Below are 72,089 nucleotides of genomic sequence, written 5' to 3' on the forward strand. Positions count from 1 at the left end.
TAGTGAGGTCGTCAGTGATGGGGGCAAGGCAATGATCAAGGTGAAGGGTGGTTAGGATCGATGGAGATGCATGGCGTGAGGTTTGTTCGTTTGCTTGCTAGCTGGAGCCTCTATCTGGCTACCGTTGCCGAGCTGTGAGGCTGGGGATGGTGTCAGATTGGTCGATCTTGTGCAGACTGAAATCGTTGGGCATTTTGCTTTCAGGGAACTGAACATGCGTTTTCAGGGTAAACTGACACTGACTGTCGTTTATTGAAAATGATCAATATAATCAATACAGGGGATACCGTTTGCATCAATGGGGACGTAGCTCATATGGTAGAGCGCTCGCTTCGCATGCGAGAGGCACGGGGTTCGATTCCCCGCGTCTCCATTTTGTCATTCTTTTTGCTGTCCTAGAAATCTAGAATCTCTGGAGAATTTGTTGCTTGCAGTTGCAGTTCTTTCCTGCAGGAAATGCAACCGACGACCCAAAAGACAGCAGGTAAAACGCCTTCGATCCACCTCCTGTTGATACACAGGTCACCAGGTGAGTGCGAATTTGACTGCCATTGATATCAGATGATGTGTGTACATATTGACTATGTATCTGAACAGTATATGTTTTGTGGACTCACCAATGGTTGGTACTGTGCTTGTCGCATGCTCCTGCTCTCGTGACTTAGTCAGCCGCCAAGCCGCAGTGTTCACCAGCTGATCGCGCTCTAGCTCTACCCAGGAGGGGGCTAGGTCAATTGGCAATACGAAAGCAGGGGGACACCACAAGCACGAGTTTTCTCTTGGAACCATAGCGTGGTTGACGTGTTTGAATAGACACAAAATGTGTTCTTCCATTTATTTGGAGTTTGGGCAAATGGACAGGCCGCTGACGGTGGCGGCCCATCGAAACAAAGCCTTCCCAGTTAGTAGGAATAAGTTCACTTTGACTCCCTTAAAAGTGACCCGAATCTAATCCATGACCCTCAACTAAAACCAGTTCAATTTGACTCCCTCGGCAGTTTTGAAGAGCGGTTTCGCTGACATGGCGCCTACGTGGCAGTGCTGACCAGGTCTTCGTACTACTTGGCGTTAACATGACGCTTAAGTGGCATTAGAATTAAAAATATATATGCGGGGCCCATTGGTCATTCAAAAAAAAAGTTGTAGGCCCCACTGATATAATGATATGTGGGGCCAACATAAATCACTTCTTCCTCCTCCCTCTTTCCCTCCCTTTTCTCTCTCTTTCTCTCCCTTTCTCATCGGTTCTTCCTCTTCGGTTGGCGGCGGGCGGCCATGGTGTCTCTTCCCCTGCTGTCGGGCCCTCGCCGCTGGGGCGGAATGGGCCGAGAACCCCGTCCCCACTGTTGGATACTGACGCCGCCGCTCCCCGTTGTTGTGGCGATTTGCGTTGTTGTGGCGGGCTCCAGATCGCTAGAGAGCGAGGCCGTGGCCATGGCGGCCGCCGCGGCATCTTTGGCCATGGAGGAGGGAAGGGATGGATCGGATGAGGGTGCGGGGGCGGGTGCGGGTGGTGGCGAGCTCTAGGTCATCGGAGAGAGAGGCCGCAACCGCTGACCGCCGCTGCCAACGAAGAAAGAGGGAATATAGGAGGGGAGTCACATAGGCGCCACGTCAGCGAAATCATCAAGAGAGTTAAATTGAACCGGTTTTAAAAGTTTGGGGTAGAGATATTTGGTTTTATGGTTTAGGATAACGGATTAGATTTCGATTGATCACAAATTGAACTTATTCCCAGTTAGTACTGCGCCGATGCCGCGGGCGCCCACCGGCAAGATCGGCAGCCCGAGAATCCGTTCCAGGAAGTGACAGCTGACAGCTGACAAGCACCCCCCCGCGACGAGGCCCAACCCGCGCCCGGCGTGGCATCGACTCGATTGCCCCATGCCCAAGCAGGCTACGGCCCATCTGACGACGCATCGCGCGGCGGAACAGGCGACCCGCGAGCCTAACGACGAAATCCTCGGGAGCCGGGGAGCCCCGGACCGGGCAACACCGGCCTTTACTAGAGATTTGCCAGCTTTGCAGAGAACTGGTTTCTTCCCTTATTGGTCCAACTAGTGCACAATAATCACTTTTCCGATTAAAACAAGACTTCGCGCGTACCTTTCAAGCGTTACACTACACACACGAATACGAGTGTACCATTTAACACACGATTAAAAAGACGCGAATATTAGAGAATAATCTAGTATTAAATAATTAGAAAGAGTGAGGCTTCGAATTTAGGTCATCTAGCCCACCATCTTATGGAGTTAGCCGGAAGACCTCTGGACGTTTCTCATTTAACACACGATTAAAATGTGTAAAGCCAAAAGTAAAATCATGTGTTGATTAGTCCCGGTTATAAACAATTATCAAAGGTAATAAAAAAAGAAAAATGTATGAATTATCGTCCTGAAACGAATTACCCCCTAAGCTTGAATACCAAATATTACTCCCTCCGTCTCTAAATATTACTCCCTCCGTCCCTAGACATGTTCCACATCTAGATTCGTAGTAATAGGATACGTCACATTCAACTAAAATCCCTTATATTTAGAGACGAATGGAGTACCTGACAAGCGTGTAATAGTTGAGTTGTAAAATGTCAAGTATTCGAGTTTAAGGGTGTAATTCAATCGTCTGCTATAGTTTAGGGGGTAATTCATACTTTTTCCATAAAAAAAAGGTTGTGTTGGCGTGTTAATTTCATTGAATATGGTAGGAATAAAACACTATACAAATATCAGATTGTGACACACTGTGTTCATATTTATGAAGTGATGATAAATTAATTTGGGGAAGTGTCGGAGCCGCAAGATTGGACCAGCTAGGTAAAGCTAGTCAGACTGGCGGGTAACTATAGTATGACTGATAGTATGTGAACGGTCAGACCGGTAGACTCTATGTTGGAGTCAGTTTCGGGTTGATTTTTTGGAATATGTTGATTACTTCATATTCATGACTTCTAGATGGTTTCTATATGTAAGATATACTGTTGTGTGCTAATATAAATCAAGTTGGAAAAAAAACTTTTACTCGGATAATGTTTCTTTGGTTGTTTATGTGACGGTGTTGCTTGAAACCTCGAGAGTTTTTTTGGTGATAGATCGGAACTAGACTTGGGAGAAGTTGAAGTCCAGACAATCAAAGATATCATGCGGTATACTAAGTCTATAGAGAACAACACACGTGGATGTGAAGTTTTTATGTGGCATACAAAAGAAATTGTGTGCATATGTAAGGAGTGAAATTTGGATTAGAGCATAAGTTTGGAAAGATTGAAGTTCGAAGTTATAAGGGGATGTGTGTATCACTGGTTTGAAAGGTTTTCTATGTGATTATGATTTCTTATTCTGGTTGGATTCGTCGCTATAGGTAGTCATGTTTAAGGGTATAAATCACTTGTATGATTCTGGGGCAAAATCACTTTTGCGATGGTATTTTATGGAACTTACACTCGTTGATAGCATTTCTTGGATTTTGGTGTTTGTCAATTGCATTTTTTGGATTTTCAATATTCATGATAGCCCTTATTTTCCTCAGGATGTTACATCAGTTATATTAGTGATATCAGTGTATATATCAGTTTCCCACTGAATCCCTGAAAGTATCACAGGACCATTTGAGTGAGATACCTGAACGTACTAAAGCCGACCGACACAAACGCGCGCACATGCACAATTTCTAACAGCGAACTTGCTTTGATCCAAAGAAAAATCCTTTTCACGGGTATTAGCTAAACAAGTTCTTTCGTTAATACTGGCTGTGCCATCGTTGAGCCAAAAATCACATCTGGGTTAACAACTCTGATGTGCAAGTTTTCGTTTTCCAGGCAGCCGGGAGTCATGGTGGCCACGCATGGTGGTCTTGGGCACCATGGCGCCGGTCTCTGTCCCATTCCGTTCCATTGATTTTTTTTTTTAAAAAAACATTTGATCCGGTTGTCTCTTCCGTGCATACAGTTTGTGCTTTTTTCTTGGTGCTGATAGGCAAGTCCTCACCTACCAAGCTCGATCGATCAAAGTCTTTTCTAGCTTCCAGGTTGACAGCTTCTTGGTGTCACAATTTGCATGGCTTCTTCTTGCCATTGCAATTTCCCTGATTATATATCCTCCTTAGCTTTGATTTCTTTTTCTCTTGCAAGACCTCCTTGTCATGCATGTAAAGGTTCGTTTTTATCTGAGTTTTTTTGGGGTCTTAACATAGTGGTAGCAGGTGAGTTGCAGGGGGCATTAGTTAGTGCATTACTATTGCTGACAGCGTTCCACCGGTGTACTTACATGAGTTTGCCTATTTACATCAGTATAGATATAGAAGTAGAACGGCTCACCTTTCTCTTGTTAGATCATGACTCTTGATGACTGTTGACTTGACCCGTTGCTGTCGTTGCACTGTTTCCAGCTTCATCTAAAGCTCAGTTTTGCTGCAGGCTAGTTTTCTTGCTTGAAATCGAGAAATTTGGACTGATGTTGATCGTGGAGTGTGATCACAGGCGCTCCTTTCTTCGATGAATGTAACAAAAATCTGTAAAATTTCCATAATTACGTTGGTTTATAGTATGCTTGAGCTAGCTGAACTCAACTGGAAGTGCACTGGCCACAGTTCCAGAATCCAGCAGAAATTAGAGGGCCATTAATTTGTCACTCGTCAGGCAGAATCTTTGCAACTTGTTCTATCAAATATCCTGGAGAGTACAGTTCATGCTTACAGCCAAACAGACATCTGTTTAGGACAGTAGCGGCGGCAGCAATCACGGGCACGGCCCAAAATTGTACTACACCCGTTTGTTTCCCCTTGAGCCGATCGCATGTTTGTCCTTCTGTTTGGCATCTAAATTTTGGTCATTTAAACTCACCAGAGGTGACAATTTTTTGTGTAATCTGTTCATGTCAACGTTGTGGTCACGGCCTATACATGGAGTACCTAAGCTAGGCACAAACTTTTGCTGCAATTTTTTTTTATTTCTGTCCAATTGATCGTGAACTATCTTGTATCTTTCAGGTTGTATGTTTGTAAGACTATACTGCAGTAAAAAAAACCAATTCTTGCATTGACTGAATGGACTTCAAAGTTCAACCAAATTGGTCGTTTTCGAAGGACAGAGATTAACACGTCTTTCAGGATCAAGGTGGACTGCTTGTGCGAGCTAGATTAGAGCAAGTTGGGACGACTACTTGACTAGTATTCTAATCGAAATGCACCACTGTTTTGCACTGAGAGCTGGTTGGTAAATGTCCAATTCATCGTAGCATACTATCAGCCCAACATGGTGTTTGGTTGCTCTCTCTGATAGGTCCATTTTTACTTCTTTGAATTGCTGAATCTGACATTTTTCTCTATCAGTGGAGCTTTACTATGGCATCAGTTAACCTTTATTATATATAAGACAGTAGTTTTTACCATGAGTGTGATTTCATGTCATACTTTCCATCCAATTTCTTTCCAACTTTTTTGGTCTAGTCTGCTCCAAGCTAAGTAAAGCTACAAAATTCGCATCAAACGAGCACAAAATTAGATACAACAGTTGTGTGATTCTCGCAGACGGTATTGTTTATTCTCAACAAGAAAAGATGGATTTGTTTCGGTTTGGTGACAAAACGATGAAATGCCAAACAACAACTGCACTTGTCTATTTCACTCGGGGGTGGACTGATGACATGTTACAGCTGGTTGGTTCTGACTGGTGTCATCTCATCTTCTAGAGGCATAACAAGAACAAACTACCTAACAAGGCGTACAAAACAAGCTTTTATCTTTAGTTCCTTCTCTGAATCTACTGCTAACCACTCTTCTCATCACCAAGTCCCCGATAAAGTTTGGTTACCAGTAAGAAAGAAAAATATGAGATCCTCTCATGGAAAGTGAAATGCAGGAGCAAAAAAATGGAAGAAAAGATTGACTACTTTCACCTTTGAGAGCTGTGTGTGACTGTTCTTTTCCCCCAGATAATGGAAATGGTTCTCATGGCTGGTTGTAATGCATTTTTCATCAGTCATCAGCAATGGCAGTTCCCAGCTTTCTACAACCACCGCGATTTGACTTGATGATTCTGCAATGGATATGGATATCGGCTTGATTCAGTTTTAGGTGAGAATTAGATGCTAACAAGCAATTAGCAGGTGATCGAAATTCAGGTCTAGCTAGTGCTAGATACGTCCCCTCGATATGCTAGATTGTTATTCTCCCTGGTGCGCCGGAAGTCCTTGTTGTTTTCTGAAAATTTCAAGACATGTTTGACGTGCAGAGATGCATCATTGCATCCACGGACAGTCTTGGTCGAATCAATCACCGGCGAGATTAATGTCGTGCAAACTTGGATATGATATTGGTTTTGTCCTGATAGAATCATGGAATCTATATATATGTATCTGGTCATTCAAAAGTAGAAGCAAAATGCAGAAGCTGAAATCATGCGACATATATTGATATATACCTATAACATTGGTCATCACTCGTTGATCAAAAGTACATGACAGTAATATAATGCCACAGAGATAAGTGAATAAAATGAGAGGGAAAATAAAAACATATCACGACGATAAGGAGGAGTACTTTGCTCCTCTGCCGGCCGGCGAGACAAACGCTAAGGCACCTAAACGATAGGGAATATTTTGCAGTGGTCTGATCGATGCTATCAGTGATGTTGCCATTAACAAATCTGCACTAACAATGGTCTTCCGGATTGCTAGCTTAATGCTTAATCAAACGCAGGTCATGTGTGATAGCTAGTTTGACGTCTTCCCTGATCTAGCTCAAGGGAGTAGAGGCGGTTTGTCCGGTTATATGCTTTATTTTTTCTTGGGGTTTAGTTCCACGTCGCATGTTAATGATTTAGAGTGCGACGTAAAAGATGGATAAATTCTTACATACTATACTATTGTTTTTGGTGGTTGGTTTTTTTGGGTCCATGCTCAACGAGACATGATCTAAGATGCTATTCTAATTTCGTGCAGTAGAGGAGGCCACTCGTGGTTTAGCCAAGTTATAAATGCGAAGATTTACAAGTGGACGAACACTTGACCCAACAGGTAAACATGTCATATCTGGCTTTATACGTTCAAGTGTGAACCCAAGTCATCTTACAGAACTCCTTTCTCATTTCAATCCTAGCCTGCTTCCTATATAAGAGGAGGCCACTTCTTGTGTATTGAGTTGGACTCTTGAACTCAATTGCTACATGCATCCTTGATGCATGCAGAGATATACTCCAGCAATTTTGAGGGGCTTTAATTAAGTTCAATTGTTACTTTTCTAGACCGAACTCAATTATCACTGGCGAAAAGAAAGCAAAGAACCCTATATAGGGAGCTTACAAATAACGCTTGGATCTTTTCTTTCAAACAGATAGATATGGTGGAGGCCATCCATGAGCTCGTGCAGCTAGGAAACCTCATATCCACTACCCAACTCAACGCAAACACAAAAGATGATATAGTTTGGGTAGCACATCCCTCCGGACTATATTAGACAAAAAGTGTGTACCTCTTGCGATTCCAAGGAGCGATTCTAGAACCAAACTACAACTACAATTAGCTTTGGAAAGCACAGGCCGAACCGAAACATAGGTTCTTTGGATGGTTGATCATGCACCACAAAGCCCTAATTGCCAAAAACTCCTCGTCCGATATTGGATTTGTGATTGGATATGTTCTCTCTGTACATAAGCTTTTGAAGACACGGATCACGTATTCAGGGATTGTGCATACACAAGGAGAGTTTGGGAGATGGCATCTGTAAAAAAGGGCTTTGCATATGCCAAGATAGACGCCTCTATAAAGAGTTGGATATCAACAATAACATCATCGGGACGGCCACAAGAAGCAGGTCAAGCCTCGGTGCTTTCACTTCCTAGTGGAACATGTGGTTAGAAAGAAATAGAATGACTTTCCAAGAAAAACAATGTGTAAAATCAAAGGTGTTTTTGATTATTATTCTGTGATGAACAATTGGGCATTGGAGATTATTGGTTTTGTTATTTGGAATTTATTCACGAAGTGGTTTTGGAGATGATTGGAATTTACGGGTGAATTTACAGGATACTGTTGTTATTTCATGTGACCGGTCAAACCGGGTAGTGTGTGCCGGTCAGACCAGGGGTGATCGAGCGGTCGGACCGGCCAGCTCGCGGTCTGAACGGCCGATGCTATCTCGGTTTCTGTTTCGGGTTGGTTATTTGGATATCTGTGATTATTTCATGATTATGGCTTCTAGATGGATATTATATGTATGTAATACTGTTGTTTGCTACTAATGAGTCAAGTTGGAGATAGCTTGGTTTTAGAATATGGTTTCTTTGTTTATTTCATGTGTAGGTGACTTGATGCCTCGGGAGAGTATTTGCGGTGATGGACCAGGAGTTGGCTTGGGGATAAGACGACATCCGTAGTGGTCAGAGATCATGCGGGATACTTAGGTTAGAGTTAATGCACGTGGTTGATGGAGATTCCGTATGGCATACGATGGAGGTATTGTGTGCGTATGGGATGCGGAGTCGAATTTGGAAGGAGTCCAAATTTGGTACGATTGGTTATGTAAAGTTTCTTTCTTGTACTAGAGGATTCCTAAGGTGTTTAGGACTCAAGTATGAGTTTGGTTCGTGGCTTTAGGCTGCTTACCTCGGGTATAAATAGAGGGGGAGCGTGAGGCTTCCCGGTATCGCTTTTGAGAGCAATTGAGTTGAGCTTTGAGTTAGGGTTTCGAGTTTAGTCAAAATTTTTGTAAGGAGTGCTGTTGGTGCACTTTGTAAACACAGAGAGAATCAATAAAGTCGTCATCCACTTTAAGAGTTCTTCGATTTGTGTTTACCGGGTTTCGGCGGTCTAACCGGCGATCTACCGGCGGTCAGACCAGCGGCATCGCGGCGGTCTGACCGGCGGGCACACGGCGGTCAGACCGGCGGCGACAGGAGTCGGCGGCAGGCAATCTCGGTGGTTCGACTGATCGATCTACATCGGTCAGACCGACATTCATCAGGCGGTCCGACCGATGCAACTACTTCGGTCAGACCGCGATCCGTCGAATTCGAGGGTAACTTTTATTTCCGCTAAAATTTTTCGGTTTTTGGGTATACCAAACATTCACCCCCCCTCTGGTTGGCTTAGTTCTTGTGATTCGATCCTACACAATGTGATGAGATTGCGGTAGTGGGTCTCATCTTGGAAGACCTAGACCAACAAGCCCTAGCTTTTAAACTGCCCTAGAGGCGGGGCTTTCAATTTATTGTAACCTCGCCAGGTTGTAATCTCCTCTTAATCCCATCTCCCTCTGAAATTTATTTTGTATTCTTTGAATTTTATTTCTTCTCAATATATCCAGCAGAGCTCTTTGATATAGATACTAGTTACATGCATCCTTGATATATATGTACTCTGACAATCTTCCATGTCTCTCCACAACTATGTTTTAGGGTCAACTTCGATTGCTAGATGTACCATTGATGGAGAGAGCGAAGGTGTACTCACTCTTCTGTTATCTTAAAAAAAAAAAGAGAAGCAAACACTACTGTCATTTACAAACAACATAGATGAACACATTTGACAACAAAATGGATCATAGTACTTTTTTTTCCTAGAAAGAACACATATTCTATTTTCTTAATTTTGTCTATTAAGATAGATAAAAATAACCCTCCACATTTACTCTGGAGGCTGGAAATTTTCACATTACTCTGAGAAAAAGAAAAAAGAAGTTAGACCATTAGCTTGTTCTGTTGGCAGGGATAAAACCCAATCGAATTCAGATGGATAGTAATCATACCATATTCTAAAACATACTTTTAAAGTGGATTCGGAGCAGGTGCGTATAGTGTGCATATGTTATAAAGATAGATAAAAAAGAAGACACCACCTTTGTTCTAGAGGCTAGAAATTCTTATATTAATCAAAGAAAAGGAGAAAGATAAGAATCATTCAATTGTGAAGATCTAAATTATAATGGTATAGATCGGTTGATATAGTTTATAGAAAATATGATTTTATCTATGGAAAATGAAGTTAAGAGTTGTATATGAAATCCAATACGACTTTTAAAATCCATCGATATAAATCCTATATATCTATAAAGTTCATCCCCACTAAGTGTAGTTAATGCTAATTCTCATTTCTCTCGTGAAGCCACATCACCTCAATTGTTTTTAGCTTATGGATGATTCATCAAGGGTGTAAATTCCATCTCTTCTCCCCAAAAGGCACACTATACAACCCAATCATTTATAACCTATGGATAATTGATAAAGGTAAAAAAAAATATATAAACACATGAAAAAATTGTATAGTAGGTAAGAAAGAAAATTTTAGAACTCATACATACTATATTATTACACAATTCTCCCACAAAAATGCGCGGGGTACCCATCTAGTATACATTTACATCTATGTAATCAAAAGTTAAATGTTGTAGACTAAATCCAATTATTATTATGTACCTAGGCCCCTTGAATGTTACATAGGAAAATCAGCTAGTTTTACGGTCCTTAAAAAATAATTATTATTATGTACCCATCTAGTATACATTTACATCTATGTAATCAAAAGTTAAATGTTGTAGACTAAATCCAATTATTATTATGTACCTAGGCCCCTTGAATGTTACATAGGAAAATCAGCTAGTGGTTTACATTATATGACTAGAGAGTTTACGGTCCTTAAAAAATAATACTTATATAACTATAGATATCAAAATTTTTCACTAAAAATTTTGGTACCTAGTGGCTAGACATACCAATTTTTACATGAAAAAATATGGTAACTCCCGATATTATCTTAAGAATAATACATTTACCATTACATAGCCATTACAGATGGCTTATAAATTGGGATACCATTCAAGACCCCAAGCCTCCAACTACTCATTTGCTTGCAAGCTTAAACTTGGCAGTTGTTCAAAGCTTTGTCCATAGTTTAATCTGTCTATCCTTTAGGATATGCATGGTCACACCACATGCAGTGTTTCACATCAGTTACGTTGATCTTCTATTCAATTTTCTCTTACTCCATATAATATGATCATTCAGTCACCAGTTGGTATTCAGATTTTAAAATGTTTGTCGATTAAGACATGAATCATATTTCTCAACTTATACGTACGCAATGAATTGAACAATAAAACCCAATTAAGTTACTAATCTTTTAAAGACAAAATGACGGATATCTCTGCCATTTTTTAGAGACACAAATTAAGCTACTAATCCAATCTGTGCAATTAGCGCTGAAGAAACAGTAGTGAATCTTGGGCTGTGTCCAGGAGTGGCGCCTGACCTTTGGAGGTCCATATTACACGTCCCAATCCAAAGTTGTTAATGACGTCTTGCCTCTCTAGAGCCTCACCTTGTTGCATCCTGCACGCATTGTGCGTATCAAATTGGACATCTATAATCTCGGTGTTTGGTAGCCTATCCTGTACATGGGTTTGTACAATTGGATCGATTACCTCATACATAACCACTGCGTGTTGGGCTATCGGCACCGGCACACCGCCGTCCTACAGCTAGAGTATATATGATACTGACACATCACACAAGCAACCGCTCAATATTGCATCTAATTATAAACATTTTGTTAGAATGATGATAAAATAATTCTCTCTGAAAAGAGAGAAACACCTGTCAAAATTAGGGTGGAAAACAATCAGATAATTGTCATTGATTAATATTTGATAATAGTGTAGAAAGATGACTTTTTATATAGGATCAGAGCCTCCAAAATAATAACCTTATATCCTATTAGGATTGATATGTATGAATAGTATATGTATACAAGGATGTATAAAGATAAATCTAGTCGACTAGAAAAAAAAAAGAGGAAATTCTGATGACAGAGTTTGCTAGATGTAATCGGCGAATTGGTCTTCAAGTACCGATCTCCTTGATTGGATAATTCAGATATGGTTTTGGTGTCATTAGTTTGATTATGGGTTCGATTACTCGATGTCCTAACTCCCTCTTGGGTGGGGGCGGATTCAGAAATGATGGGGAGGAGGGATTCATCTTTTTCTTATGCTTTCGGCCCCCCTACTTTTCTTTCCCCTTCCTTCCCTCTCTCTCTCTATGAGGATCCAACGGGGTAGGGGGCTTGAGCCCCTGGTACTCACGTTGAATCTGCTCATGCATGGGCTATATATTTACACCTTTAGTCTCTTACTTCTCAGGGATTAATAAATACAATCTTGGTATTGTCCTGAACAGTCCTGCTCGAGTCCGGGGCAATTTTAATGAAGCTATTTTGTATTTTCTTATTTGCTCGGAGAGATATATCTGATTTGGGGAACCTTTCCCAACACATTGGTATATTTTAGCCTGATCTTAGGCCCTAATTCACTCTCCATGGACGAATCTTGTGGAGGAAATCTAAAGGGCTTTGGGTTCTCGCTTCTCTCTAAGGTGGAACATGGATCACTCCCCTACTGCATAGCTTTGGCAGATCGCTTAGCCCCATTCATTTTCAACGCACAAATAAAAGAAGGATGTATATATGAGATATTGTGGAACAGGATTTGATTCTGCAAGCGGTTCGGTACGAACGAAGAAATTTCGAACAAAAGGATCGGAACTCGCTGATAGGAAAAGGAGGATAAAAACAATGCTTCTCTTTTTCATTTCATGCCGGATGTAACAAAATATCATTAAGTTTTCCTCAAACCACAGGAGCACCTAGCGCCCAGAAGGGCAAAGCTTTTGGTTCGGTGTACTTGTCATTTTTTTAACCTCATATGTTCGGTGTACTTGTCATTTTTTAATCCCATATTTAGTACACCCTCTGTTTAAAAAGAATTATCTTCTGAAGATTTTCAGAAGTTAGTTTTCTTTGGTACGAAGAGAGTACACGGTAATAATCTCTAAAATATCACCGCGGCATAATCTCTAAAATATCACCGCGGCATAAGACTAAACAAAATAAACCACCAATAAATAAATTGTTAGAATTTATCGATCAAAGCTCTTATGGCTGAGTTTAGTTTTAAATTTTTTTTCTTCAAACTTTTAACTTTTCCATCACATCAAAACTGTTCTACACACATAAACTTTCAACTTTTCCGTCACATGGTTCTAATTTCAACCAAACTTTTAATTTTAGCGTGAACTAAACACACCCTATATCTAGGTAGGCAAGGGGAAGCACGTAACAATACGATTTACTTGCACTTTTGCTAAAAATAATATTACGCCGCTGGACACGTACTACTATATGATCAAGCCACGAGAGACAATATTCCATCCAAGTTTCATTTATGAGGATCTATGTCGCTACAAAACTCAACTTCTTGTCTTGTCCGAGGAAGCAAAACAGTTCATGAGCAGCAGGAATTTTTTTTTTTGATAGAGCATAACTTCGGATATGCACATGCATGGACATTGGATATACACGCACGAATTTCCAGGCCCTCGTCAGCTCACCGATAGGCCATCTCTTCAGCAACTGTGTGAACCTTTTTATGGGATTAGAGAATTTCGTTCAAATGTTTATATGAGTAAATTAATGGTCGTCTTAATTAATTTCTTTATATTCTAAACGTACAGAATATGTTCATATTAATTCCGTCTCAAAATTGCAACTCAAAAAATCAGAAGGGGTCTAAATTTTTTACCCCATATTTAAAAACCAAACTTTAAATTTAGAATGAATTTTAATTAAATTGATGAATTTTTAATGGGTGATTTAGGGTTTAGGGTGCTGATACCGCCTCATCGGAACCCATCGCAAGTCCTCTCACCTTCCCCCACCCTCTCCATACTCCTTCACTGACCACTCTAGTGGTCGCCAAAATTCACAGCGTAATTCACAAGAAGCCACCAAAAATAAAGCTAGAGGTTATTGGCACAATAATCGTGGAATAAATTGGAAGGTTAGAAATTCACATGGTTTTATTAATTCGTAAATTTCTATCGAATGTAATGTGAAGATGAAAATGAAATTGTCATTTGTTAAATCATGCACACATACTCTGCTTCCAGGAGGCTCATGCAGATACTCCTTCTAAGAAGTAGTACTGTCTGTACTGATGAGGATTTGTGTGACCCAACTAATCCATTGTTCATGTGGTTGGCAACAGGCCAGGTGCTACAAGTTCCACGAAAAAGACCAGCTTTAGGCACCACAGATCATCAAAATATGGTAAAAAAAAGAAAGGCATTTTCAAGAAAGAAATAGATGAAAATGAGAGGGACATAACCCCATGATAGCCGTGATTTGCACGGTGCCTATGGCACCTCGTTACTCAGTTAGCGTCAGTCCGTTAAACGGTGGTTTTCACAACAGAGACGTTAATCGTCGGCTCCAAAAGCGAAATCTTTGCTGGCTTTTAGGTAGAAAAACGAAGCCTCTGCAATAATCAGACTAATTAACGTCCCAATTGCATCTTTTTCTTTGATTGATTGTTGGCTACTTAACACACGTTGAAAACGGAACGTACGTGTATTAAAATCTCAACTCCTCCCTAAAAAAAAATAATCTATGTTTCACTTTTCAAATTCAAAGCTACGTATGACACTCAACCACTAAATTTATAATCATACATTATGAAAACTTACAAGCGTGTGATATTATGAAATTTTTTAGCCATGCCATATCTGAATATAGTTTGGCAGACTATATATATTTTTAATCAATACAACTTGACTACATGTAGTGGCAAGCTTAACCATCATGAGGAAAAAAGTTAGATACCACGAAGAAGCCAAATATCAATACTATTGAGAGAAATATGAACTTACTTACAAATTTAACGCAGATAGATAGGGGATTCGATGGCGGCCCTGACAACTGGGTTAGCCCAACTCTATAACTAAGTTAAGAATTGAGCTTTTAACTGGGTGTACTAAGTGGTTGGAGATGTATTTTTCATCTTTCATCATCCTTGAAGATAATCTTGAGCTGAACAACTATAAAGATAAAAAAAATGACTATTAACATTTAAAACAACAGATGTTACTTGCTAGGGTGATAAAAACTACTAACCTCTGAACTACTATATTTATAAATAAATTAATGGCAAGACAGAAGGAGCCGCCACTCATCTGTACTTATACCTACTTCAGAACGGCATTTTTCTTTTTGATTTTGCCGCCCCTTTACGGGAAGTAATACTATTGCAAATCCGACATACTATATAGAAGAGATTGATTGAGGTCAGGGATATAAGACATTTCTATCATCAAATATATATACAAGAGAGATTAACTACTCGTGTGCTTGTCCTTGGCCTGCTTTGGTAATGGTACATAATACATTCCTGTTCCAAATAGATAGGCACCATGTCAATGCCGTTCAGCTAGCTGCTTCTGCAGGCAAAGCCAAAGACACAAGATAGCCCTGTGTAGTTGGATACAGCCAACATGTTTCAGTGCGGATCAGCTGCAGAAGAAGTTGGATTTGGCCGGAGCCCTTGGAGCACCGATCTAGCTAACGAACGAACAACACCGGTTTGCTCACCTCCATAGCCGCTCGCAGACAAGCAAAGCATCCGCCCAATGTGTTCGTGTGATCCAACGTACTACGCCCCTGTCCCTCCTTTTCCTAGTACCACACACACGTTTTCAGGTTTCAGTACGAGCTAGCTAGCCAACACCCGTTTGCAGCAGTGGCGTTTTGCCAGAAACCAAAATGGAAGGTGATTTTGTTATTTGTGTAATAACGGTGGAGTTTAATTTCCTTAGATATATATTCAGAGACTGGCTAATGACTGGGTAATTATAACTGCAAAACACTTGGGCTGATTATTATCTCCCACTTGGCCCTAGTCGATTTCAGTGTTTGTTAGCTTGCAGGCTACCATGACTGAATGATTGATTATTCCGTAATCTGTAGCTAATCAGATCGGATACGCTAATACGGCGCAGTAGGTATAGGGAGGACAAAGTCCACAGGCCCAGTAGCACTCTTTCTGTCACTCACTCACTCACTCACTCACTCACTAGAGTTATAGAGCAGACGACTCTCTCACTGTCAGTCCTCATGAAACTGAAAGCTATGAAAATCCCATCAAAAGAACTTGACCGTGAAAAATACCCCAATTAAATTACATAACCATCTAATTTTATGATGATAGTTTGGTTCGTTAAAAACCTAAACCAATTAGGCCCCGTTCTTTCACGATTAAGATATAAGTAGATTTTAGCACGGTTTTTAAACTGTTGAACGATATGTTTTATCTGAAAACTTTCTATATTTATATATTTCCTTCGTTTCATACTATAAATTGTTTGATTTTTTTCCCAGTCAAACTCTATTAAATTTGACTAAGTTTTTTGCAACATATAAAATATTAAATTGGTTTTACTAAATCTAATATTGAATATAATTTGATAATATGTATGTTTTGTGTTGAAAATAATACTATATATTTTTTATATATTTGGTCAAACTTAAAAATATTTGATTGAAAAATAGGTAAACAATTTATAATATGAAACGGACGGAGCATCAGCATATTTTAAGTTTGCAATAATCAAGGCTCAATTATGCACTAATGTTTTTTTTCTTGTTTTGTGTAAGTAATCTGAGCCGTTCGATCACGCCTCTTCTCTCCCGGATCACACGACACCCACCGTTTGCCTACTTTTTATCTCCGTCCTCTTGGATTGGATGCGTCCGACACTCGAGCCACACCGAATCCCAACCACCATTGCCGCGCCGAGCTCTTCTTCTTCACCATCAGCGAAGCAGAGCAGAGCAGAAGCAGAGCGCGGAGATATGCTCGGAGGTCGACGGCGAGGTCAGCAGCAAGAAGCGAGGTAGCGGGCGGCGGCCGCAGAGAGACATGTGGACGCCGTCGCGGGGGTCGGCGAGCGGGCGGCGGGCGACGGGTCACCGCCGCATCGCGGACTACCTCGCCGACGACCGGACGGAGGCGTCGACGGAGAACGGGTCGTTCAACACGGCCTACAGCGACGAGCTGTTCGCGCCGACGTCGTCGTCCGCCGGCGGCGATGGCGTCGGTGGAATGCTGCCGGCGTTCCTCGCCGACCAGAGCGACCTCGTGGAGGTCATGCTGGAGCTCGACGAGGAGTCCATGGTGGTGCGGAGCGTGACGCCCACCACGGGCGCGCTGTACGGGCCCACGTCGTTGGCCGGGGGCGGCGCCGCGCACACGCCGCCGGGGAGCGGGCGGAGCCTGAGCCGGTGCTCGTCGACGTCGTCGCGGATACGCAAGAAGTTCGCGTGGCTACGGTCGCCGTCGCCCGCGCCGGCGCCTCGCGCCCCCACGCCGTCGGAGCCGCCGCCGCCGCGGGAGGCGGCGATGGCCGCACGCGAGCGGCGGCGCATCCAGGCGCGGCTGAACCGGTCCCGCTCCGGCGCCAGGCGCGCCCTCAAGGGCCTCCGCTTCATCAGCCGCACCACCGGCTCCGCCGAGGCCGCCGAGCTCTGGACCCGCGTCGAGCACCGCTTCAACGCCCTCTCCCGCGACGGCCTCCTCTCCCGCGACAACTTCGGCGACTGCATCGGTAAGCAAGCAAAGCCATCCTCCATGTCCATGGCGCGCCGCGCGCGGGCGCGATCACGCGATGACACGGCGTACGGCGCCGGCATTGGTGCAGGGATGGAGGACTCGAAGGAGTTCGCCGTGGGCATCTTCGACGCGCTGGCGCGGCGGCGGCGGCAGGAGCTCGAGCGGATCAGCAAGGAGGAGCTCTACGACTTCTGGGTCCAAATCTCCGACCAGAGCTTCGACGCGCGCCTCCAAATCTTCTTCGACATGTACCTAAGCCAGCCATAAATCCAACCAAATTTCCTTCGAATTTTGAGTTCGTGCGTGTTTCGATGAATTTGTAAAAAAATAAACGAGTTTCTTTCAGGGTGGATACCAACGTGGACGGGAGGATCACTAGGGAGGAAGTGCAGGAGGCAAGTAGACTTAATTACACTTACTTATTACTCCATGATTAACTTGTAAAATCACTGGACAGTAACATTTTAGAAGCTTCCGTTGTTGCATGGCTAACGACATTACTACTACCGTAACTGTCACTCTCACTCTCACAGCATTTCCAGTGTCAAACTAGGCTACACGAATGATTAACTTCACTGTTAGTTAAGGTAATTAAATAATTTTTACTGCATGTGGTTATTTTTTTTTTTACAGCTGATCGTGCTGAGCGCGTCGGCGAACAAGCTGTCGAAGCTGAAGGAGCAGGCGGAGGAGTACGCGTCGCTGATCATGGAGGAGCTCGACCCGGAGGACCTCGGCTACATCGAGGTGAGGATTTCGCTTTCGCCATTTCTGTGCTCTGTGTCCGTTGCTGCTTGAGCTTGACTCGTCTTCTCCGGCGACGGCGTGGTGCAGCTGTGGCAGCTGGAGGCGCTGCTGCTCCAGCGAGACGCGTACATGAACTACAGCCGGCCGCTCAGCAGCGGCAGCACGGCGCAGTGGAGCCAGAACCTCGGCGGCGGCGGCGGAGGGCAGCAAGGAGGGCAAGGGCAGGGGCAGGGGCAGTCGGAGGGGAGGAGGAACGACTGGAGGCGGCGGTGGAGCCCGCGGCGAGCGGCGGCGAGGGCGCAGGTGGCGGCGGAGGAGAACTGGCGGCGCGCGTGGGTGCTGGCGCTGTGGTTCGCCGCCATGGCGGGACTGTTCGCGTGGAAGTTCGTGCAGTACCGCCGCACGCCGGCGTTCCGGGTGATGGGGTACTGCCTCCCGACGGCGAAGGGCGCCGCCGAGACGCTCAAGCTCAACATGGCGCTCGTCCTCCTCCCCGTCTGCCGCAACACGCTGACGTGGCTCCGCTCCTCCTGGGCCCGCTTCTTCGTCCCCTTCGACGACAGCATCACCTTCCACAAGGTAGGTACTCCTCCTCCTCTCGAGCTCACCGCCGGTGGTTGGGAGGTCGCCGTCGCCGGAGTTCGGGGAGACGACTCGTCGCCCAATGATTGGCGGCCGGTGCGTCTCTGCCTTGTGGGCCCGGGTGGGCCGGCTCGGGATCTTCTGCGGCTCGGCCCATGTGGGGCGGTGCGACTTTTGGGCCGTGTAGGTGGAGAGTAGCTCGGGCTTTAAGTGGGCCCCACCGGGGCGGTCCAATCAGTGTAGCGTGGCCGGGGAACCCGCGGGTACAGAAGATCCCCGGCCCGGTCGGCTCAGGGTCAAAGCGCCGGTCATTCAAAAGTCTCCCCGACCGACAGGGCTCCCACTGTCATGTGGGGCCACTGTAAGCTACTCCAACCGGCAGGGCCACGTGTTCATTAAGCTAAGCTCCAGGCATAAAACGTTTGTAAATGTACTTATAGGATCAAGGTGGTCAAGATCGCAATAATCGTTTCTTCTGACATTAGCAATTATAAATTTACCACCCTCTTAACTCGTTATCATAAAACTAGAATATGAATAGTGTAAAGCATTTTATTGTAACATATAAAAACCATTGATAAATTTACAAATACCCCTGCTTATACCTATGTAGGATCAGTCGTCATACGTCAAATTTAAATTTTAAAAGTTAATTTTTATTTTTTTAATATTTTGTTTTTAACATTTTCTTTGGAATTTAAAACACGTATATAAAAATTTTACTTACGCTCCGTTCGTTTTTTCTCTTAAATGGCAAGAAAACCGGAGCAAAGAAATTAACAAATAATTAATTAATTATTACTCCATTACAAACTTAAAAAATAGATTCATTTGAATTTTTAAATAAAATTTTATATAAAAACATTTTATAAAAAATACACCGTTTAATAGTTTGGGAAACGTATAAAAAACAACAAAGTTGAAGTTTAGACTTTTTTTAGGTAACTTTTTTTTAGGGAACGAAGTTTAGAGTTGGAGTTTAGAACGGGCCTTTATAAATTAATTTTGATTGTTTCATCTACTTTTTCACAACTAATTAGTTGTAGAGCAAAGAGAGCGAGGCTAAAATTAGCACATTGTTGAGGTTGCTAGTAATTGCAAAAGCTAAAAAACTTTGGCTACACCTGCAGATCATCGCGACGGCAATCGCGCTGGGCATCTGCACGCACGCGGGGACGCACCTGGCGTGCGACTTCCCGCGGCTGATCGGGTCGAGCCGGGAGGAGTACGAGCTGCTGCTGTCCGGCTTCTTCGGCGCGTCGCGGCCGACGTACCGGGGCCTCCTCGCCGGCGTCGAGGGGGTCACCGGGATCGTCATGGTGGTGCTCATGGTGGTCTCCTTCACGCTGGCGACGCGGCCGCTGCGGAAGCGGGAGGCGCCGCGCCTCCCGTTCCCGCTCGGCCACCTCGCCGGCTTCAACGCCTTCTGGTACTCGCACCACCTCCTCATCGTCGTCTACCTCCTTCTGCTCGTTCATGGCTGGTTCATGTTCCTCGTCACCAAGTGGCACCAGAGGACGGTAAGTAAAGCTTATATTAGCTACCTTGTCACGTCATCTTTACCTTTCACTATCAGAGCTTAGTTCTTTTTAATATATTCATCAGATTATTGGAAGGAAATATTTTTTTCACGCTTAAAAATATATTTAAGCTATATGTTTATCTATTTATCAAAATATCTAATTTGTTCCTATAATGAAGTACTATATAATTCTTATCAACAATCTGTTTTAAACTGAGCCTCGGAGTACTTGATTATAATAAGATCCTATTAAACTCTCAAAATCTAGAATAATAGCTGTAAAAGTTAAGAACTATTATAATTTTATATACTTATTTCGATATCCTTAAAAAAACTTACTACTACATTGATATGAAATAATGGTAAAAAAAGTACTACATTTTCAATATTGTTTTTTTAAAAAAAGTCAAATGCTAATTACTCTGTACTTCTTACCGTACAATAGATTCTTTTTGCTAGGATGCTCATCACAGATGCCAGTAATTTGCCTCGTGGGGTAGCTTTCGTGAGGGCGACATTTTTCCGGTTAATTTTGATCCTTCCAAAAGGTTGCAATTGCACGTTTTTTTGGGTTCTAGCATCGATCGTTTTGGATGTGTGCTCTCGCTCGCTCTCGCCCTCTCTTTCTCCTTTGGTGGCTTTTGCTTTTGTTATCCATTTGTTAGGGTCATCCTCCTCCTCCTGGTCCTGCCTGTTACGGTGATGGGCACAGGGCACCATTGGAAAAAAAAAGGAGAGAAATTTTAGTTGCAAATTAAGGGACAATTGACCTCTTGGGGGGCCGGCCAAAATCATTGCAAAACAGAAAAAGGAAAAGATAATTAGGACATTACACCAGAAATTATTTAGTGAGTATCAAGAATTCAAAGTTAAATTTTAAGGTCATTAGTAGTACGTAGTTACACAGGCACATCAATTTATTTTTGGGTAGGTCCATGCTTTGGACATTGGACATGGAAGGAAGATATGTAGACCACCATTGCACTGCTTCAAATTGCTTTCCTTGGAGGAAAAATGACGTGTGCATAAATGTGAGTGGAGCCCACGTACATGTGGGGTCCAGGATGACTAGATGCATCTCTATCCGTGTCCAACACTCCAACCTGTTTTAGATAGTCTTGAAACCACTGTTCAATATCATCATGTTGTTTTCAAGTTATTCACTCGATTATGAAAATAGATTATTTGCTCCACGCTCTTCTTTTTAAGCTTATTCACTAAATTATTGAAACGGGTTATTTGTTTCACACCCAAAAAATACGTTTCTCTCTACGGCGCGTCGCTTCGACAACCTGATTTTTCTTTTTGTTAAGTCTATTTCTTAAAATATTTAATTTATTCATAAAATTAAATCGATGATCCATTGTAATAATCTGTTTAATGATGTATAAATCACATGGCTTCTATCCAGTTTCACCGCAAAGAGTTTAGATCCAATCATTCCATAAACATAGCAGTCTTGGATAAAATCTGTTGGGTTCTACGGACCGTACTGTTGCAAAGCTAGCTCTTGCACGGAACGTACAGTGATGGTAACGGGATGTTGACGCCGGCGCACGCACAATTTATTGTCCGGTTGGTGTCGCGTTCGAGTCAGACCGGAACTCGATCGACCGAAGCAAATATGAACCTGTCCAGTATTGAGGGGGTTTGATACGCCAATTTGTCATTTTCAGATGCCTACGCATCAATTGGGGAATGCGGGGTCCAACCGAATGCCAAGCCCAATCTGTTGTGAGTTGTGACCATGAAATAATAAAGTATCCTGCAAATCAGTCTGGGAGATGAAATCACTGTCACATATATATATGTAGTATATTTTTTGGATACACAGAGAGTTTTATAGGAGAAAAATACTAGCCAATTGGATATTTTTGGATCCACAGAGATTTTTATAGGGGGAAATGCTAGCCCATTGGATTACTCAATTAGGTTACAATTATAGTGACAGGGGATTTCGTTAATGGCATCCATTTGTAGATTATGATTGGGTGTGATCTGCTAGTGGTTTTCCTTTAAAGCATGTCTGGCATTGGTTGGTTTTAAGGCATACAAACTTCCAAAACTACAGAAAATTAATTTAATTATTTTTGCACCATTTCTAATTTGAGCACATGGAAAACACCTATAAGAAATTAGCTTTATCTTCCACAATTACAATGGTCAGTGCCATTCACAAATCTGCATTCATAGCCTTATGGGTAGCACTCTAATCCCTTTTTCCATTTGTTCTTCCTTTTGGAGTGCTACATTTGCCAAAGGCAGGGGTTTGTTTTTTTGTTTTTGTTTTGTCTTGCCAACAACCACATGGCTAAACAGCACATTTTGATTTGCGTCAGTCACAAATAGTATGATAAGTTAATGAGGTGTACTACAAGCTCATGATACTTACATAGCTGGAATAGGTTCATTCACATTTGCCATGGATTTTTTTTCCACCCTGGTTGACTTGTGCTACCCCTAAATTCCTCAACACTAATTAACTCGGATTGATGCTTCTGCGCCTATTCAATCTGCGATATGGTTCATATGAATCCTGTCCTTTGCCACATGCATCTTGGCTACATACCGTTCAATCATTGCTGGCAACACAGGGCGTTGGTTGTACAGGGTCACGGATTTGGCATCTACAAATCAGTCATTAAGAAAACATAATCAACTACTGAAATGCAGAAGAGTACATACTTTGCACTCAACATCTACGGTTGCCATTATTTAGGGCCAACGTTGAACAATCCAATTCCAACACAATCTGCCCTATCTCCTCGACGCTGAGGTGTCATATTCTGAACATAAAAAAAACCACAGATTTAGAGTTCATTATGTCTAGATTCTGCACTCTTACAACTTTGCAACCTCACATTTAGAGTTCATTGTGAAATTTAGACAACCTTCTCTTATCAAGTAATCTGAAGTTAACACAGTGATTTCTTTGGTGATATTCAGACATGGATGTACATTGCTGTGCCATTGATGCTTTATGTCGGCGAAAGGACGCTACGGGCCTTCAGATCCAAGGCTTATGCAGTAAAAATCCTGAAGGTAACTGAACATCTGAATGATCATACATTTTCTGAATTTCAAGCATTAATCATCACTCCTTGAACGATAAATTGTTCTTAAAATTATTAGTTGGTTGGATCCAAACCAAAAAAGGTTGTATAATTTGCATTGAGGAACATACACTGATTAAGTTTGGTGATCCATTTATATCATAAGAATCTTGAAGGCAACAATAATATAGTATAGGGAATGGAAAGATTCAGGATGCATGAAAGATAATGGCATGTGGACGGTCAGATAAGGTTCTGGGGTTAGGTCATATTGGCACTACGATATTGATGATATTATAGGCCTAACTAAGCTTCTATCTCCTTTTAGGAATTTTCCATCACATCCTATCCAATTCAAAAGTGACACCATCTAATGTTGAAACCAAATGAGACAAAAAGAAGGATATAGCGTATAAACTATATGAGTAGCATCTGTTATCATTTTCTTTACTACTACCTCCATTCGTCTCAGAATATAGCTACTTCTGGCTATACCATCCAAGTGCATAGTCAGGAGTAACTATATTTTGGGATGGTTGTAGTAGTAAAAATATGAAAATGAAAATAGGCTAAATTAGGTTCATGTTCTTAACTGAATTTGATCCACTCAGGTGTGTCTTCTACCGGGTAATGTGTTGACCATCACAATGTCAAAGCCTTATGGATTCAGATACAGGAGTGGGCAGTACATTTTCCTTCAGTGTCCAACGATCTCTCCATTTGAATGGTTCGTCTGCCCTTCAATCTACTGCTTCAGTCAGCCTTGCTCTGACTATCTACTACTACTACTTTCAGACACAAGTAACTGATGGTGTTCTTTCTTGCCCCATTGCTTCAGGCACCCTTTCTCCATCACTTCAGCACCTGGAGATGACTACATCAGTGTCCATATCCAGACCAGGGGGGACTGGACGCAGGAGCTCAAGCGCATTTTCGTCGAGAACTATTTCGTGCCAAGCGTTCCGAGAAGAGCTTCATTTGGAGCTCTAGGCATGGCAGAACAGAAGAGGTCAATGCACTCTCCCTGTCAATTGTCATTTCTGATCCTAAGAGTTAGCTATGGAACTGAGCACTCCCTCATCTCTTCTGCAGTCCACCAAGGTTGCTTGTAGATGGCCCTTATGGCGCGCCGGCGCAGGATTTCAGGAACTACGATGTTCTTCTCCTTGTCGGCCTCGGGATCGGTGCGACGCCTTTCATAAGCATTCTTAGAGATCTGCTGAACAACATCAAGCTGGCTGATGAGCTGATGGTAAGGTTTCTTTAACATCAGTAGGCTAGCTGGGTTCCCTTCTCAGCCTTCTGAAAGATGCATCATTGCATTGATGCCTCCTCCCTTGTCTGAATTCTTCAGGATCTGGCAATGGAGACTAGCAGGTCTGACGACAGCGCCAACAGCTTCAGTGTGTCGACGGCGAGCAGCAACAAGAGGAGAGCGTACAGGACGAGCAGGGCACACTTCTACTGGGTTACAAGAGAGCCAGGGTCATTCGAATGGTTCAAGGGGGTGATGAATGAAGTTGCTGAAATGGACAAGAAGGTGATGCCTTCTGCTCCCTGAACTAGTGCTGCTCTCCTTGCAATTTTTGTGTACTGATGAAGGTGATCATGCTTTTTGCTGTTGCAATCAGGGTGTCATAGAGCTGCACAACTATCTCACAAGTGTGTATGAAGAGCGTGATGCCAGGTCGACGCTGCTCTCAATGGTGCAGGCCCTGAACCATGCAAAGCATGGTGTAGATATTGTGTCAGGCACAAGGGTAAGGTTACTCTTTAAGTACGATGAATTTGCATTTGAAACAGAAATGGGTGTTCAGATGGATGAACAGACAAAACAACTTGAAGTAGATTACTGATATAAAATGTGTTATGTGCAATTGACAGGTCAGGACACATTTTGCAAGGCCTAACTGGAAGGAGGTCTTCACTAGAATTGCTTCCAAGCACCCCAATTCTACAGTAGGTAATATTCTGACCCAATTTGAAACCTCTCGATCTCCTAGTTGTTTTCAAGCACCCCAATTCTACCATTTGTATCAAATGCTAAGCATCATGAAAAAAAACAACTGACAATCAGTCAATCTTATATCATTCTGATCATAGTAAATTTTCTTTATACTTGCAGGGGTATTTTACTGTGGAAAGCCCACACTAGCCAAAGAATTGAAGAAACTATCACTTGACATGAGCCACAAAACGACAACTCGCTTCCATTTCCACAAGGAGTACTTCTGATGGAATACAGAACAGTCATGATTACAGTAGATATTGATAAAAAGAATCAAAATTTTTTGCATAGAAGCAAACTGACCCTCTTCACCATTTGTAAATGTACATAGTATAATGCAGAGGGATAGATAGAAACATTTTTATTAACAAAATTTGAGAGGGCAAAATCTTCAGTGCCCTCAGCCATCGTCTATCATAGATATACATGTATAGCCTATAGCTACTCATCAGATGCTAAGCTTACAAGACCCTGAGGTCACCAAAGTACACGTCTACCAGTCTAGTACTGGCAGTGGCATTGCGCAGTGATACTATATATGGATATTCAGTTGGGCCTTGGCATTAACACAGAAAAGCAGACTCATAAAATATGATCACGTGATCCTTACTGCAAGCATATTGCAGTACTCTATATTTGTTGAAACAAATAACATGCTGTATAATTAGAATACCAGTAAAGAGCTGCTTAGGCTTTATTTTGTACTTTGAAGGCACTTTGTATAGCCTTCACTTCAGTAAGTGCTGTTCTCCATACCACAATAGCACAAGAAGAATTGCTTACTATTAAAAAAACTAATGGAATGGATTGTCACAAGTAATAATGTACAACATATCCACATATCTATTGAAGCTATTAAAGACAAAAAAAAAACATTTTTACTACGCAGTAGCCCTATAGTTCCTAAACCAAGGTCAGAAGGAGAAACAACAGTCTTCAGATAGTACTTACACCTATTTAACGCCAAGGAACTTAATCCTTTGCAAAGAACAGTGAGTCTAGATTCTTTTCCACAGAAAGGACACTACATTTTAGTGATGAAGTATGCTGCGCAAAGAGCATCATGTGCGGAAATCCTCTGCAGAATAAATAAAAGCAGAAAGGTATTAGATTGTTTCCACGTTCAAGACCCACAGTAAAAAAACCTTAAGAATATTCTTCTATAGAGAGTACAATTGATTCTCTAAATCATAGTATAAAAAACTGATACAAAATTGATATTAGCTGGCTCCATTCATATTGAATTCCAGATATATCCGATTTCAGAAATTTAAATTTTATTTATACTAGAATGATGTGCACATGTATCCCAAAGGTGCACATTAATTATTGTCCAGTTCAAACAAATGCATATATGATTTACATCAGATCAACAAACAACCTCGACCTGCATAGGGTGTTTTACAAAGGTTTCCTACATTTAACACACATGTCTACACAAATCCACTCACAACTATCTTCTGAAGTGAAGAGGTGAAGTTGAGTGTGGAGTGCACAATCCCCGCTTACTCCTTTGAGCAGCATAGATATAGCATAGCAATTAAACATAGAACCTTCCCTGAATGTGTTTAAAATGTAACAACTATTTATGTTTACGATACCAATAGGGTTAAGTACGTTTTACCCCTCCTCAACTATCACAAAAGTTCGATTTACCCCCTCAACTATGAAACCAGACAACACGCACCCCTCAACTATTAAATCCAGACACTTAACCCCTTTGTGCTGGTAGTTTTGGCCAGGTTGTCTGAGGTGGCACCTCCACTTGGCGATGACATGGCAGCACATTAAAATATCCCATCTGTCCCTCTGCTTCTCCCCTTCTCTCCCCGTGAAAATTCCCTACTCAAATCAAATCCCTAACCGTAGGCTGTAGCTACTCAAATCAAATCCCTAACCACGAGCAGCCACCAGAAGGCCGCTCTGCCTTCTTCAACCGGGAAGATTGACAAAATTAAAGTGGTGGTCAGGGAAAGGTCAGAACATCACCTCACCATCAGGACCATAAGGGAAGACTTATGGTTATGGCTAATGTCAGACTTGTGGGATGATGATCTTTTGATTTTGCTTGTGGCTAATGTTAGACTTATGGCTAAGTGACTTATGCATGTAATGCAAGACACGGTATATTATGGTTATGTTAATGTCAGCCTTATTGTTATGTTAATGGCAACCTTGTCAAATTCAGTTCTGCAAATTACACCTTTATGTGCTTTTTTTCTTCAAACAATAGGACAGTCGCAAATTGATGGATTGTTCAGCCACATGGAGATGACATGTCGGACAGCATGGTCTAAACCATCTAAAATAGGGCGCAGGGGATTAAGTGTCCAGATTCAACAATTGAGGGGTGTATCTTGTCTGGCTTTGTAGTTAAGGGGGGCAACTCAAACTTTTGCAATGGTTGACCGGGGGGGGGGGGGGGGGGGGTAAGTTTAGAACTAATCGTTATCAATGGATATCTTGAGTTCTATAAATTAGTCCAAATCTTTACATAAACATATAGTAGTTTACATCTTAAATGGTATAAGTGGCCTAAATTGAGATGGCTCTCATGCCTCAACATCATATGAATTCTTGTACACTGAAACATAAGAAAGGGTAACATACCTCAGTAGGATTAAGAATCAACATGCGATCAATTAAATCCACTGCATGAGAGTCAAAGCTGTAGAAGAAAGTTTTTAGCCACATTACTCCATTATTCTTAATCTTAATAGAAAAACAGTAACTACTGTTGATAAACGGATGAGAAGTGATAGCAGGTGGACTACTTGTGAAAAATATCTCTCAGACGTCGTTTCGTTGGGGTTGTAGGACGAATAGTCTTGTACAATGGAAGTTTGGATACTCCTGGCCAGTTTTCCTCATTTGGAAATCCACAGAGTTCAAATATTTTTGATAGCTGCTCTTGCTAAAACAACATACGAGCTTCTGTCAGAGTTTTATATGGAAATAAAATACAAAATGAAGATTGTAAATATCATGCAGTAATATATCTGAATCCAAAAGAAAGACCATTGTGTTGACATGCTTAGTGCTTATGAGGGGGAGGGGTCGTTCTTGGAGCCAAGAAAAAAATGCAAAAAAGAAATTTGGCATAATGTCATTTCACTATGAGGAAACGTAACAAAAAGGGCAATCAGGATCAATAGTTGCTCAATTTCAAAATATAAAAGAATATAATGTGTGCACGTGATATATTTGTGGAATGGCATTTTTCCAAAGAAACATATCTATCCTTCATATATCTTTCTGATCATATGTTTCAAGTGTACTATATACCATAGATTACAACTTTTGAAATGGAGAAGAGGAGTAAAAGTAGAACTTAACTGAAAAAAATTTGGACAGATAAGAAACGTCACGGTGAAGGTAAAATCTAATCCCTGCGCGCGCGCGAATTAGTCTTACGGCGAGATGCCTGCTACAGCCGTCCAACGATGTGAGTCTCATGTAGTACATCTACTAATCTATTTAAATTTTTTGATGGCTTATATATTTCAAACCATGTATTATTTTTAAGATCTGTTTTAACCATTAAACTCCACTCAAAATATATGATAAAATGAGTACAATATTAAATATATTGAAATATTTAAAAGTAATTTAGTTAAACAGTAGAAGTAACTAAGCTCTGCAATGGAAGCAACTTTTTATAGAATGCATTAGAAGTAATTACATATATGTGTTAAAAGAAATATCTTCATAGTAAAGTGTGGATTCACAAGTAAATACATAACTTTTTTATTTGAGGTAAACCATATGTTTGTGTATATATCTATAGATTATTGTTTTCGATGAAAGCAATTTATTTTATATAGGAAGTAACTCTTCATATTATTAAAAGTTGCTACACTCATAGAGGAAAGTAACTGAAAAAATAGAACTAACCTTTTACGGTGTTAGAAATAACTGCACTGCTAGAGAGAAGCAACTCTTCATGGTATTTAAAGTAACTATATTGGTATAGGGAAGTAACTCTTCATAATATTTAAAGTAACAACACTGCTACAAAAGTAAATAATTTGAATATATTCAATATTGGACTCAGTTTTGTCATATATGTTCAGTAGATTACGATGGTTCAATTGGATCTTAAAAACAATATACGGTTTAAAAGATATAAGCCACCAAAGAATTTAAAAGTACTAGACTCTGTTAGCATGTGACTGCATAGTACTAAAAGTGAAAGTGCATTATGACATGTCTTTTTTCCAACAAAGCTGGACCTGAGGAAAAGATGCAACGCTTCTATTTTTGGTAAGTGCGTTGTGTCACTGCTTACGATTCCCTTTTCTTTTTCTTTTTTTTTGGAAAAACATGTGCGGGAGATTGCTGTAGCCCGTGGGTTTCTATTTTTGGACGGTCGCTCATTAGCGCTAAAGCACTACTACGCGCCACATAGTCGCGTCCAAAAAATCATCATGCTATAGACAAAAAAAGGTTCAGTTTGTACATGAAACCATAAGTTGTAATATTAGGCGTTCAACATGCATTATCGAGTATTAGAAAACATCAAAAGTACAAGGTAATTCATTGATCTTATCCCCTAGTCCCAATCTCAATAATAGCAATAATAGAAATAGGAAAACAAGGAAAAGTAAAAGGAATGTATCATACCTCAGTTCTGCCAGGAAATAATGGTTTCCTCAATAAAAATTCTGCAAATATGCAACCAACAGACCATATATCCACTGCTTCAGCATAATTTGTGGCACCGAGGAGCAACTCTGGGGGTCTAAGAGCAGTTTGTAGAATGAAGGAAATTGATATCAGCAAAAGGAGATAGGAAAAAAATACAACACAAGTAAACATGTTGGGGTTGGACAAGATGATATATAATAGCATAAGTCCTTAATTCTTTATTCGACTTACCGGTACCAGAGAGTAATAACATGATTTGTGAAACTTCCGTCTCTAGTGAATGGCCTTGCAAGGCCAAAATCAGCGAGCTTTAACAGCTTACCACCACCACTTATTAGAAGATTAGCCCCTATAAATGGTAACAAGTAATCTGAGGGTCGAATAAAAATGATCATAGATATAAAAGTTGAAGATACATTCAAACAGAACAAACCTTTGATATCACGATGAAGTACATTGTTGACATGGCAGTAGTGCAATCCTTTTAACAACTGCTCCATATAATACTACAGAAATGAAAATAGACAACAATGAATAGGCTGTTCTTAAGGAGTACAATCAACTTGTATCCTGCTTGGTGAAGCACTGAAGCTTAATTTGTTTACAACAGCTTGCATAAAACTATACAAGAGAAACTGAGCGAGAGAAGAATCTTTTGTTTTGGTAAGCTTACCGTTCAATGTTAATTGTTACAGCAAGTTAAATCATATTTCTGCAGCAAGTATGTATTAGTGGAAATTTTATTCTGTTGGAACCTGCAGGTACCACGCTAACCATGTGAATTGTTGCATGCAATATTTTATCCTATCCGATAGGCATCAAGGCACAAGACAACATCCCTACCACTATCCCAACCTCCCTCGTCCTTGATACCATCACAAATACTTATTTGTCCTTCACATACTCCTTGCTGCAACCCTCAGCCCTCCTTGGTCACTGTTGCCAGACCTGGTTTCCCAATTCCCATAAATGTCACCATGGTCCACAAACCACAGATGGCCTCTCACTCTATCCATCCCTGGCATGCAGCAGTAGTGTGGAAACACTTGAAACCAGGCCAAGTTAGTTGTTTGAGGCTACTGATGAAGGAGGTGACAGGATCCATGTCCAGGAAAAATAAAAGCAGGTATTGATCCACCCCCCCTATGGTGAATTCTTGGAGAACTTGAACCAATTTTGGAAGTTTTGTGATTTACTAGTTTAAATCTCTCAATTCTCAGGATGAAAGCAGAAAATTCCTAATCCAAGACAATAGCTCCTTTAATCTTTAGCTCAAAATTCCATAGTCCACTTTGAAAGTACGAGAAGAAAGGGGGCATCTCTCTAAAACACAGGGGCGGAGCTAGAGTCATTAGGAGGGGTTCCCAGGAACCCGGTGAAAAAAAATTTGTAACTAAACCTTACCTATTTTCACCATGTGTGCACCCCCCTCAATATAAATTTAGGCACCCATATCAACTTAAACTCGATATAAAGTGAGTAAATTAAACAAGTGGCACCCCCCCTCCATTTCGTTCTAGCTCCGCCCCTGCTTAAAACACATGGGATAGAAGAACTACATATACCAGAGTACCTTGACTTGGGATGGGGTACTGTGGTGCAAGACTTTCTTCAAATCATGATCCATGTATTCAAAAACCATATAGATATCTCCCCTATACATGTAATCATCTGCAGAATTTTAGCATAGGTTATGAATGATTTCTGTGCATTGATCAATATGAAGAAAAAATTGAGCAGAATGAAAAATTATTAAACAAAACAAATAAAATATATCAGCATTAGCACATCAATGGAGAATGCAAGAAACAAAGAATAAAGTAACTGACCTGATCCTCCTGCTCCATGTGCTGTACCTGAAAAATATTTACACATGGTGGGAATATGCAGTTTTCTGTACTCTTAGACATCTTGAAATTGCTAGAAGAAATTTGTTACCAGGAGATACTACAATTTCTTTCAATCTGATGATGTTCTCGTGATCCAGCTTTTTTAATAGTTTAATCTCACGCAAGATTTGGCGTGGAAACTACAAAAGTATGGATCAGATCAGAGAAGTGCAATGTTCTTCAATGAACACGGTTGCTCATTAGAAAGAGTAGCCATAGCTTTGTGGATATCATAAAGCTTACCCCTTCTTTGCCATCATCCAGTTTGATTTTCTTAAGTGCTGCTCTTTCTCCAGTTATAATATCCATAGCCTCGAATACTTCACTGAGATTGTTAGGAAAAATAAATAAATGTAGAGGTAAAACTAGCGCACTGCCAGCTTGGCCAATGGTGAAGAAGGTAAATTCATAAAAAAACTGGTACCACATTTAAATATTTAATATGTATTGTTATTATATATTGGTCCTAAGGAAAATAAAAAGGAAACAAATATTGCAACTGCGTCATTTATTTTTGGACTCAGTGAGCTGCAAACTGCAAACCATACTAGTGTGGCATAATCTGGACTGTTGCCAATCAAGCGAAACCTCATTTCTTCTGCACACAGGAAAGAGCAGTCTTGGATTCTTTTTCCTTATGGAATATGGATGAAATTGCAAAGTCGTTGGACCTAACAAGACAATATTCGAATTCACCCATCAATTACATGTCTCTAACATTCTTTATCTTTTCCTAATGTACTTCGGCAAATGAGATGTGAATTTTTAATAAACCTGCTTTGTACAGGACAAAGGCCTATGTTAAGAAAGATATGCTACTCCGTGTGAAGAGACGGGATGTTTCGAACGAATCATTTATATTGGTTAGTGTTGTAGCGAGCATTAAGACATGTCCTCTTTCTTTCATCATGGTGAAAATCTCAACTAGCTAGCCGCCGTGGATAAATTACTTCTCATTGTTGCAGGTTAGTCAGCGTATCTGCCAAATAACTAGCGAATTCAGCAATCAGCTGTAAATGAAATGCCCCACGTGCAACATTAACCAACGAAACCTAACCGAAACCAACGAACCACTACATATTTCTAGAGCTCAAACGAAAAGGAGTAACTAAATATAGGGAAAACAACTAGACCAAAAATGTCGCCTCGCATTCTGAAGCGAGCAAACTAGCCAGCAACAATTGACACAAAGCGTGCATTGACTTGACGAGAATTCGACCTCTCACAATTCCGTGGAACCACAGCCCTAACTAGGGGGGTGAGACGAACATCCCGCCCCCCACTACGATCTCAAAGGCTACACCGCTACACTCCACCGCGGCTCAACCACGCCGCAAGGGAGACAGCGATTTCGCACGAAACATTTCATAGCGCGAGCGGCGGAGATCGAGGGGAAGTTTCGCTTACCCGTAGGTGCCCTCGCCGATCTTGCGGATGCGCCTGAAGCAGTCGACGGTGCGGGCCCCGGCGGGGGCGTAGTCGGCCAGGTTGAGCGCTCCCGGCGGCGCCTCCTCCCCGTCCATCACGCGGCGGGCGGCGGAATCAACGGCGAGGGCGGCGGCGGCGGCGGCGACGGCGAAGGCTAGGCTAGGCAGGCAGCGGAGCGGAGGAGTAGCGGCGGACCCGGAGGAAACGAGTCAAAAGCGGCTGACTTTTTCTTTCTTCCGCTCTTGGGCTTGGGACGCAACGCCGTCTCGAAGAAGGATTGTCTGGTTGTGGGCTTTATTTGGGCCGAGTGGGCTTCATCTCAGAAAGTCAGTGGGTTTGGGCCGGAGGAAGACTTCTGCCCTCTTTGGATGTCTTTACAATCTGTTGTAGAGAAAAAAAAGAGAGAGTATATTTTGATTCCCTCAACTATGGCCGGGTCTGATTTATTCCCTCGACAGTAAGAGCCTGTTTGGCTGTTTGGTTATTTGGTACTCCATCCGTCCCATTTTAAGTGTAACCATAAGTTTCTATATCCAATTTTAATCGTTCATCTTATTTAAATTTTTTTCTAATTAACATGAATAATACTTTATGCGTGACTTATGTTTTTAATTTTTTTTAAATAAGACGGATGATTAAAGTTGGGCATGGAAAATTATGGTTGCACTTAAAATGGGACAGAGGGAGTAGAACTCTTAATTTCAAAAGTTAGGTGTTGTGAAGCAGCCAAAACGCAGCTCCACCTCCCTAGTTTATTTTGTGATAACACTTCAGCTAGCTCCACTTCTATTTTGGATGGAGCTGAAACTGTTTGGATGGGCTCCAGCTTCAGAAGAGGTGGAGCTAGAGCCAGAGGTCTACCAAATAGGCCCTAAAACCATTGTAAATTGGATCTCAACAATTTTGCAACCTGATTTTATACCATACTACTATACTATGTGGCATCCACAATGACCCATGTGGAAATTGACAAGGACCCATGTGGAATTGACCACCTTTATTTCTTCCTTCAACTATACTACTCTATCCTCTCTCTTCTTCTTTCCAACAGGCTCGCTATCGTCCTACTTGGCGGTTACCATGCCTTGTGGTTTCATCGGCAATTGATTGTTGGTTTTACAACAGTGCAAGGGGATACACAAGTGAAGCAAATGGCATCTTGTGGGTTGGGTTGTTGCCATCCTCGGATGCTATTGTGACGCTGAGTTCTTTGACCCTGAGTCCCCTTAGGCCCCTTAGGCCTTAGCCTATGCCTCCAAGTTGACCCTTAGTTCATTGTGGGCGGCCACATTGCTGGTATACTCTAGTCAGTGCCCCATTGGTGCTAGCTCCCCCCCGCCATCCCACCTTTCCCGCCGCTGGGAGAAGCTCCCCTAGATCCGATTGGATCAAGCTTGTCTCCTATAGTAGTAGGTGCCACTATTGAACATGCCACAAGTGTCAATGCAGCCGTCGGAGACTAGGAGTTTGTGGAGTCACCTCGCCGTGATGTTGATGGCGCAGCTCAACTTGCACCCCTTGATGCACGGGGGTGATAATGGGTCAATGCCCATGGGTTCTTTCACAACCCTATCTATCCCTCATATATTTTTAGTTCAAAATAAATAGAAATTTAGCCCACCCCATTTTATACCCATCAATATTTTGTAGGCTAAAATGTTGGGCACTTTAGCATCCCTAAATGCACCCGATGCCACCATGGACGGTTCCTTTTGAAAGTTCAAGTGCCATTAATTTGGTTTTGACGATTAATGACGAATCCAATTACATGAGACTAACATTGTTATAAGCATTTCTTTATCTACTAGTCTCATATGGATATGAAAGTGGAATATGTGAGAGGTGATTTCTGGACTTTATATGAGTTGAGAGAAAAACGTTCATTGATGGTATACCTAAATCACAAGGATGAAATGCATGGAGATCAAGCTATATGTATCACTCTTTCTATCCGTGCACATATTGATATATTCATATATAATATTTCCATGTGATTACATAAGCATATGAGACTAATGTTTTGTTTGAGCCATATCTTGTTTAGTCTCTTTACATTTAGAACATGGAGATGATGAAGGTATGTTTTTATTTTATTGTCTATATTTGATAAATGCCCTCTATTCTTGTATAGGATAAGCTCTCAATGTTTAATATCTTGTTATGCATACTCTTGCTTCACACAAATATTTTGTATGCATACAGTTAGGGGGAGCAAATCCTATACTTTAGTTATGCATGTAATCGATCCAAGTTATTCACCTTCATTTAATTGAGATCTTTACATTTGAACATATATTTGAGTATATGACACCTGTGGTGTTGATTAATACTCATCATTTATTCATATCCTTTTATACATGCGATCGGTTGGTCAACATGTGGAGGTTGACAACCGGATTATTGGGACTAATAATTTTATTGAGTTTAATGAAAGAAATAGGTCCCAAGGATTACAAAGGTGTTGATGCTCAAGTGATATCATTACACCTAACAATACCAAGAATGACAAAGTGAAGATATTGAAGATGTGTGATACGAAATGGCTATTATGGCAAGACGGTGAAGGGCAAGCGATGCTTGGTCACGATGGACCATGCGGCGGTGAAGGGCAAGCAAGGGGCTCGGCGCCGAAGAACCAAATCCGGTGGTGAAGGGCGAGTGACGGCTTTGTCATGATGAACCGTGCGAGACCATTTGAAGCTACAAGTAACCGCATCAATCATTTGAAGAATATATGGTGAAACGGTATCGGCATTGGCGTCCCTCAAGACAATGAAAGAAAGATGAAAAAAAGTCATTCCTAATGGTATAATTATCTTCTTGTTTACATTTGAGTTTAGGAATGCCGTACTATTAAGAGGGATGCAACGTCGAGGTGTTTGTGTATGTCTCGGTGTTCAAAGTGACCTATCATAGTGCTACCTTGAGAGAAACCCAAGCTATAACCTATCATTTGAGTGGTTTTAGACCTTGTTTTTGGTTGAGTTGGGTAGTCCTCTGAGTGAGCTTTCCATAGAGTCCAAGATCATCAAAAATGGACTCCCGAGCGAAAAGTTATAGTCGTTTTTACTCTGTGCTTTTCGGAAAGTCCAAAAAATTATCGAAAACTCCGAAAAGTTTTCGGATAAATCCGAAATTTTTCGGATATTCCGAAATTGGCTGCGAATCTAAGATTTGCTTCTATAGATTTTCGGACTTGTCCGAAAATGCTTTTCGGAAAATCCAAAAATTACAGTCTTGGCCTCCAACGGCTAGTTTTTGAGAAGCTCGGGTATATAAACTCCTCCACCCCACCTTTGAGTGGCTGCTGCTCTTGGGGAGTATTAGACACATCCAAAGCTAAATAGCCATCCCCATTTCCCTACCTCTGTGGTGCCTCTTTGTGAGGGGGATTTGAGAAGGGGAGATAGTTGGATTGTGAGAGTGAGGAGTTGAGAGCTAGTGAGCTTCACTCCATCCTTTGTAGCGCCTCTTTGTGAGAGGGATTTGAGAAGGGGAAAGAGTTGGATTGAGTGATTGAGAAATTGAGAGCTAGTGAGCTTCACTCCATACTTTGAGCACTCGAGTTCATAGCAAGCAAATCTTCGATTGTGTTTGTTACTCTTGGGGACTAAGGTCTCCTAGACGGCTAGGCGTCGCCGGTGAGCACCTAAGGTTGTGGTGTGCCACGGAAAGTTTGTGAAGGCTTCGATTTTGCCTCCGCAAGGGAAGAAATCAAGAGTGAAACCGAGGAGTGCATTTGTGCAACCTCGTGAGGAAAGGGTTGAAATAGGCCTGGCCCTTGTGGCTCCTCAATGGAGACGTAGGATTCGTGGATCCGAACTTCGGGAAACAAATCACGCGTCTCCTCTCTTGGTTTGCCCATTTGTGCAGTCTCTCATATTGTACTTGAGCTAGTTTTTACCCGATCTACTTGCATGCTTAATTGATTTAGTTGGTGACCTTATATCTTGTTTAGATGCCTTATTTGTCACCTTTTGATTTATATACATTTTGTTTATTTGAGCTAGAAGTTCATAGCTAGTGTTTTCTTCCATTATCCGCCGAACTTTTCGGTTGAGACCGGAACTTCCAATCTCATATTGGAAGTTCCTATTTGAACCGAAAGTTCTCATCATTCTAATATGCTATGAAGTTGTGATAACTTTTAGGAACGCCTATTCATCCCCCTCTAGGCGACATTAAGGTCCTTTCACATTCCTTTCCACCCACTCCTCACCCTTCGGCTGCTCTTGCTCCCCTACCTTCATCCTCGCTCTGGTGCCTCCCCTTGTCCCCCTTCCTCTTCTCGCTGGTGGCACTTGATGCCTAGGCTGAAGTTCGAGAAGGAGCTCAAGGCTCGAGCTTGACATCTGGGAGCTACCAAGTGGGGGTGGAGCAACTACTTAGTGCTGGCAAGAGAGTCGAGGAAGCAGTGGAGGGTGGAGCACTACTACCATGGGTAGTGCTCCCATGCGCCATTGTCAGTGTTCACTAATTGAGGTGCCGGTGCAAGCCAAAATTTGCTGGGGTAGTAGGGCAGTTCAAGTCAGGCCACTCTGACTGCCCTCACCACCCTCCATGGAGGATGTACCCCCAAGCTTAGTTGCCATCTCCGCTTCTGTTGTGAGTTCCTCACCTCCGCCTGGTTCCCTTCTACTGATTGGAATGAGGAGAGAAGATCAGGATACAGAGAAAGGAGATAGACGGGGGAGAAGATATGACAAGTGGGACCCACATTTATTAATATCTTCAATGCCTAGACTAACACATGGACACCAAGTTGGATAAAACCATCGTGCAATCTACCAAAGGAGTTAAATTGTGTCCTTTTTAACAATTGAGGGATGTGTTCCAATTTTTTTAAGAGAGTGAGAGCGCAAAATTAGACTTGGAGCCTACTGGATGGACGCAAAATAGACTTTTTGTCTAAAACGTTACTCCCTCTATCTTATAATATAACAACCTAGTATTAAATGGGACACATCTAATACTAGATTCTTATATTTTGGAATGGATATGATGGAGTAACAACTAACCGACCTATCAAAAAAAAAACCCAAATTAGCATATTATAGAGAAGAAGCACTTCTTTAATTCTTATATATAGGTCGAGCCATAACATCGATCCTCACATTTGCATAGCCAAGGAACAGCAAAAGAAATTAAGAAAGAATCGAAATTAAACAACCGAAATGTAATGCATGGCTTTGATGTTGAAAGCGCATTTCATTTTATATCATTAATTAAATTCGAAATGGACATCAAACGATGGCGCGCATGAACGACCAAACCACCCATAATATATACAACCTACAATCATACATACGTATAGCCGCCATGGTTGGTCGCATTGACCTGACGATATTGCTTTAATTTGTTGGCATGCACATAACCTGCACTCTATCTGTATGCTAGTTTATGCGAACTGATCGATCAAAGCCCGACAACAACTGCTCCAACTGAAATAATTCAAGTGCTTGACTATGGGGGTGTTTGGGAGAGACAGCCCCTCTCTCCCAAACACCTCCTATGTTAATTATCAGCAGGTCCACGGCCGGCCTCGTCTCCTTAAGCTCTACATACATTTGAAATTAAGTATTTAACGGCACGCATGAAATTATATCAACTGCTAGTTGTCTCTTCTGTTTTTCATCCGATAACTGAAAAGTTTATATCGCAGATATCTGATTTAATAGTATAACAGAAAAGTTAATTATCCACAATAAAAAGGGAAATTTATCTAGGTTCATTAGCATCAATATGAATGTGAGAAATGCTAGAATGACTTACATTGTGAAACGGAGGAAGTATATGTCAAGCCATAACACATCGACCTTATACATGAACAAGTTAGAAATTAGAGACAATCCAAGAAATATCATTGACACACGCCCAATTTCTAGAAATGTTATCGATAAGTGCGAGTTCCATGAAATACCTTCGTACAAATGATTTTGTCCCAAAAATACGACGTCGTTAGGGTTCCGTCCATCTCGCACCGTTAAATTAAATACACTATTTATCCTATAGCATTTAATAGAGAGTTGCTAATGGAACTCTAATAGCGATGACATTTTCGAGACAAAATCGATTGTACGATGGTATTTTATAGAACTCACACTTGTCAATGATATTTCTTGGATTCTCTATAAATTAATAAGAGATCATAGCTAAGCCTTTGCAATATATGTATGCATGCGCAAAATTTAATTACAATGACCAGCTACAGTTAGTTTGACATATTCCATGAGAGAAAAGGAGTCAACTTGCTCTAACTTTTGGAATAATTTATCGAAGTCAATCATAATAACACGGATGGTTAGGTTAAAAACCACATGAGCTCGATCTGGTTAAACAACCACAACGACACTCCATCATGCATTTGGATCACATGCAACAGTGCAAGGCCTAATTAATAAGCACATGCGTGCGTAGGGCGCATAACCAAAATGAACTAATTGCGCTCTTAGGAAGTGGTCCATATGTGTAGTACTTTAATTTTAACTATATATAGGCATATAATTAATTAAGCACACGTTGCCGCGCATGGCCACACGCTTAATTACTTTAAGCTAGCTAGCATTAGTAGTGATAGATTATATATATACTTAAAATGTGATGTCCTAGAATGAGTATAAATACAGTTAAATTATGATATATAAGTACATCGCAAATTGTTGTTAATATATAAAAACATATTGTTGACATTTTTTTTACTTGGACCACTTCAGGGGGAGTAATTTTGAGATTTGATACGTAAAATAGTGGTGTGTTTGCACGGGTAGATTCTTCATTTTTTTTAGATAATAGAAATGGGTTACATCTCTGGCCTCTATCCATAGGCACACGGCCAACGATTATAGAGTATACATTTATAGTTTTAATAATTTTTATAAATACATAGTTAAGTAACCTCTAGTTCTTATAGTTAAGAAACACATTATTAAGAAACTAGTATGTCAATGCCTTCGTACAACATACTACCTCCGTCCCAATATAAGTGCAGTTGTGAGTTTCCATACATATCTGGTATTTGATCGTTCATCTTATTGAATGATTGATATTATTATTGTTATTAGATGATAAAATATGAATAGCATTTTATGTGTGAATAATTTTTTTAATTTTTTCATAAATGTTTTAAATAAGACGAACGGTTAAACATTGGACACAGAAACCCACAACTGCACTTATATTAGAATGGATGGAGTAAAACAGAACGGATGTATACTAGCTGAAAGTGTGTTCAATTTCAAAAAAGAAAACCTAGCTAGCTAGCTAGACCTAGGAAACAAAAGGAGTCGAGATAAATAATATTGGGAACGAGTGAACGACACCCAAAAGTACCAACATTGCTTTGCAAGTTGGCATGTCACATGTGTAATAGAGGTGTGGCAAAATAGATTATTAAGAGATGATCTATTGAGGACTATGAAAAAAAAAGGAAAGCCACGAGGAATCCTAACTGACCTGTTTTGTGGATTAGAACATCTACTTCTAATCCTAGGAGGATCCACGAAGGGGTATACATAAATATAATACCAAATATTATTGTTAGTTGTTGAATGTTAATCTAACAGTTGCAAATGTGATTGATCTATAGAAAAAATTATCAATCACCACTATGTCAGTGTCAAAGGGAATTCGTAAAAAAATTAAGTTCATATATTACACGTTGCATACCTTTCACAACTATACGAAATGAAATCCCATGAAAACATAGAGGAATGCCATGGCGATCAACATCAATTACTATGTATTTTTTTTAGATAATAGAATTTATTTCGTCTTTAGCTTCAAAAAAGGTACAACAAACTGTTTCAGATGTTGTAGTTCGAACTACTGCAGATTATAATATCATATCTTCATTAAAAACAAGAAAACTACCAACACCTATTGCTAAACCTATATCTATAGTTGACGAAAATGTACATAACCATTGTTTCTGCGTAGAGGCTTGCAAGTTGCATGTAGTCCTTGTCTTTATCAAAAACCAGGAACAAAATCTCCGAAATCAGCGGCTAATTGTTATGCTGATCGAATTTCGTGCACATCACCACCAACAACCAACATCGAACCGAAGCAAAAGATAACCACCGCCACAACCATTGGAGCTGACCCGACAAGGATATTGACAATGGTTATGAAGGTTGCCACTAGACAGATGACACTCCCATCGTCTCAATCACTGGATCTTGCAGACGGGACCTCGACCACGACCTGAGCTAGCCAATCATTGTCATCGTATATTAGCTCAGCCTTGACATGCCCGCGAAGTCACGGACATGAGCTTACAACATCGGAGCCGATGCCAATGATGGTGATGGGGAACACGAGGTGCGTGAAGGAAACTCAAAGCCAAAGTAATAGATGAGCAAGTTGAAATCTCCATGGTGCCGGGGAATACGTACTATCTCCATTCTACGTGCAATCAATTCTTTAATTTTGAATCATGATAATAGATTAAAAAATTAAAATGGCCATAGTATATGGATGGGATGCAGGTCTCGAGGGTTGGTGGAATGATAGGACCCACTAAGAATATATCATAAAAAGTAATAGGGTAAAAGTCACATTTTACGTATCCTATACAGTTCTACCAAAATAAAATGGCAACATCAAATTGGGGCAAAATAGAAGATCACACTGGTTAACGTCAGTACGTCAGCATACTTGTACTTTCGGTTGTATCCTTTGTAATAATATCAAAATTATTAAACACAGTGTGGCACATGCCCTATACCACATAGCTAGCTAGCTAGCTGCTACACATCCATCTTGTGAAAGATCGTCGCGGCTTCACTTCTCCGCAGCGACAAACAAGGGCAAAAGGCACAAAATTAAAGCACATATTGATTGATTGTATGTACGTACGTACGTACGTACTGTGCACTTGCCTTTTCTCAAACGTGCTTGTTAACATCATATATTGGGCAGCAGTACAATATTCCTTCTAAATTTTGCCACCAAACTGTCCGTTTCCAAACCTCTTGTTTTGCATTGCAAGCAGTCTTGCGGCTCTCCTCCCACACGGAGAGGTTGACCATTACCAGCATGCGTGTTGTTATCCATCGCAAATTAAAGCTGATTTAAATCATATCAAACAACACGTCTTCCGTGCACTATAAGTATAATCTCTCACTCTCTCCTCTTTGATCATCATCAGCTCATCGATCACTAGCATAGCTAGCTGGCTGCAAATCTGCAAAATGAATATGATGAGTAACTAATGCGTACATAGGAGAGTGTGTTTCTTGCCTATATTAGTGATTAGTTGCGAGCTTAGCTAGCCATGGATCATATTGGAATTAGCGGCGGCGGCGAGGGCGGGGTGGTGTCTCCGGCGCAGCCGTCGTCGCCGGAGCGGCGGTACAAGGGCGTGCGGCTGCGGAAGTGGGGGCGGTGGGTGTCGGAGATCCGGATGCCCAACAGCCGGGAGAGGATATGGCTGGGCTCGTACGAGTCCGCCGAGAAGGCGGCGCGGGCGTTCGACGCCGCCGCCGTCTGCCTCCGCGGCTCGCGCGGCGCCGGCTCGCTCAACTTCCCGGAGTCCCCCCCTCCCGACGTCCGCCGCCGCTTCCCCGGCGCGGCTCTCACGGTCGAGCAGATCCAGGCCGAGGCGGCGAGGCACGCCAACCGCCCGTTTCCGGCGAACACCGCCGCCGCCGGCGGGTCGTCGTCGTCGTACTCGATCTCGCAGCGGCAAGAAGCAGCAGCCCCTGCGCGGTCGACGAGCAACGACGACACGGCCATGTCGTCAGTGCCCTCCACCGACGGCGGCGCTGCCGACTACGACGGCGGTGATGATGTCATTGACTGGTCATTCATGGACACGTTGCCGGCGATGTCGTCGTCAGCGGCTAGTACCAATGCTGATCTGGTCCCGGCCATGGATGATTTCATGTACGGGTTCTTGCACACAATGCCGCCATCGCCATGCGAAGACGGTGGGGAGGATGTGATGATCGACGGCAATTGCAACATGGATCAGACATTTTTCTCAGTAGATCTTTGGAGATTTTGATCCTAGAAATCTACTAGCAACTGGTACCCAAGAACACAAATATGGCGGCGGCCTATATATTTACCGCAGTCACATTAGCATTCTCACCAGCATAGATACAGCATGATACGAAATTAATTAATTAGTGCATTGTGTATAAGGTTCGATTTGTATTTGCTGTGCTATACGCTGCGTTGTGCTTATTTTTAAGTTGATATACTTATAATCGCCGTACATTGTTTTACGGATCAAATTATAGTTTTAAACTAGTTAGATAAATAAATTAAAATATATATGTTACCATACTTCCAGTTTTTCATAGTTCTCAACTTTTTTTATTTCCTATTTTCAAACTGTGATATTACAACTACTAATAGAAAAACAATTTACTACTACGAGGCTGATTAACTACAGGCTGACTGTATTTTCAGTTGGGGCGGCCTGGTTGCAAAACAATATGATTTTCGTAAACACATGCTAAGTGGCGGGCTGTCTGCGTAAAGCGATTTGATCGCCTGAAAAAATGGTTTTCATAGTATCGAACACCAAAAGAAAATAATTTCCAAATATGAAAATGTGTGGTTGTATCCAGTGGCGGATCCAGAACAAGATTTAAGGGGGAACTCATTTCCTTCTTCCTTTTTCAGTCCCCCCTACTCTTAATTTTCTTCCTATTCTTTTCCTTTCATCTCCCCCTTTGTTAGTGGTGATCCAGCGGGGTAGGGGGGACTCAAGTCCCCCTAGCACCTACGCTGGATCCGCCCCTATTTGTATCAGACTATATCATACTGCACTGCAATACTAAATGGAGCCTAAAGTTGGGTTGCATTCATCGATTTGCAGATTCTTCCGTGGGATATATAATTAAGAAAGTCCAAAGGAATTAATTAATCACTTGCAAGTTAATCACTTGCAAGCTCCATTTCTAGCTTAGCTAGCTAGATGATGGTCAACATTGATTTGGCCAAGTAAGATGATGTCTATGCCTGTGCTGCTTAGATCCAACAACAACCTCTTGCTTCTGGTAGGAATCCCCCCATCCATTACAGTCATGGCGAAACTCAGTGGCGGATAGGCTAGGTCATGGCACCTGCAAATTAAACTGAGAATCAGTGGAGGTGCTCAAAAGGATCCCATGGAAGTGAATAATGGCAAAGAATGCTACTGATCATTGTCTAAATTAATGGGGATGGACTAGACCTAGAGGAAGGGGCCGGGGTGGCTAGAAGCCAGAACAAAGCATCGGGGTATTAGAGTATTTCTTCCGAAAGATGGTAAGTTATCCACTACCTCAAAACATCGGATTAGTGCCAGTTGGTACTATATTTATTTTTTATAAGATGGAGGGAGTAACATTTGAACAATATATGAATGCAGGGCATCACCAATATATATGAACCAACTAATCAATAATGCTATTCGGATTCATAGTACTAAAAATATGTTACATGTTGTACTCTCTCTGCCCTATAATATAAGGGATTTTGACTTTTTCCTTGTAACGTTTGAGCACTCGTCTTATTCAAAAAAATTATGCAAATATAAAAAACAAAAAGTTGTGCTTAAAGTACTATGGATAATAAAGTAAGTCACAAATAAAACAAATAATAATTCTAAATTTTTTTAAATAAGACGAATGATCAAATAGTGCAAGTAAAATGTCAAAATCCCTTATATTATGGATGGAGGGAGTATAAGATTTCTTTTTTATGAGATGAAGAAAGTATGTCCTAACATCTTAATAGTACATGCATGCAGGGCATCACCAATGTATATGGACCAACTAGTCCATATAAATGGGACCCACACAAGTGAACTCTTCTTGTTTCCATTTCCACAATGTATAGCGATAGCCATTGGCATTAAGATAGGATATACTCCCTCCGTTCCAAAATAAACTAATCTAGGATTCGGTGGGACATCACCTAAATTGGTTATGTACTAGATGATGTTCCAATCAATCCTAGATTGTTTTATTTTTGGACACATGGAGTACATCATAAAATAATCAATCTAACTAATAAGAGTTCTCTCTTTTTCAGTGACCTTGGTCCTCGTTTTATATCACGGTGGCATGTTTTTTATAAATGGACCCTGCATAGGGGTAAGGTGTCTTTTTGGTCTTGTTGCTTCTTGGTGACTGGGCCCGGTTGTCAGGCCGTGCGCCTGCCGTCGGAAGAAAGTGTGCGATGACTGTGAACTAAACGTGCGACATAGTACTCAACAGTGCCGCCTATAGCACACGCCTTTTCGCATAGGAGAGATAAAGGCTTGTTGCAGGGTTGGTATGTGTTGTCTTGTCGCGTGTTGTACCGGTCCTAGGCTAGGTTGGTATACCCCAGATACTTGGGAACAGGTGACAGATGTGCTCCGAGAACCGCCCACGGAGGCCAAGTTCTAGAGTTCATGCCCGAGGGGCGAATGTGCCCCGAGCATCGCTTGGGGGGGAGGGGGCGCCCGAGGTGCACTGACATAGCCCACAAAAGGATCATGCTTGTGGGGGTCATGCCTAGGGACGAATGTGTCTCGAGCACTGCCACAGGGAGCATCACATGGGAGGGAACAAGTGTGCTTATAGCTAGTTAGAGAAATGGGAACATGGGTCGACCTTACAATTAATGTGAGACAAAAATAATACTTATAGCTTATCTGAGAAATAAGAACAAAATCCTTATCGACAAGTTATAAGAGTACTTTTGTCTCACATTATGGATGGCCAATTAGCCAGTTGGCCTTCATTTTATTTTGAGACTGTCACACGTTGATAAGCATAAAGTGTCAGGAGACCCATGCCGTTCTCTTGTTTACTGATGAGAAGTGTATTATATAAGTGCAAACCTATAGCTAGTGTGCAACGCGTGCGTTTTTGTGGTTTCAAATTGCAGGCACATCCCCGTGGTTGTACGTGTTCCTGAATTTATATATTCACACAGGCAGCTGAAGTCCTGATATACATATAGTTTATTTGATCAACAGCTTGGCTGCCTCGGAACTGACCATGCGTCAACAGGCAGGGCCCGTGATGCCAGTGACGTACGCAGGATTTATTAATTGAGTATACATTCAACAATTATATAATTACATACTCCCTCCGTTTCATTAAAAAAACTAATGTAGCTAGTAATTAATGTAACACATCCTAACACTACGAATTTGGACATAATTTTGTCTAGATTCGTTGTATTAGGATATGCGCCACTGGTGGAGAAATCATCTTTCGTCGGTCGGGCGAATTCCACAATAGTTCCGGTTGCAATAAAAACCGGAACTTGGCGATTTGATCATCTTTAGTCCCGATTAAAAAGGGTAACATGCATATTTGATCATCTTTAGTCTCGGTTCAAATGCTGTCAGGGCTTGTCAGGCCCCCCGGGATCTTTAGTCCCGGTTTGTAACACCAACCGGGAATAAAGATCGTAACTTTAGTCCCGGTTGGTGTTACCAACCGGGGCTAAAGATCCCGGCGATCTTTAGCCCCGGTTCATAACACCAACCGGGACTAAAGTTCCACCCCTTTATATATGTCTTTTTCCTCCTTCAGCCCGAGCAAGCTTCAAAATTTCTTCAAAAAAGAGGGGAGGTCATGCCAAAATTTCTAGTGAATTTATTTTGGTGATTATATACAAATCAGAGGTGCCTAAAAGGTTAGCAACTTCATCCTCCAATGTTTTTTTTGTCATATTACATTTGGAGCTATGTTTTGCTCACTTTTTTGTCTCCAAAATTTTGTTGTTAGTTGATGAGAGAGAAAATTTGTGTGGGAAAGAAAGAATATATAGAAATTTTGTTAATTTGCTAAAGAAGGTTTTATAAAATAGTTGAGAAGGAAAATATAGTGAAAGTTAATCTTAAATAATAGAAAACAAACTAAATTGAAAACCAAAAGAAGTACAACACATTAATATTAGTTTAAAAGTTCAAAAATAATAAATAAGAATTATTTGGTGGAATATTTTATAATTTTTGTATGAATAATGATATGTCATTATTGTATGACCTTTGGAAGAGTTTGTGATTATTTTATTATTATTGTATGACTGTCATTATTGTACGAATAATTATTTGTGTACGATTTTTTTTTTCATTTCATGTAGATGGATGGGCAATGAATGTACGCTGACCGGCGGTCTAAAGAGTTTATTGTCGGCATGCATTATTTTTTGAGAGTGGCCGAAGCTAACAAGCATAAGGGTTTTATTTGTTATCCATGCAATAAGTGTAAGAACCAGAAGGAGTATTCTGCATTCAGGACTATTCATTTCCACTTGTTTAAGTCGGAGTTAATGCCAAGCGATAATTGTTGGACATCTCACGGAGAGCAAGGGGTTGAAATGAAAGAAAATGAAGTGGAAGACGACAATAATCCGGACTTTGCTTAGTACGCTGGATTTGAAGGAAATCAAACGGGCGAGGAGGACAGGGATGCTAATGATAACGATGTTGCGGATGATCTTGGTCAGATGTTGCAGGACGCCAAGGAGGACTGCGAAAGTGAAAAGGGGCCCCATAAATTAGACAAGATGTTAAAGGACCACATAACGTCGTTGTACCTAGGTTGCGAGCAGGGGCACAAAAAGTTGGATACCACTGTGGAGTTCTTGCAATGAAAGAAAAAAAATGGTGTTAGTGACAAGGCATTTGGCGATTTATTGAAACTCGTCAAGAACATTCTTCCGGAGGGAAACAAATTGCCCGAGACAATGTACGAGGCTAAGAAGATAGTCTGCCCTCTAGGACTGGAAGTTAAGAAGATTCACGCATGTCCGAATGATTGTATCCTATATCGCGGTGAGGAGTACGAGAACCTAGAAGCATGCCCTGTTTTTAAAGCACTACGATACAAGATTAGACGAGATGATCCAGGTGAAGTTGATGGGCAGCTAACGAAGAAGAGAATTCCTGCTAAGGTGATGTGGTATTTCCCTATAATACCACGGCTAAGGCGTTTGTTCAGGAACAAGGGGAATGCTAGAATGATGCGTTGGCACGCTGAAGAACATCAACAGGACGGGATGCTGAGACACCCCGCCGATGGTTCGCAGTGGCAAAACATCGACATAAAATTTAAAGACTTTGGAAAGGACGCACGAAACATATGGTTTGGTTTAAGTACGGATGGCATGAATCCTTTTGGAGAGATGAGCAGCGGCCATAGCACTTGGCCCGTTACGATGTGTATCTACAACTTCCTCCCTTGGCTATGCATGAAGAGGAAGTATATAATGATGCTGATTATTATTCAAGGCCCCAAGCAACCTGGTAACGACATCGATGTATACCTAAGACCACTGGTCGAAGATCTTAAACTGTTGTGGAAGAAGGAAGGTGTCCCTTGTTAGACGAGGACAAACAGGAGGAGTTTAACCTATGAGCACTGCTGTTCATAACCATCAACGATTGGCCTGCACTTAGCAACCTATCCGGGCAGTCCAACAAGGGGTATAAGGCTTGCACTTATTGTATGGATGAAACAGAAAGTACGTATCTTAAGCACTGTAGGAAGGTTGTGTACATGGGTCATCGTTGATTTCTTGCTGCAAACCACCCAGTATGGAAGAAAGGCAAGCACTTTGAACATAAGGTAGACCACCGTACGAAGCCTAAACATCGCAGCGGGAAAACAGTGTTTGCTATGGTGAAAGATCTTAAAGTAGTATTTGGAAAGGGGCCTAGCAGCTAGCCTATAGAGAGCGAAGATGGTCACGCGGCGATGTGGAAAAAAAACTCCATATTTTGGGAGTTACCCTATTGGGAATTCTTGGACGTCCGCCACGCAATCGACGTGATGCACCTCACTAAGAACCTTTGCGTAAACCTTCTTGGCTTCCTAGGTGTATATGGAAAGTCGAAAGATACACTGGAAGCACGTAACGATCTGAAGCATATGGAACAACGCGGCGACCTTCACTCGGAACCAAAGGAGAAAGGAAGGCCATTACTTGAGTCCAGCCAGCTACACTCTTAGCAAGGCAGAGAAGGAAAGTATATTTGAATGCTTGGAGAGAATCAAGGTACCGTCCGGATACTCCGCGAATATAAAGCGAATAATAAGCACGAAGGAGAAGAAGTTCACAAACTTAAAGTCTCGTGACTGTCACATGTTGATGACACAACTGCTACCAGTTATAATAAGGGGTATCCTCCCAAACAATGTCCGGGCAACAATAACAAAGCTATGTGCTTTCATGAACGCAATTTCGCAGAAGGTCATCGATCCGGATAGATTAGAAACCCTTCAGAATGATGTGGTGCAATGTCTTGTCAGCTTTGAGTTGATATTTCCACCTTCATTTTTCAATATAATGACGCATCTGCTTTGTCACCTTGTCAAAGAGATCGGTATTCTCGGGCCTGTGTACCTACACAACATGTTTCCTTTCGAGAGGTACATGGGCGTTCTGAAGAAGTATGTTCATAACCGTGCTCGTCCAGAGGCAAGCATCGCCAAGGGGTATGGAACAGAGGAGGTCATTGAATTTTGCGTAGAATTTATTGAAGATCTTCGCCCAATCGGGGTACCTGAATGACGCCATGAAGGGAGACTACGGGGAAAAGGGACTCTCGGAAGGAAAGCAATAATGACGGTAGACAACAATTTATTCCGTAAAGTCCATTTCACGGTTCTGCAACAATCTTCATTGGTGGCTCCTTACATCGAGGAGCACTTGGCTCTAGTTCGCGCCAGAAACATCGGTAAGTCCGATGCATAGATTACACGGCATCACATTGATACTTTTCCCACGTGGCTGCGACAACATCTCATGGGCAACGAGACGATTAACCAACAACTGGCCTTCCTGGCGAGGGGACCATCTGGCTCGATCGTGACATTCCAGGGATATGAAATCAATGGGTACACATTCTATACGAGAGCCCAAGACATGAAGAGCACAAACCAGAACAGTGTTGTTCGTATCGATGCCATGGGACACGATGGTACAACTGGCACGCATTACGGTGCCATCGAGGACATATGGGAACTTGACTATGGACCTCTCAAGGTTCCTCTGTTCCGGTGCCAATGGGTTAGGTTGACTGGTGGAGGCGTAATGATTGATGACAGTGGGATGACAACGGTTGACCTTAACAAGGTTGGATACTCGGACGAACCTTTTGTCCTTGCCAATGATGTAACGCAAGTTTTTTACGTGACGGACATGTCTAGCAAAGGAAAGAAGGGCAAAGGGCTTGACGAGCCGAAGCGCTACGTGGTTCTCCTAGACAAAAAGAAAAATCGTCGGAGTAGAGGACAAGACTGACGAGGATTACGATCAGTTTGATGGGCAACCCCCCTTTCACGGTGACGATTGACCCTAGCATCCTCCTATCAAATGAAGACACCCCTTACTCACGTAGCGATCACAAGGAAGGAACAATAGTGAGGAGAAAGTACGTGCCGTAAATCGTTACCGCCGATGTATTGCCGTAATTGTTGTGTACACGATGTAAACTATTTTGGATATATTGAATACCCATATAAATCAATTGTTGTATGGCATATGTTAATTATGTATGATTATTAGAATTTTTAACAAATTTAAATCATGCATATCTTAGTTATATACGCTAATTAGAATTTTTAAAAGTTTTAAATCATGCATGTGGTATTTACATATGTTAATTAGAATTTTTAACAATTTTAAATCATGCATATACAAATTATATATGATTATTAGAATTTTTATTAATTTTAAATCATGCATGTGGTATTTACATATGTTAATTAGAATTTTTAACAATTTAATATTATGCATATGCTAATTATATATGATTATTAGAATTTTTAACAATTTTAAATCATTCATGTGCTTATTATATATTATCCACTTAATTTACTACAGACAACAATAATTTTTCGAAGGTTTTGTCATTAATTTTTTGACTTTAAATAATTTTAATGCATTATTTACTATTTTAGAAACACATATGTAATGAAATTCAATATTCAATGCTATTATCTTTAGTCCCAGTTCTTAACCCTAACCGGGTTTAAAAAGAATTTGGAAATAGCGGGAAAATATCTTTAGTCCCGGTTGTTCTTACGAACTGGGAGTAAAGATATCTTTAGTCCCGGTTGTTCTCACCAACCGGGAGAAAAGATCTATGGGTATATATATTCCCGATGTGCCCTCGTCTTCTCCACCAACACTTAGAAGTTTTTCCTCCGATCTCGGCTTCTCCTTCGCCGCCACTGCATAGGCCTTCTCCTTCGCCGCCGTCGTCTCTCGCCGTCGTCTCGCCGTCGTCGCCGCCTCCGCCGCCGACACCGCCGCCGCATCTCTGGGGTGATCAGAGCCGCCGCTGCTTCTCTCTCTCTCTCTCGATCTCTCTCTCTCTCCAAACCACTGCCGCCTCGTTGCCGACGCCGCCACCGACATCAACGCGGCCGACCCCGACTCCGCCTCCCGCTGATGCCGACCCCGACTTCGCCGCGGCCGCCACCGCCGCCGACATAACATGCACGCGGCCGTCACTGCCGACGACGCCGACGCCACCGCCACGCCGCCGCCCCCGCCTCAAGCTCGCCACGCCACCGCGCCACGCCGCCGCGATGCCACGCCGCTGCCGCCGCCGCTCCGCTGCCACCACTGCCGCCCCGTCATTGCCGAACGTGAACGAAACGTGAATGAACGTGAACGAACGCGAACAGAACGTGAACTTACGTGAACGAACACGAACTTAACGAGAACGAAAACGTGAATAAAACGTGAACGAACGCGAACGAACGTGAACAAAACATGAATGAAACGTGATTGAAGCGTGAACGAACGCGAACGAAAGAGGACGAACGTGAACGAAACGTGAATAAAACATGAACGAAATGTGAAGGCACTTGAACTAAAAGTGTGAGAACGAACGCGAGCGAAACGTGTACGAACGAGATAATTAAACGATTATTAAACTTAGCATGCATATATATATATATATATATATATATATATATATATATATACTTGAAAACGTGAAATACAATATATGTTCCTTTGCGTTTAGACTAATACATTTTTTTGCATGTTGCAGAAAAGACGTCGTCGTCGTCGTCCCTCAAACCTAAGTGGTAGCTAGCCCTCGAAGGATTTCGCGCATGCAAGTGATTTAGAGATGTGATTGTTAGAGATTCAATATAAGATTCGTAGTCCCGGATTTAATATGAGATTTAATATTAAACATTATTTCACCCGGGACTAAAGATAGTTATCTTTAGTCCCGGATTCATAGTCCCGGTTGTGGGCTACAAACCGGGACTACAAACGGTTTTTCCACCGGCATGCCACATCCAATCCTATGTTTGTTTTTCGTGGGATGGAGAGAGTATGTATTACGTCTAATGTTTAATAATGAACTTGTGTTTTGTGTTAGAGGATTTAAGTTTAGTTGACTACTAGAATATAAATATTGTGAGCCAAAAGTCTAGGAGAAATAAATTTGGTGAAGAAAAAGGCAAAAAATAAAGTATTAGGCGTAGTAGTTTCTTTTCGAATTAAGATTTAGATTTTACCTCGGTTCTCATTAGCACGTTTTTTAAAGTAATAAATGATGTTTTTCGTACGAAAATTTTATATATAGAAGTTGCTTTAAAATATTAATTATCTATTTGTCAAGTTTGTTCTAATTAAAATTTAATTAATAATATGCTAATGTCTTTTTTGTTTTACATGTACCAACTTAATCTTCTTCTTCCATCAGTTTCAAACACCCCTCCCGTAACCTTTTTTTTTTTCTGAAATTTGTGGGTAATCCTGTACATACAGTGAATACCCACTGTGTCGGCCACTGCGTGATGCAGTCTGAGAAATGCTACTAGATCCAACAAACACCCGGCCACTTGAATTTATATACTTCTAAATGCAAAGGAGAGCTAGTGAAAGATGCAAAGCTATAGCAGAGATCAGTACTAAAGAGAATAAAGAGAATAACGCACGCATGCTAGCTAGGTTTGCTAGGCTTTCGAAAGCTAGCTCTAGCTGCAACTGCTCCAGTCACGGAGCTCTTTCGTCATTAGTACTGTTTGTTAATACAGGAGTCACATTAGTAGGTTTCAAATGCATTAGATCATCAATCAGCAGTCCTAGACTCCCAGCCAGTAGAAAAGGTACAAATATATGACCAGATTTTGCATGTGAAAACACGGATGTGCTAAAACACACCCAAATTTGTAATAACTAAAACACGTTACTTACATAATAAAATGTTTACTGCAAATTAGATCGTCCTTAAAATATCTCTTCATATACCCTTTTTATTATGCAATACTCATAGTAATTAAAATCTTTATTACAAGTAGAATTGCTTCCGACCAGTCATTCTTGATATATCTTCAAATTGATAAAGTCATCATAGATGTCTTATTATCAATAGATATATGATCTACCATTGAAAGAAGTAGGTAAAACCCCGCGCGTTGCTGCGGGAGTTTAGTATAATATCAATAGGTAAAAACAAAGTGTAAAATATATAGATAACATAAGATTACGTAATTATGTGGGATGATGATTTAACATACTTGCATTTCAAAAGCTCTAAAATTTAATAATTATAAAATTATTGAAAATATAGTATATTTGCATGATGCTTAAATTTAATGATTGTTAGTGGATGATGATGTGACATCTTTGCATGTTAAGCTTTAGTAGTTAGTGGGTTATAACTTTATACTAAGAGAGGATAACAATTAATCCAAGCATTCATATTAAACCTAGTTCTTAAACCCAGATGAGCTGGTTGCATTATAAGAAACATATTAATTAGTTGAGTTACGCCATCCGCAATCCGACGGTTAGGGGAGAGAGACGAAAGCTGAAATTGCACAACACCACGTGGAAAGGCTATTTCACGCGAATCCGTATAGACTTCGGCATTATAAGCATTACTTTATCTCTTTTACATTATAAGATGTTTTGATATTTGAATAGATTCATGTATATGTTTCTTACATGTATCCAAATTCATATGAATGTTAGTGAATATATTGGACCCACATTTCAGTGTGCCTCTCTTTTTGCACACTTACCTCTCTCTCCTCTACGAGGAGGAGTAACATCCGCCGTGCTAGCGGGGTCATCGTTTAGGCGGCTCCCTCCTTGATGCCACCGTGCCGAACTTAACACCCTCGCATGTACTCCACTGCGAGATCTCTCCCTTCTCAAGCATCATGTGGAGTCGTGAACCCGAAGCAGCCACCAGCAGCAGCGGCTGCGCCATCGATGCACTCGCACGCCTCCCTATCAAATAACCTACCCAACTTATGAATCCAGCTTGATAAGTACTCCCTCACATTACAAGATGTTTTGGCCTCTTCATCTCTCTTGTAGATTCACTAACATCCATATAAATTTATGCACATATATGAAACATATATGTGGATCAATGTATGAATCTATTCAAAACCCAAAACGCCTTATAGTATTATCATATGAAACATAGGAAATAGTACCAGCGGAGAGCTAGAACCGCATGGAGGCCATGAGGCCATCAAAGTCGCCGCACATCTGTGGTACTCCGAGTCCCCAATTATAAGAGTGCGTCGAGGACATCCTCATCAACCTCTACAAGGTCACCCAGCAAGATACAACCATACTTCTTGTAAGAGCTACTGGCGGATGTAAGGGGTTCTTGGGTATTCCCGAGAATATTCAAAATACTATGAAACAAAATTAGTATATATAGGTATATCATATATCCATATACTTAATTTGACCTGATACTTGATTCTAGATTTTTTCTTAACAAATCTATTCTTCAAGACTTCAACTCACACCACTTCTAACATGGTAGTCAACTATCTCAAATCCCCTAATCACCAAACATAAGGGACAATATACTTACAATGTTGAGTGAATATCTAGTCTTAAAATCCTGCATCCGTCATTGGTAAGAGAGCTCACATTTCTCATTTATCGACTCATGAAGCTTCAACTGTTATCTTGGTCGTATCAATTCAAATCAATATAGTTGATAAAATTTCTTCTTGTCAATGATGCACGCATCAATTAATCTTGGTGGGCGCTGATACAAAAGAACTACATGGAAGCAAAGGGGACATACTGTCGAGCGTTGCTCATCAAGCCGAACAAAAACAAGATGTGCAACCTAGGCATCTATTGCTGCTCCTCCGCCGTTGTTGCTGCTATTGTGTGACATCCCAACCCAATTAGAACATGGCATGTGTGGTCCATGAGAGTTGTGTGCGCATATTTAGTACCATCTTGCTAGTTTAGCAAGGATGGAACCAACTTATAATGGATTATCCCTCCAACCATATCTCCTGACTTAAACCTTTTACACGAAGCAAGAAGGAAAGTGTAAGTGGGGTGGTATTTATAAATGGGCCCACCCATCGGATGGGCTAGGCTATGCGATTCTGGAGGGTGGACTATTACATATCAAAGCACAAGCTCCTCTAGTGGGAAGGCTAGATACCCTTGGAAGTTCATCCAAGGTGCACGTACCCGAGCTCGTGTTAGGGTCGAGGGTCCTGTAAAAATGTGGACAAGCAATGAATACATCTTCGGGCCACTTGGGAGTGTAATACCCTATTCCTATGTTCATCGCTATATGATGAAGTTTACCATGCGTTCTTAGAAGTTGTTTTGAGTGCTAAGGGATGAACTCACCCTCCCTCAGCTATAGCTTGAACCTAACTTAGTTAAACCCTCTTCTTAGTGGCATTGGTCCTCCTTTTATACGACAAGGGGGTACCATAGGGCCCATGCATGTGTACATAGGTAGGGGCTAGCTCATAGGAGTTGATAGGATTAATCTTGTCATTGTCCCTCCAAGAGAGCCGGTCGGATGTGACGGGTTGACCTTCCATCTAACACGTGGAGTAGGGTAGCTGAAGTCGTCATCCAAGCTACCATTGGGCCCATCTGTCAGCTACTGAGGATGATGAAAGGGGGTTCCACCGGGTGAGTGTGGAGCACGCGCCGCGTCGCCCACCTTTCCTTCGGGGTGATGTGGGAAAGCGGGGGGAGGCATGCACCGCCACGTCCCTACATCATCTGTGATCTTTCCACATGAATCAAATCACGCCGCAATTAAAATGCGGAATGATGGGGAAAGGCTGCACAGAGGGTTCGGTCAAATCTCCTTTATGATGTAGATTCAACCGGAACATACCTCAGGGCTCTAGCCCACTTCCAGAGGACATCATGGCCTCGGGCTGATGCTAGCTAGGGCCCAAGCTGATGTTGACCTCGGGTCACCTTCCTTGCTTTGGGAAAGTACCTAGGTCCCTGCGTCAGTTCTCCGATTACTCTGGTTACTAATGTGGTGGATTTCCATAAAGATCCATCGACACCACTAGGGGTGGGCGTTCGATCTAGACCAAAAATCTGGTCTAGTCTTTTCGATATAAAAATAGGAGACTGGAATAACTAGTAGAAATTTGTAAATTGGTGGTTCGGTTAACCGAAATTTCAGTCTAGTCTTCGGTCTTACTGACCAGATTGAACCCTCCTCAAATCCCCATGGCATGCAGGGAAGCATGCCAGCTTTGAGAAAAATCAAAAAGATAACTTAGAGGAAGATTGAAGAACATCCCAAATCAACTCGTTGATCTAGTGAATTAGAGGAAAATCAAATCATGCAATAGAATGTGGGACGGCGGAGAAGTGAAGATGGATGCCCGCTAAGTCGCAGCTAGGTTGGGTAAGCGGCAACCAACACCATCCGCTATGGTGGGGAGGTCGATCGACTGTAGCCTGGGCAGCCTGGAGGCTAGCCGACGTTAGCCTGCATAGTGGAGAGACTGGTCGATGTCTCCTGGTTGAGTGAGACGGCAAGGAGGATGAGTTGGTTTTTAAAGAGGGCACCGGATTTGCGCATAGGGACAAAGGATGTCGGGCTAGGCAGAGTAGAGATCTATGCGGCGGCGAGAGGTTCCAGTGTTGGAGGTGATGGGGATGAGGAAGACAAGGAGCAGATATCTATGTTTCTCTCGGTCTTTCTGAAGACCATGCATATGTGCTTGTTCAGGTAAGAGCATCTCCAAATCTCCATTTGGCCGGATTGCCAAAAAAAAGATAGTCAAATTTGCCTTTCACTGCAATAGACTCTTCATTACACTCTCCAATCTAACGATAGATCCCATATATCATTGGCTCCATCACCTTATTCCTCACCACCTCCTCCTCTCACTCTTCCTCTCATCTTCTCCTCTCTCTCCTCTTCTACGGCCAAATCTTTGTCGTTGTCATCATGCCGCGCCCAAGTCCACACTGTCTCCATCCTCCTCCTATGGCAATGCTGGCACTGCTAGACGGTGCCTCCTGCAGTCCCGCGTGTCCCCTCACCTTCGCCTCCACCTCCGTCTGCTCCACACAACCACAGTGGTAGGGGTATCTGCTTCCACTGCCACCATCACCGCACTCATGTCCAAGCCCATGCTAGCTCCATCCTCCTCCTATATCGATGGGCGGTGCCTCCTACTATCCCGCCCGTCCTCTCTCCTTTGCCTTTGTCTCCTTCTCACTGTACTCACAACCACCACGTGCGGGTGCATCCGCTTCCCCCACCGTCGTCATTGTGCCCATGCCCAAGCCCACGCCGGCTCCTTCCTACCACGAAGTCCTCCTTGAGCACCTCCAGCAACGACACCTCGAGGGCATGTCCACGGCTCCTCCGTGGCTGATGCAAGGGAAGAAGGAGAGCGGTGGCAGCAGGGATTCCGGTGGAAGGTGGCAGCAGTGACAATGTAGAGAAGAGAGAGATGTGGTAGAGCAAGAGAGAGAAGATGAGAGGAGAAATAGTACGTGGGGTGCACCATTAACAAGTGAGTGTGGCTGGACAAATTTGGCAAGTGAGGGGAGGAATTTAGCCAACCGAATGGCCAGCTGGAGCAAGATTGTTTTGCTGGAATTGCCCAAATTTGGCCTGGAGAGCCATTTGGATATATGCATTAAGGAGGCAGGCTTTGCTTCCGGAGGGTGTTGGGTTGCTTTGGGGACTCAGAGTTAGATCGCGTGGAAATTGGGCCTATCTCAGTCACTTCGGGTAGCAGGCTAGGACAACTAAATGGGCTCAAATTTGTTCGGTCTTTCGAGCACCGATATCTTGGTCTTTTCTGGTTTGGTTTTGGTCGTTAGTTTTTATTGTCACCCCTAAGCACTTGCAATTCCTATGAAACTATTTTACCGACTAAGCCACCCAACAGGTCAACATATACTGGCAGTTCCCACGAAAACTGAAGACCCCACCCTTCATCCACTAATTGTAGACCTAAACCGCATAAAACAAGCAGAAAATTTAGCCACCTGACGAGTTGTATCTGGCTGCTCACTCGATGGAATTTCCATCCACTGCTCATCCCGTTGATGACTGGGCCCGATGGTTGAAAACCACTGTCATCCACGACTCGTCGCTTCGCAACAAACAAAGCGGGCGTGCAAACACGCGTCGGATGACGAACAATAGACCACCGACCGATCACTGGGCCTTCATTGTGTCGGGCCCCTATAAGTCAACCAACATACATCTTATTTACCAGATAGAGAAGCTACCAGAGAGGTTATTGAACCACTTATCCATAATTTCATTGACCCATCGAAATAACATGCAGGCCTTCCAGTCAATCAAAAGAGAGCAGCCATAGTAATTTCGCAACTATAATTTCTAAAGTCACATAGACCAGCATCTGCCCCTTCTTTCAACCTTAGGTTTTAAACTATAATACAAGGAGTTGCTCGAACTCTGGAAAATTCTGCAGAAAGATCCAACTATTACCACGCATAAATAGTGATGTCATCTACCAAGCTAAACAAGTTATAGCAGCAGGCAAATTCTTGTTGCCATTGTGATGCTATCCCACCACAATGGCATACAAGGCCTCAAAAAATAGTTTAAGAAAGCAGGGAATTACATCAAGTTGCACCAAAATCTTTAACAAAGGCAGACAGAGCATAGAGCCTGATTCAAATCAGAACACGTATTCAGTCTGATAAGTCTACAACTCTCCATACCAAGTCTTCCAAGCTCCAAAATCTTCAATACGACAATATCCAATTCATAGCTTTTCAGTCTTCCTGCCATCAACTTGTTCTAGTAGTTTGGGAACCCGTCGAAGTCTTTCTTTCCTGGCCTCCAGTTTGGCTATTTCAGAAATCCATGGAAAGAGAGAAAAGATCAATTCAATGAGATTAGCAGGAAAACTCTCTCTAAAGTGGGCATTATTCCTTGCTTTCCAAATGGTCCAGCACACAACAACAATCCCACACCCACTAAAGATTGTAAATTTCTACACCTTCCCTTCCACATCATAAGACGTTTTGATCTCTCCATCCCTCGTCTAAATTCGCTAACATTCATATGATCTTAGATACATATATGAAGCACATCAATGGATCCATGCATGAAACCCGAAATGTATTATATATGATGTGAAATGGAGGATTGAATTTATTTAATCAAGCACCAAAAGGTTGTTGAATGTTATGCACAGGTTCAACATCATATGCACATTTATTCACATTTCATAAGAAATGAGCATACCATCAACACTAAGGGACCAGAAAGTCAAAGGGACACGAGGAAAGAACTTACTAAATTACTTGATCTTTAGTTGCCACATCCTCAAAAGCGGAGCCACCTAGAGCTATTACCTTCTATAAAGCACTCTGAGGCTCTTGCCCAGGCACAGAAGACTCCGATAAAAACAAGCCTTATTTTGGCTGACACCAATTGCAGGTCAAATCCCACCTGGATCAACTATGGAAGTTTCTTTACAAAAATACTCTTGAGCTGAAACGACCACAGAAGTGTAGATTTGATCAAGCAGGATGTTGCATGTACTTTGCATTGTTGTTGCACTTTGAGAAACAAATTTGGTTTTACTCCATGGGAAAGACGTGATATTGCTGATGGTGAAGACACCACTATATCTTGCCCAGGTACAGAGGTGGCCCCAATCAACGAAACATGCCTTGCTTTGGCTGACATCAATTGCAGGTCAAATGCCACCTGCATAAACTCTAAGAGTGGACGGCTGTTAAGTACCAAATTCTCGCCGTCACTACTACATAAGACCATAAATATAAAACATCCAACATAGTGGTAGGGTTTATTTCTAACAATTTCCACGAGTGTTGGTGTACATTCGTATGCAGGTGGCAAACTACCTAAGTTGAGAAGAAATATACATGAAGGAAAAAGAGAATCAAACTTATATCCAAACTTATGGAGGTTTGGACCCAAAGACCCAATTAAACACCTCCAAATGGGCCAAACATCCATAGCAATAGAATGAGGGGCCCAAAATGAGTGTCTAAGCCGAAAACCGGAGCCAACGAAGCCGTCTCGGGTTTAGCCGAACCCTGACGGAGGCCGCTGGCCCAAGCCCAAGTTGCGCTGAGTGGATAACGTCCTCCCAATGACGGTTGTGAGCATTATACCTGAAGAAACTGTCATGGACACTTGTCAATAGGAGAGAAGAGATGCTCTTTGGATGCTTAAGCATCTCCACATTCCCAAGGCACCTCTAGGCCTATAAATACCCCTCTCCTCTCCCTCATTCACACACACACACACCCCAAAGCATGAACTGAATTATAAGAGGCTCTATTGTACTTTATTGTATACTAGATTTGGGAGACAGTAGAGTAGAGGAAGTCGGAGGAATTTCGGAGTTGTTAGTAATCCTCTCTTATTTCTTATACTTTGTTAATTACTATGCTTTAATACAAATATCATTCTGAGTAATTAAGATTTATTCTGTGAGAGTTACCTCTTAGTTCATAATCAATGTATGGGATCATTGTTCAGTATAGTCGATTAAAATATAGTGATTGCTTTAGTGAGTTATAAACACTAAAGTAGTTATTAATTGCGTAGACGTGGTGTCTGGGTAGTTAATGTCACGCCCCGAACTAGTCCCGACCGGAACTAGCCCGTGACGCTCCAAATTAACCTGTTAATCGATACCAGTCCCAGGAAATAGTGCTGGTATCACAGGGAGACAGAGTATCACAACAACAGAGGTCTCTTTATTATAGAGTAGAAGTACAGTCATATTGGGATGCGGACAGATCCCGAGCTCACAACTGCATTATAAAAGGAAAGCGGAAGCCAAGACTTGGACCAATCATCACAGGCGCGACTTGGGAACTAGGCCGAAACCCTATAACTCATCGTAGCCGACTTGCTCCTAGAAGAACTCCTCGTCAGCAGGATCCACTTCATCTTCTTCAGCAACTGGGGGGGGATTATTTATATAGAGCAAGGGTGAGTACGGGAGTACTCAGCAAGCCAGGGGAAATAAGTGTTTAATGCAGGCTTCAAGGAAAGGCTGTTGTTTTCGTAATTGATTTTGTTTGAACTCTTTTCTAAAAAGTCTAAGTGAGTGCTTCTCAAACGACACGGATGAGACAGTGCGTCTCGTCCGGTCGGAGTATGTGCAATGTATCAGTCTTTAGATCTTGAAACAGGGTTGGCACCCGGCCAACAGCTTTTCAAACGGCCACCCGGGCCAACAACATTTCAAACAGCCACCCGGGCCTAGCTGATCCCATCAGCTGCTGATTTTTCAAACATCGAACCCAGTTTCACAACAGCAATTTCACAAGCAGTAGTCAGACAAAACTACGCTAGGAATCACCTCACATCCGCCCATGACCGTGGGCACGGCTGTTCGAACAGTTTGTTAACCTCTGCAGAGGGGGTACACTTTACCCACACGACATTACTAACCCGGATCACCCAGCCCGTGGGGATCAGCCACGTCGGGAGACCTCCAAGCTTTCATGACAAGGCATTTCGAAAGCCGATACAGGTTTACCATATGCCGACGAGAGGGGTCCCAGACCAACAACAGGTTAGGTCCCAGACCATACTGTGCCAGGAAGCCCAGGGGTCCTCCCCGACACCACCCCGGCGAATCCACATGTCTCTCGGCATCAAGGCTCCCCTGATAAGCTAGTTACTCAGCCAGGGGTGTCCCATTCCACCCATGTGGTCATACTTGTCTTATGTTTGGATGAAATTCCAAGGAATCGGTCCTTAAGTGCGAGAGCGGGAAACCGTACACCCGGTACGTTCCCCGGTCCGCGGTTTTGGAAATTCATTTAGTTCGCAAGCACCGACCCAGGTGTCGGGTTTTCCAAGTCTTTTGTAAAACTCCAGTTTTACCCAAGTTGTTTCTCAGATTTTAAGTTTGAAGGCGACCGTCGATACTCGCACAGAGTGCACGAATATCGAGGTGCAACTGGGTGGTTACAAGGGGACATGGTATAACAATTAACAAAGGAAGGATCAAATGCAACAAATTAGGTAGGTCTGCCAATCTGCCTTGCAGACGGGACAACAGATTAAGTGTGATCCTATCAATGCATAATATTTCGCAAGCAATATAATTAAATTTCAAATATAGGCTCAAGATGTTCAAAGGTGGCTTGCCTTGCTCGAGATCTGGAGCTTGATCCTCGAAATCCTCGCACTGCGGGTCTTCGGGCTCTGAAACTACACGCGAAACGGGACAACTCAACAAACGGCGAAAATAAAGCCCTATTAAAGACCTCTAAGCGTGCCATTAGATAGATCTCAAGATTTGGGGAATTTTGGAAGTTGAACGGAGTCAAACGGATTCACGGTTGGGAAGATATTGAATTTCTAAGATTATTGAATTTTTGATCTAAAGGAAAAGGATTTAATTAAATCCTTTTTGGAAAAGAAAAAGAAAAGAAGGGAGGGAGGGAATATAGACTTTTCTCGGACGGCTAAGGCGCGGCCCAAGAGAAATGGAGCGGTCCGGCCGAGCTAAATGGGCCGGCTGGCCCAAGGCGGCCCAAACTCGCGCGCGCGGGGGAGGGAGGAGAGAGAGAGCCGGTGGACCGGGCTCACCACGCGCGGTCCCGGGTGGGACCCGCTTGTCAGCGGCTCAGCTCACCGTGCGGAGGGAGCACGCGACGCACGCGCGCGGGCGGGGAAGGGACGCGGTGCATGCGCGCGGTCCGCGGTGGACGCAGGTGACCCATCTGGTTGCACCGGAAACACTGAACTGCTGACGGTCCCTGCGGTGACTTGAAAGAGGTAACACTGTTAGGCGCAGTATTGCCACTAGGGGCACGCTGCTGTGGCTGAGGTGCCGGACGGTTTATCTGAGGACGAGGGGCGTAGCCTGGCTGGCGGTTAGCCTGAGTGACCGACTGGTGGTATTGCATGGGTTGACCGTAGCGAGGGCGAGGTGCGCCTCGGGAAGAATTTCCCTGATGGTTAGACTTGCGTTTCTTGTATTCTTCGGTAGCCTCTTTTCTGGCATCCTCAAGTAGAAGTGCCTTGTTGATCATATGTTGAAAAGTGGGGAAGTCATGAGCAAGCAACTGGAGTCTCATTCCAACTGCGATTCCTTTCAAGAATTTCCTGATCTTCTTCTTGTCTGTGTCCACTTCCTCAGGGGCGTACCGAGCCAACTTGTTGAACTGACTTAGGTACTCATTGATACTGCTGTTGCCTTGCTTAAGTCTGTTGAATTCTTCTTTCTTCATGTCAATAGTGCTTTCAGGCACATGAGCTGCACGGAAAGCCGTAGCGAACTCATCCCAAGCAATGTTAGTGGGTTCAGGGTGTGCATTGCAGTAATTCTCCCACCAATCTGCGGCAGGTCCTCTTTGTTGGTGAGAGGCGTAGAGCGTCTTCTCAACAGGAGTACACTGCACTAAGTTGAGTTTTCTATCAACATCTTTCAACCAATCGTCAGCCTCGACGGGCTCGACGGTCTGAGAGAACTCTGGCGGACGAGACCTCAGAAAGTCTGTCAGCTTGGATCTGTTGTTGCCCATGTGAGGGTGGCCATTTCCATGCGCATTATGCTGAAAACTGGCTATGGCTGTGTTTAGTCCTTGCAAGATTTGTGTCTGAACTGCCATTAAGTGTTGCATGTTGGTTTCCACATGAGGTGGGGAAGGGAGGCGTTCTTCTCCAGAATTGTGACTGGCAGTGCGGTGAGAGCGGTGAGACTGTCCCATCTCTGCATCACGGGAAACTGTGCGATGCGAGCGGCTGCTGTGGCGGGGTTGCTCAACCTCTGCATTGCGGGAAACAGTACGATGCGAATGGTTGCTGTGGTGAGACTGCTCATTAGCTGATCCATGATTTTCTTCTGGCTCAACTCTACCATCCTCAAAACCAAAGCGGGCTGGTGCACGAGCTGCACGGCGGGGGCGGCTAGCCATCTAAACTCCCAGAAGAGGGCGGGGTAAGAGTCAGATAAGCACTTAGGAGGGCAAGGAGCAAAGCAAATAGCAACTCAGATAGCACACACTAGGCATAAACTGGATTTTTCAAATCATAAAAACACCTGATACAACGGGTGTGGACAAGTCACAGAGCTACGCCGAGCTTGACTGTGCGCACACCACCTAGGAGAACCAGACTACCAAACAACACCCACAACAAACACACGCACGCACTACCTCGCCACGACTCCAAAAGAGTTGGCGGCGGAACAAAAGGGCCTATCACACGGACGGCTGCTGAAGACTGCCTCCTCTACTCCTCGTCGGCCTGGCTGCCTCCTGTAGTCGGCTCCTCAGTCGAAGAAACGTCGATCGGCTGGCGCGAAGGGACCGGCGGAACCTGTCGAGGGCCGGCAGCAGCACGGGCCGCTGGCGGTAGGGGAGCTGGGTAGTGGAAACGGAACACAGTGGCAGAACCAACAACACGCTTCCGCGCAGTGCGGATAAAGCGTGGGCCACGGCGGGAGGAAGCAACTGGGGTGTGTCCTGGGGTGTAGGAAGGGCTAACTGGGTGTGGGTAGGGCGAGTACACTGGTGAGTACGGCGCACGCGAGTTGGGGGAGCGCGGGCCACTGGGAGTGCGGGCAGAGCCGCGGGAGCTGTGGGAGGACAGGTGGCTGGCGTGGCAGAGGCGGCCTGAGTCCCAGGAGATAGTGTCAACTGAGGTGACACCCTCCTCGGCCAGACGGGCCTCCAAGGCGGCGTAGCGGCGGGCAAGGGAGCGGTAAGCCTCAAGGAGTAGGTCGTGCTGAGTGGCCTGAGCCTCCGAAAGCTCAACCATGCGAGTCAGCACTGGCTGAGACTCGCTGTATGGACAAGGGTACCTGGCGTCTGAGTGGCCAGAAGGAAGGCGTGGAAGCTGCCGGAAGGAGGAGCCTCCGAGACGGTGGCTGTAGTCGTGGGCCAGGCGACGAAGCGCAGTCCAGGAGAGGTCCTGGTACGCGATCTGGAGAGTGGGCCTGGCTACAGTGAAGTGGTGTGGGCGAAGGCCAGCTCCGTGTATACCTCCACGGGGGTAAAGGTACACAGAGAGCTCACAGTGAGGGGGAACACGGTCCACGGAGTACCCCGTGTACTCGGGACACGAGAAGCCAAGGAAACGGGCGAGGTCACGAAGCTGAGCGACGTGGTGACCCTCACCAAAACCGTGGGAACTGAAGCTGGCGTTCACTGCCATCTACAATTTTGAAAGAGGGAGAAAGATCAGTAACCATTTTAGAAACAAACTATTGAAAATAAAGAAGACAAAACAAACCTTACCTTTTCGCAAGTAGTTTTGAACTTGGTATCCTTAGGGTTGTCCTAAGTGTCGGGTTTCGCCCTAGGGCCAAGCCTGTGCTCTGATACCATCTCTTGTCACGCCCCGAACTAGTTCCGACCGGAACTAGCCCGTGACGCTCCAAATTAACCTGTTAATCGATACCAGTCCCAGGAAATAGTGCTGGTATCACAGGGAGACAGAGTATCACAGCAACAGAGGTCTCTTTATTATAGAGTAGAAGTACAGTCATATTGGGCTGCGGACAGATCCCGAGCTCACAACTGCATTACAAAAGGAAAGCGGAAGCCAGGACTTGGACCAATCATCACAGGCGCGACTTGGGAACTAGGCCGAAACCCTATAACTCATCGTAGCCGACTTGCTCCTAGAAGAACTCCTCGTCAGCAGGATCCACTTCATCTTCTTCAGCAACTGGGGGGGGATTATTTATATAGAGCAAGGGTGAGTACGGGAGTACTCAGCAAGCCAGGGGAAATAAGTGTTTAATGCAGGCTTCAAGGAAAGGCTGTTGTTTTCGTAATTGATTTTGTTTGAACTCTTTTCTAAAAAGTCTAAGTGAGTGCTTCTCAAACGACACGGATGAGACAGTGCGTCTCGTCCGGTCGGAGTATGTGCAATGTATCAGTCTTTAGATCTTGAAACAGGGTTGGCACCCGGCCAACAGCTTTTCAAACGGCCACCCGGGCCAACAACATTTCAAACGGCCACCCGGGCCTAGCTGATCCCGTCAGCTGCTGATTTTTCAAACATCGAACCCAGTTTCACAACAGCAATTTCACAAGCAGTAGTCAGACAAAACTACGCTAGGAATCACCTCACATCCGCCCATGACCGTGGGCACGGCTGTTCGAACAGTTTGTTAACCTCTGCAGAGGGGGTACACTTTACCCACACGACATTACTAACCCGGATCACCCAGCCCGTGGGGATCAGCCACGTCGGGAGACCTCCAAGCTTTCATGACAAGGCATTTCGAAAGCCGATACAGGTTTACCATATGCCGACGAGAGGGGTCCCAGACCAACAACAGGTTAGGTCCCAGACCATACTGTGCCAGGAAGCCCAGGGGTCCTCCCCGACACCACCCCGGCGAATCCACATGTCTCTCGGCATCAAGGCTCCCCTGATAAGCTAGTTACTCAGCCAGGGGTGTCCCATTCCACCCATGTGGTCGTACTTGTCTTATGTTTGGATGAAATTCCAAGGAATCGGTCCTTAAGTGCGAGAGCGGGAAACCGTACACCCGGTACGTTCCCCGGTCCGCGGTTTTGGAAATTCATTTAGTTCGCAAGCACCGACCCAGGTGTCGGGTTTTCCAAGTCTTTTGTAAAACTCCAGTTTTACCCAAGTTGTTTCTAAGATTTTAAGTTTGAAGGCGACCGTCGATACTCGCACAGAGTGCACGAATATCGAGGTGCAACTGGGTGGTTACAAGGGGACATGGTATAATAATTAACAAAGGAAGGATCAAATGCAACAAATTAGGTAGGTCTGCCAATCTGCCTTGCAGACGGGACAACAGATTAAGTGTGATCCTATTAATGCATAATATTTCGCAAGCAATATAATTAAATTTCAAATATAGGCTCAAGATGTTCAAAGGTGGCTTGCCTTGCTTGAGATCTGGAGCTTGATCCTCGAAATCCTCGCACTGCGGGTCTTCGGGCTCTGAAACTACACGCAAAACGGGACAACTCAACAAACGGCGAAAATAAAGCCCTATTAAAGGCCTCTAAGCGTGCCATTAGATAGATCTCGAGATTTGGGGAATTTTGGAAGTTGAACGGAGTCAAACGGATTCACGGTTGGGAAGATATTGAATTTCTAAGATTATTGAATTTTTGATCTAAAGGAAAAGGATTTAATTAAATCCTTTTTGGAAAAGAAAAAGAAAAGAAGGGAGGGAGGGAATATAGACTTTTCTCGGACGGCTAGGGCGCGGCCCAAGAGAAATGGAGCGGTCCGGCCGAGCTAAATGGGCCGGCTGGCCCAAGGCGGCCCAAACTCGCGCGCGCGGGAGGGAGGAGAGAGAGAGCCGGTGGACCGGGTTCACCACGCGCGGTCCCGGGTGGGACCCGCTTGTCAGTGGCTCAGCTCACCGTGCGGAGGGAGCACGCGACGCACGCGCGCGGGCGGGGAAGGGACGCGGTGCATGCGCGCGGTCCGCGGTGGACGCAGGTACGGCGGGGCCACGCGCAGCCTCACGGCTCGCGGTGGATCGCGCGCACGCGGAGGGACCGACCGGGGTCGGCCCGACCCGGTCTGGCTAAGCTGGCGCCGACGTGGCGCCTACGTGGCGGCCACGTGGGCTGGCGGGAGGTAGACGACGACCCGGCCGCGAATGGACGGCGGGCGGCGGCGGCGAGCGGCGGAGCGAACCACGGCGATACGGGCAAAAGCGTGCACACCGGGCGGTTGCACGTGACAAGGGGAGGCGAGCCAACGGCTCGGATTCGCCAGAGGTTGCTCGACGGCGGCGGATTGCGGCAGCGACAACCGGCGGCGGGAGAAGAGGGAAACGGCGACGAGGTCACGAGAGGTCGATTCCCGGCGGTGAGAGCATCTATGCGGCTTCGGGACTCGACGCTAGCATCGGATTGGGCGGAACTACGCCGAGCGAGGCCGGCGACGAGCGGGTGCTACGGAGCTCGGGCGGCGACGGCGGCGAGCACACGGCGATCGACGGCAACGGTCGGGGCGGCGCCGGCTAACTACGGGGAGTCTACTTAAGCTACTACCGAAAGCTAGGGGGAGGAGATGGAGCGAGGAGGAAGAACGGAGAGAGACACTACCGTGCGGGACGGGGCGCAGTGACGAGAGGCCGACGGCGCGGGAGTGATCTCTCCGGCCTCGGGCCAGGGAAGAGGAGGAAGACGAGCGCCCGGAGTCCCCTTCCGCGTCCTAGTGCGCACCGGCTCCTCCGGCACACACGCGACGGCTGCGGTCGGCGAGAGGGACGGCAATGGCGCGGGCGAGAAACAGGGAAGAATGGGAGAAAAGGGAAGGGAGGGCGCCTGGGTTTATAGGGGGCGGCAATGTCGGTTTGGAAACCGACTTTGGCGGTCAAGGCGCGAGCTGGCGCTCCGGCTAGCGGCGAAAACGGCGACAGGAGGGAGGGAGGATGACGCCGGCGGGAGGAAAAGGGGAAAAAGGAGGGAGAGAAAAGGGGCTTGCCCTTTTGCCGATTCGGGAAAAGGGGGAGGGAGCGGGGCGACTCGGCAGAGGGAGAGGGGCTCTCTGCCTCCGCCCCTTGGAGGCTAGCGCGCGGAGTGGCGGGGGCCGGGCGATGACGACGGCGATGACGGCGGGGCGGTTTGGAGTGGCGCGACGACACGGGCGACAGACGCGTGCAGAGGCTGACGGCGGCGGCGACCGGGCGGTCGGCCACTCGGCACGCGCGCGCGGCTTGCAACGGGCGGCGTCCGCGCGGGTGGCTTACGCAGGCACGACAGAGCGAGGAGAGGGGAAGGGGGCGCTCGGCGCGGCTCTGCGCGCACGCGCGCGCGGCGCGCGGGCGAGGCGGAGCGGAGCTGAGCGGGGGGGGAGGGAGAGCGGCGCGCGCCGGGAAGGGGAGAGGGCCGGGGGAGAGGGGGAGAGAGAGAGAGAGAGAGAGAGAGAGCCCGGGAGAGAGAGGGCCGGGGAAGAGATGGGCCGAGCGGAATTCGGCCCATCGAACTCGGGGGAGGCAAACTAGACTTTTGCGGAGGGATTCGATTTGGAAGGAATTGGATTCGGAATTGAACTCGACGATAGATCGGGGATTGAGATCTTGAGATGGCACGGACACTAGACAACAATCAAAGAAACAAATTTCGCAATTAGGGTTTTTAAGAGATAATTTTCCCGTTAGGCGCCACGACGGAACGGGCGCTACAGTTAATTTCCGTTGTTTGCTTCGTATCTCATAGTAGGTTTGAGGTGGGTGTAGAGGTGGTGACAGTCCTTAAGTACATTGAAATCCTCCCTGTCCGGGTACGTTGTAGAGCCATATCTAGAGCAGCGAGCTGGCCAGCGCCCGAAGTACCGCGTTAGGATTAAATTGGGCTTTCCGTAGACATTGTCTCTCGCTAGTAAATCCTCTCTACCTTAAAATACCTTAGCTTCGTGTCCTTGGATGAACCTGAAGAAGAGCTGACACACACGTTCCCTGTGGAAATCAATACCTTGCAATACTCTCGGGTGAAGTGCTACATCTTCCGTGCGTTTGCGTTTTTTATCTGTGACGTTAAAAAATACCAACAAAGAGTTTATTTACAAAATACTCTTGAGCTGAAGTGACCACAAAAGTGTCGATTTGATCAAGCAGGGTGTTGCATGTTCTTCGCAATGTTGTTGCACTCTGAGAAACAAATTTGGGATTCACTCCATGGAGAAGATGTGTGTCGATTTGATTAAGCTCCATGGAGAAGAGGTTGCATGTTCTTCGCAATGTTGTTGCACTCTGAGAAACAAATTTGGGATTCACTCCATGGAGAAGATGTGTGTCGATTTGATTAAGCTCCATGGAGAAGAGGTTGCATGTTCTTCGCAATGTTGTTGCACTCTGAGAAACAAATTTGGGATTCACTCCATGGAGAAGAGGTGTGTCGATTTGATTAAGCTCCATGGAGAAGAGGTGTGTCGATTTGATCAAGCAGGTGTTGCATTTACTTCGCAATGTTGTTGCACTTTGATAAACAAATTTGCGATTTACTCCATGGGGAAGAGGTGTTGTTGCTAATGGTGAAGACACCATTGTATCTGCTATTAATGGTAAGGATCCAACCTCCAGTCTTTGTTATTAGTATGAATATTGAGGGAAGATGAGTTAAGAGCTGTAATGAATTTATCTGTTGATGGCAGTGAATGTGTAATCTTTTGATTGACTGCCGATGATGATGAAGCCTTCCTCTTATTCATCAAATGTTCGGTAAGAATCCTCTTATTCTTCAAATGGTCAGCAAAAGTAGACATATCTAGCACCACTTTCCTCTTATCTATAGTATTCAACCGATCAAGCATACCCCTTTCCTCCTGTTGCCAGCGACAAACCACCGGAGACAAGGAGGAAGAGAGATATGGGGAGAGGAGACTGGAGGAGTTTTCACCCGAGCGTGTTAACGAGAGCTTGAGAAAGATATGTAACTAGCTAGCAAGCCCGTGAACCTGGTTGGATCTTGTTTAGAGTACTTCATTAAGTACTTTTCACATATGACATATCAAATCAATATTCATGTGAGATAAGCTTCTTCGGTGGATAAGCTTTGGCAGTTCTGCAGAGTTAGGTCCTGCGGCAAACTTGGAATGATGGTGGGACAATAGCAAGCTCGTTTGCTTTGTGGGGGTGATGGGTGTCATGATATATGGCAATGACAACATTGTAGCGTCCATTTTTGACGAGATAAGCTATGGTAGCTCGGCGAGTGTGGTGCTCTGTGGCGATGATGGCATGGTGCCGACGTACTTGTTCGTGTTGTGATGATGTAGGTTGTCCAGGCGACACTTGACTAGTGCTTGGTGACCGCAAGGCAGCTGGGCAGACTAGTTCCATCCTTTTTCTCCACTCACAGCAGAATAGAGGAGCCTTTTTGGTGGCTGCAATGGCAGTGAGTAGGCGTGGCGGTGGAAGGGCGAGCTAGCTCAGCATTTCCTTGAAGTTTGCTAGCTCAGCATTTCCTTGAAGTTTGAAGCAATGAGAAAAAGCTTGCAACTTAGACTTTTAGTTTTTTTCTTTAGGTTGTTTGTTTTTTTTATCTCGGTTATGAGATTAGTAGTGTATGCACTCGTGTAACCTTTGGCTGCATATATCCATTTGTGGATATAGAGGCCAGATTTAGCTTAGCCGTTAAAAGCTATTTTTAATAAAGAGTAAAATACATGGAGGGTCATCTAAATTGTTTAGGTGTGTCATATAGGTCACTCTACTTCTAAAATACACATCTGGATCACCAATGTGAATTAAGTGAGTCATTTAGCTATCTAACTATTCTCATGAGCACATCTCGTACATATTGCGTGCCACATATGATTGAAAAAATTGTTTGGGCATCCGTAGCCGCTGCCTCTTAGGATTTAACCTGCTTTGCTATTTAAGTTTGTCATCGCTGCCGCTTAGGAGTATGTTTCCGTCGCTCTTTATATTCATGACTTGTTGCCTCTGTTGCTAGGTTTTATGACAAGCGAGAGAGAGGATTGAGAACTAGAAGAACTCATAAAAAAAGCACAAGTGAAATAATTTGGCTTCTCTAATTTTGTGTATTTTCAAGTGCTAGTGCTGTGAGAAAGGGAAAAAATTCACACGCGATTTTCTGCACAT

General features: G+C 43.5%; 3 protein-coding genes and 1 non-coding gene across 7 annotated transcripts; 3 read left to right on the plus strand and 1 right to left on the minus strand.

Moving 5' to 3' along the window:
* The first annotated feature begins 300 nt into the window (after positions 1–300).
* On the plus strand, positions 301–373 carry TRNAA-CGC (transfer RNA alanine (anticodon CGC)). Its single transcript has one exon. It is a non-coding gene; the product is annotated as a tRNA-Ala (tRNA).
* Positions 374–16,592: 16,219 nt separating this feature from the next.
* Positions 16,593–25,915, plus strand: LOC4345742 (respiratory burst oxidase homolog protein E). 2 transcript variants are annotated; one of them, XM_015794731.3, is made up of 14 exons: positions 16,593–17,422; positions 17,516–17,675; positions 17,774–17,822; positions 18,061–18,174; positions 18,262–18,753; positions 19,887–20,276; positions 23,225–23,320; positions 23,943–24,058; positions 24,170–24,340; positions 24,424–24,583; positions 24,686–24,871; positions 24,963–25,091; positions 25,216–25,294; positions 25,457–25,915. In XM_015794731.3, the coding sequence occupies exons 1-14, from the start codon at positions 16,738–16,740 to the stop codon at positions 25,564–25,566; spliced, it is 2,937 nt and encodes a 978-aa protein (XP_015650217.1). In that variant the 5' UTR covers positions 16,593–16,737; the 3' UTR covers positions 25,567–25,915. The 2 variants fall into 2 exon arrangements, with proteins under 2 accessions (XP_015650217.1, XP_066159622.1); XM_066303525.1 differs by having other exon boundaries at positions 16,598–17,675.
* Positions 25,916–26,009: 94 nt separating this feature from the next.
* LOC9268645 (cyclin-dependent kinase C-3) lies at positions 26,010–33,547 on the minus strand. Of its 3 annotated transcripts, none has more exons than XM_015794734.3 (11): positions 33,283–33,547; positions 32,119–32,200; positions 31,925–32,015; positions 31,816–31,842; positions 31,560–31,657; positions 30,420–30,492; positions 30,218–30,335; positions 29,963–30,080; positions 28,114–28,244; positions 27,950–28,007; positions 26,010–26,417 (listed from the first exon to the last, which is right to left on the minus strand). In XM_015794734.3, exons 1-11 carry the CDS (start codon positions 33,396–33,398, stop codon positions 26,364–26,366), a joined length of 966 nt encoding a protein of 321 aa, XP_015650220.1. In that variant the 5' UTR covers positions 33,399–33,547; the 3' UTR covers positions 26,010–26,363. The 3 variants fall into 3 exon arrangements, with proteins under 3 accessions (XP_015650220.1, XP_015650219.1, XP_015650221.1); XM_015794733.3 differs by having other exon boundaries at positions 28,114–28,253; XM_015794735.3 differs by having other exon boundaries at positions 28,114–28,253; positions 32,119–32,546.
* An 8,898-nt stretch (positions 33,548–42,445) lies between these two features.
* LOC107275353 (ethylene-responsive transcription factor ERF017) lies at positions 42,446–43,577 on the plus strand. The gene has a single exon (XM_015793821.2). It carries the CDS (start codon positions 42,578–42,580, stop codon positions 43,307–43,309), a length of 732 nt encoding a protein of 243 aa, XP_015649307.1. The 5' UTR covers positions 42,446–42,577; the 3' UTR covers positions 43,310–43,577.
* The last annotated feature ends 28,512 nt before the right edge of the window (positions 43,578–72,089 follow it).

This window comes from Oryza sativa, chromosome 8 (genome assembly GCF_034140825.1).
Source record: "Oryza sativa Japonica Group chromosome 8, ASM3414082v1".
In the NCBI taxonomy this organism is placed as follows: Eukaryota; Viridiplantae; Streptophyta; class Magnoliopsida; order Poales; family Poaceae; genus Oryza; species Oryza sativa.

Coding starts and splice junctions, on each gene's coding strand:
- LOC4345742 (XM_066303525.1), top strand. CDS start 16,738: ATGTGGACGCCGTCGCGGGGGTCGGCGAGCGGGCGGCGGGCGACGGGT. Junction 25,092..25,215: donor ATATTGTGTCAGGCACAAGG/GTAAGGTTACTC, acceptor TGCAATTGACAG/GTCAGGACACATTTTGCAAG. Junction 25,295..25,456: donor GCACCCCAATTCTACAGTAG/GTAATATTCTGA, acceptor TTATACTTGCAG/GGGTATTTTACTGTGGAAAG.
- LOC9268645 (XM_015794733.3), bottom strand. CDS start 33,398: ATGGACGGGGAGGAGGCGCCGCCGGGAGCGCTCAACCTGGCCGACTAC. Junction 30,336..30,419: donor ACTTCATCGTGATATCAAAG/GTTTGTTCTGTT, acceptor TACCATTTATAG/GGGCTAATCTTCTAATAAGT. Junction 28,008..28,113: donor CTGAGAGATATTTTTCACAA/GTAGTCCACCTG, acceptor TTTCTTCTACAG/CTTTGACTCTCATGCAGTGG.
- LOC107275353 (XM_015793821.2), top strand. CDS start 42,578: ATGGATCATATTGGAATTAGCGGCGGCGGCGAGGGCGGGGTGGTGTCT.